Raw genomic sequence first — 72089 nt, 5'->3', positions numbered from 1 at the left:
CTCCCACCCCTCCTCCACCTCCTCCTCCTCCGAATTACCATCCGTGGGCATGGCGCCATCAGTCGGTAGCTCTAGGCACAGCAGCAGTGCCGTCGCTAAGCGACAGCAGGCGGTGCTGAAACTGCTGAGCCTAGGCGATAAAAGGCACACCGCCCAAGAGCTATTACAGGGCATTCCACATCAAAGTTGTTAACTTTGTCGCCACCCTGCTGTGTAATCCCCAAAATATACTTGCAAACTTTTACCATTTAGGGATATTATTTCAGCGCTTCTTGCGCATCTGTTTACATTCCCCTCACCCGCCATATCCTAAACTTATAAGAACGCTACTACACTTGATCTTATACAAAAGGTTCTTAGAAGTGCTGTTTGGGGAGTAGCCTATAGACAGGGGCTTGGATTGGCGAAAGCTCGCCTGGCAGCGGAGCGCCAGCTCCATGCCAAGATCCAACTAACATAGTTTTAACTGCAGCACCTTTAATCTACTACTAGTTCACTGCCTCCATACATGGTCCCCTTATCAAACGAGCTGTGTCAGGCAGAATTTTGGGTTGTTTTCATGGCTTCCATGTTAACTTTGTCGCCACCCTGCTGTGTAATCCACAAAATATACTGGCAAACTTTTATCATGTACCGATATTATTTGAGCGCTTCTTGCTCACCTCCTTTGGTTCCTCTCTGCCACCCATTGGTTTGAAGCCTGAGTCCATTTAGGGTATGTCGCCATGACACTCTCTAGCCTGCTGCCGCTGCCTCTGCATGCCGTCCCCTATAGTGTCAGGGTCAATTATTGGATGTTTTAGATGCTATCTAGCTTCATTCTGTCACTCTGTCATGGCCATGCTGTTGCCCATAATTTTGGCATAATGGTGCGATTATGCAGCCTCAGAGGCATCCATGCATGCTGCCCCTGCTGTTTCCTGTCCATTTCCGTGGTGTTTCCATCCTTTTCTGAGGTTCCCAGGTGTTTGGCCAAGCTTCCCTGTGCAGAGCCTTGGTCCCCTTGAAAAATGCTCGAGTCTCCCATTGACTTCAATGGGGTTCGTTATTCGAGACGAGCACTCGAGCATCGGGAAAAGTTCGTCTCGAATAACGAGTACCCGAGCATTTTAGTGTTCGCTCATCTCTATTTACAATCCTTCACCCTGGTGGTAAATTTCCTTTAATGATACCTAAAAGGGAAGCCGTCACCAGCTTCAACAACACTTAACTACCGGTAGCAACCTCAGGTACGGTGTGAAATATAAAAAAGAAAAGATGTAGGGATAGCGATAAAACACTTAATTGGTGTGCTCATAGTGAGTCTCGGGTATTGTAAGAAAAAACATTGAAAACGGTGACCAAAAATATGTTGTACTTCTTATAAAAAACAATATTGTATCCACTAAGACAATAACGTTGGTTTATTATTACAAAATCCAATGAATAAAATTCAAGAGCTTAAAAAAAGACCTGGAATAGTGGCATAAACTGTGTGTAAATGTAAGGTTGGATTCATCTATACAATAAAGGATGACTTTCATTGATCCAAAGAAAAGCCACTTGGGATTTTCTTTAGATCCTTGACAAGACCAGCGTTTTATATTGATCAGCAAGATCAGCAAGGCTGAGACTGGAGTTTGAACCCATTGAAATATACATGTTTTAAATACAAAGACTTTATTTTTATTATATTTTTTATCTATGAAAGTTAACAGAGCACTTTATCTGCATAATTTAGGTCCTGCACTCAAGTTTTTGCTATATTACTTTTATTGCTATATTACTTATAGATACTCATGTATCTAGTGTGTACAACACTCAAAGAAAGGTCATCCTTCATTGTATAGATTAATCCAACCTTACATTTACACATGGTGTATACCACTATTCCAGCTCTTTTTTAGCTCATGAATTTTATTCATTGGATTTTGTAATAGACAACCAACGTTATTGCTTTATTGGATACTGTTTTTTATGAGAAGTAGAACATATTCTTGGTGGTGCTTTAGTCACTGTTTACATATTAGAATGTGAAATATGATTTCTAGCATTGCCTCTTTAAAATCTTCTCCAAAGTTGCATGCAAATGAGCAGAGAAGAGTCACTTTTTGTCTGAGATGAGTCACTTTTAGGGGTCGGAGGAGAAGTTGCCTCTACCTTTGGTTCTATAGTACTTAGAAACACTATTTTGGTGTCATATTGACATATTTCACATACAAAATGGTGTAAAATCTGGTCATGGAATCTTCCTTCACAAATTTTTTACTATATTTACTGCATACTCACACCCACTGGGATTCATGATTTGAAAAAGAAAACACTAATAACATTCCTAAATCTGACCTTAATATAGCCCTTCTAGGATCCCTACGGTCACCCTGTATCTTAACCTTTTCAGACACAATGTAAGAGTACTCGTAATCTGGGCATAATCCTTACTGTCAGCCATAAACTAAAGTATAAACCTCTTTAAATCCCAGTGATCTGGGATATTGCCACTACAGCCAAATTCTATATATATAAGAATTCTGGGAACATTTGTATGGTATTATTTGCGGTGGTGAAGCTTAAAGAATAAGTAAATGTTAAAGCCAATATCATAAAACGACAGTAAAAAATGTATACGGCGAGTGGAGGTATGCGGAGAGTGGGGGTGGGAGATCGGTACCGGCCGAGGGGGGGGGGGTTTGGGGGTTGGCGGTTTAGCACATGCCGGCCAGCGGGGGCGAGAGTACGGTGCCGCCCCCTCTTTCAGCAGGTTTCTCAACTAGCCTCATAGCAGGTGCGCCCCTGACCGCGCCTCACCATCCTTTCCAAAGAGCAGCAACATGTGGTGACACCTTGACGGTACCTGATGGACCCAGCATAGCGTTGGGGCCACCCCTAACCCCGGCACTGCACATATAGCAGCTTTCCATCCTGTACACACATGGACAGCTGATAAAGAAAGCTTATTATTTCTAGTCACTTGAAAGGAACCTGTTAGTAGGTATGGGATACCTACACCACGAACATACCCTCATGCAGCAGGGATTAAGGGTTCCAAATCATTTTACCTTACAGCTGTCTTTCATGCATTTCTGTTCTTGAAAGGAAATATAATTTGACACATTTACTAAGAACAGTGAAGTCTGTACTATTTCTTGCACACGTTCTTCATGAATCTGGTGCCCCATTAGAGTGCAGCACTTTTTTGTTGGTGCACCTTTAACATTGAGCGTGTGACACATTTCTGTCGGACTTTGCAAGTTAAATCTAACGCATGGTCCGACTGAGCACTGAAACGCCCCCTTCAGTGCCAAAATATGGGTCTAGTAAAGGCGTGCCAAAAAACGGTTGTGGTGTAGATAATTCTTAAATACCTGTGTGAGAAGTTTTCACTAAAAAGAATGACAGAAAACTAATGCACAGCCCTTAGTAAATGTGACTCAGTAAAGCTCTGGGGAGTTGAATGCACATGGGCCACCTACATGCAGTGTACAGCGGAGCCATTGTCAGCACATCTTGCTGCACTGCACCCGTACCCAATGTACAGAGCAGGCTACACTACTTCCCTACTGTACAAGAGAAACTCCAAGATGTGAATAATATTATACAGGACACAGCTGTACAAGACCAAGATACTCCTGCACTGCATGAAGACTAAATAATGCCACCACACCATAAATGATTCAAAAGGTAATGAATAAATATTTAAAATAGCACTCTGCAGGCCAAATAAGAAAAAGCCCTTCTAAGGGTTTTTGCACACATAACTTGTTACATGCAGATTTGCCGTGTGACATTTCCATGTGATCATCTGCGGTGTAATACATTAGCAGTGAAGGTAGGGGCGTAACTACTATGGTAGCAGCCATAGCAGCTGCTATGGGGCCTGCAGGGTCAGGGGGCCCCAACATCCAACCTGACACACTAAGAAATAGTGAATGTGTACTATTATATAAATATTATGCTGTCTATGTTACAAAATAAGATGTACGCAGAGCACATCTTCCACAGTGTACAGCATGAATCATCAGCTCAGATAAGAAAGATGGTGGAGAGGGAGGGGACAGCAAAACAATAGGACTAGGGACCCCTCATCTCTAATTTCTGCTGTGCACATCCCCCATGTGGTCAGCAGCTACTGGGACAGATCCATGTATGTGTATACATATATGAACAGTGTATAAATGTATGTATAGTGTATAAATATATCAGTATTTAAATGTGTAAAAATACAAATATGTATATTTTCTGTGGGGGTCCTATTCAGAAGTCTGCTATGGGGCCCTGCCTTTCCAACTTATGCCCTTGAGTGTAAGGTATGGGATTTATAATATCGGTAAGTACATGTCATTCCATGGTCAGCAAAACATGCAAATAGGTTGTCACATGATACATTGTTATAACTAGAGATGAGCGAGCACTAATATGCTTGGGTGCTCGTTATTCGATACAAACTTTTCCTGATGCTCGAGTGCTCGTATCGAATAACGAACCCCATTAAAGTCAATGGGAGACTCAAGCATTTTTTCACTGAAAGAACTCATTAAAAGAACAGTGCAGAATAACACATTACAGATGTTTACAGATGTTTTCCTTGTAAGAACACATTGAAATAACACTATTCTTCACTTTGCAGGTGTTCGCGCGTGTCTTTCGATAAGTTAGGAGATGTGCACGAACATCTGCAAAGTGAAGAATAGAATAAAAACACTGAAAACAGTGAACACAGGACCATTTAAGTGCAGAACACATTGACAGAACACTATTCTTCACATTCAAGATGTTCGTGCACATCTCCTAACTTAGCTGAAGACACGCGCGAACACCTGCAAAGTGAAGAATAGTGTTATTTCAATGTGTTCTTACAAGGAAAACATGTGTAATGTGTTATTCTTCACTGTAAACACTGTTCTTCACTGTCTTTTATTAATTTAATGCTCGATCTCGAGCCGGCGAGATACTCGTCCAAACAACGAGCCGGTCCGAGTATGCTAATACTCGACCGAGCAGTATACTCGGACAAGTATACTCGCTCATCTCTAGTTATAACCATATATATCTTCTTAATAGTAATTTTGCACTCCCGGTTCCGTTCAATATTCAATATGTAGTAGTTGTATATCAACCCAGTATTTCAGTGTGTAATGTTTCGGTCCTACTGAGGGACCTTACCCAGACACTGAATAATGAGTTGAAATGAGTAAGGCGGCAGACACTTGAAAGTAGGCAGCTAGTAAAGAAGTGGCATGTAGCCGCATGAAATCTGTGCGTTTACAGTTTCATTTCAACTCATTGGTGCACATTTACTAAGGTATTTTCTTGGATTTTGCACGTTCTCTCTAGTGCAAACTGCTTGCACAGGTATTTAAGAAGTGTCTGCACCACAAATGTGTCGCACGTGACTCTTTCGTGGCACAGCTGCACTAGGCATCATGCAGCACAAAGAATGGAGCGCTCCGGTGCTCAGTCAGACCGTGCACCAGATGTAACATGCAAAGTCCGTGCAAAGAAGTGTGTTGCACTCTCTATGTTAAAGGTGCACTCTTTTGGGGCAGTGCAGTGGGCGCCAGATTCATGAAGAACGTGTGCCAGAAATCCTGAATCTGGTGCCCTCTACACTATATACAGGCAAACTGCACATAGTACAGACTGCACTCTTATTAGTAAATGTGCCCCATTATTCCTTGTAATCCATGTCTGAGGAAGCCCCTCAGTAGGACCAAAACATTACACACTGAAATTTTTAGATTGCTATACAAATATATATTCATATTGAATTTTGAACAGAACTGGGAGGGGCAAATTATTATTAAGAATAGGGTATGGGATTTATGACACATTGCGGAAAACATCCTCAGCGAAATCGCCTTTCTTCTGCAGATTTTTAATGTATAGCTAATAAGTGACATGCAATCTAAAGATGGAGTTTACCCCTGGCCGTGGCAAAATTGTGGAATTATACTTCTGATGCTTGCATTAATGTTCTGCTGGGACGAATCCTGCAGCCGTTCTGTAATGTGTGCAGATAACTTGTTACAATTTGTTACAGGTACAGTACATCCTTGCACGGGTCAGGACAATGTTATGGATATGATTTAATTGTATAGTGAGCACTGGGGACATGGGTTCAAGTCCCAGGGTCAACATCTGCAAAGAGTTTGTATGTTCTCTCCATGTTTGCGTGGGTTTCCTCCAGGTCCTCTGGTTTCCTCCCACACTCCAAAACATGTGAGCCCCATTGGGGACAGGGGCTGATTTGGCAAGCTCTGTGCAGTGCTGTGTAATCTGTGTGCACTATATAAATAAAGGAAAGGAACACAACTTCAAGGACGATGAAGTGCACCTTTGTGTTCTTTCTTTGGTTACCACTATGTAAAGTAAATGTGTATATTTCATATCCAATGTTATTTATTGTTTATACCTACTGCACAGATTCGGAAGTGTAACCAAATTAAGAAAAGCCAATTACAACCAAACATGGTACCTAGGGGGGGCTACTTCTTTTTAAGCTAGATAAATACTCAGTAGTTCAATAATAAATTAGAGAATCCTTACTCAGACACCGAGCGTGTCTGTCTAAGTGTGATTATTTCCTTGAGTGCAGGCATTATATCTGATTTGCAGAAGAGATCACCATATTCAGAGTGGCAGACAGTTTTTAGTGTGCAATCTGAAACAACTGGACCGCCCTAGTGTTTAAAGTCTATGGAAGGGGTCAAAAAACAAATATATGTTGGGTCCTTTTTTGGTATGAAAATATCTGTTTCTGTGGTTTATTGGCTGTGCTCAGCATCAGGAGAAGAATAAAATTAACAGTAAAAGTGTAAAGATACAGTCATGTTCCTATAATGACGTGTGTCATGCAGTTGTAACAATTCAACAAAAGTGACTTGGTATGTAACAATCTGTTTCCTTTCTATTGTTCTCTTCTTTGTTATTGCTGGTGTAAAACCTTTTCCCTTTTGTCCTAGGTGAAGCAGGAACGTCCAGTCTAGTCACCGGCTCACAACACGTCACAGCCCTCTTTACAGTTTGATGACTCTGGCTTGTGATGAGGAGGAGACCAGTCCATGATCTATAACTGAGCTATAATTCACTCCTGTTTGTTATTATATATCAACATTGTATTACCCAAACATACAATTATGCTATTTGGTCGACAATGCAGGAGTATTGTCGTATATATTAAGTCACTTTCTGGTGAAAAGCAATAGATGATTCTAAGTTAATAGAAGAAATCTCTCTGTCTAGCGTCCTTCTACACCACCATTAAAATAAGTTTGTGAAATATGACAACTCCTTTAGCTAAGGGAAATGAGAATTTGTATGGAGATATATGGAAGCAGCATAATACCCTTTCCATATTCAGGACACCTGCACACTTGGCTAATCCATGTGGGCACGTGTTCAGTGCAATTAGATGGAATGGCCAAATGAGCATTCATACTACTGTAGCCGTATGAGCTGCTTATATTTTTCCTCATCATGGCGCGGCTTCTATGAATGGATCGTGTCCTGTTCTTTGCCTTGAAATTACTTTATATTCCCTTGAGTTATGCCTGCAGCAAAATGATGCAGTGACTGCAAGGTTTCACTACATATTATAGGTCACTTTGTGATTGGATTATTGTCGAGGGTTTCCTTGTGTGGTGGTAAATGCCCCGGTAAACCAATCAGTATTTGGAAGGACGTTTAAATGTATCTAAATTTTGCTGATTTATTACAAATCACGTCTGGTAAAGCTTCTAGTATCAAGTTGTATTGTGTCACCACTCGCAATGCAGTGAGGCTACCCACCTGTGCTTCCTTAAATCCTTACAATCCTGAAGCAGGGTTGGAAATGCAACTAGCTGCAGGTTTCTCCGTTGATCATTTTTTAAATTTGGAAAAAGGGGGCATTTTAAATGTGTTCAGGGCAATAATTGGACATTCTGCAGTAATACAGCGTTTTGACTTTAAACCATACATAACAGGTTATTGTTGTCAGGAAGTGGGCACCATTACAGTATTTCTGTGTTGGGAGCATTAAGAGACATTGCTAACATCATAAAAGATTGGGGGCCTGAGTCCCATTGCATATGTACTAAATTCTCAGTAGCCACCACTCCTCTATATACCTTCAGTACAATAACCTGACATGTACTTCCTCGTGCCAAAAACTGTACTAATTGTAGTAATTGTCATTCCTAATCTTCTCCATTAGGCCCAGTATTACCATGTCTCTCTTCCCAGCCTGCTGTAGTCACAGCCTTGGGAGTAAGGGAGGGGGTGTCAGCAGTTTGCACAATACTAAAAGTCTGAGCGTATTTTCATAATACATTTTTCTAACCCTCTCCCTAGTCTGTGTGCATCCTTGTTTGTCTCCAAAGGCTCTTGAAATCTACATCTAAACTGCTGCAAATGCTCTTAACATTTTCTCCTATCCCCTATTAAAACAGTTCAGTCTGAGATAACAGTTTCACTTTATAATGCAGGAGATGGGGCAATATGTGTTATCTGATACCCAGCCCGAATGTCTAAGGGGATATAGTGGAGACCACTGGTTAGAAACTGGTATAAGGGTACAATCCTCCATTGCTATTAAAAAATGAACATTAAGGCAAAGAAGATTTTCAAAAAGTTTGCCAACAAATTCTCCTGTCACCAGGAGACTCATTTTTAGCACCCCCCACAGAGCATAGTACATACACTGCCAAAGTGTTTTTGTATAAAAAATAGGTTTTACAGAAAAAAGATGTTATATTGTACCTTTCATTAGCATCTGTTGTGTGACTAGACAGTTGCCAATTGGGAGGGGCTGGAAAGAAGCAGTTTCCCCCCACCCTTGGGAAACATGTAACCTTTTCAAATATATGAATAACACTCACACTCGGGATTGGCTGTAGAGGAGCAGGGGCGTCGCTAAGCCCAGTGATGGGTGTTTTCATATATTTGAAAAGGTCACATGGAGAAGCAATTTCCCAAGGGTGGGAGGGAACTGCTCCTTTCCAGCCCCTCCCAATTGGCAACTGCCTAGTCACACAGCAGATGCTAATGAAAGGTACAATATAACATATCTTTTGTTCTGTAAAACCAATTTTTAATACAAAAACACTTTGGCAGTGTATGTACTATGCTCTGTGGGGACTGGGGGAGTGCTAAAAATGGGTCCCCTGGTGACAGGTTCCCTTTAACTCCATGTAGTGTTCTATTAGGTATACATAGCTATCAATGGGATTGCTGTAGAGAGACTCTCCATGTCATTTTGCTAATTACATTAGTAATTGCTAGTCACATTGCAAATTACATATTTTAGTTTAATATGTCAGTAACCTCTAACTTTATTTTCGCTTTTAACATCTGTGTCTCTTATAGGTACTCTTACATCTCTAAAAACATTTCTTACATGGTTCATTTGCCAATAGGGAAGTAAGCTACTTCAGTATACCTATGGCCGTAGCTGGCAAAAGTTGTCTGTTGTCTGGTTTTCCACCATAAATTTGCAAGAACATGCCCTATATTCCAGACAGTATCCATAGATTTCAATACAAGAACTAGTTTGACTTAGATACAGGCAGTCCCCAACTTAAAAATACTCAATTTACAGATATGTACTAGTTGTAGACCTCTCTGCCCGCTTTGACCTCTGTAAAAACTTCTCTAGATTTAGGTAATCCCTTAAACTTTAGTCCCAGACTGCAATGATCTATCTGCAATGCAGCTTTACTGACAATACCTGTTCCATTAAGAACCCAACTTACATACAAATTCAACTTAAAGGGGTTTGTCACTTTACCTCATGTTTTTGTAATGTGTGTTTAATTGTGGGGGCAGGATATGAGGTAATTTACCAATATACATCTATTACTAGTCCTGCTCCACTTTCTTGATATGTAAAGTGAAGTCTCCTGTCTTTTACCTCATCAGCCGGACATTCCTGACCATAAAATGGCCGCTGGTGGGGGGTCATGTGGTCTCTAACTGACGATTGTTCATGGACAGAGATCACATGACCCTTAATCTGTGGCCGTTATATGCAAAAGGACTATCTGGCTGATGAGGTAAAAGACTGGAGGCTTCACTTTACATATCAAGAAAACGGAGCAGAACTAGTAATAGATGAATATTCTAGGTGAATTACCTAATATCCTGCCCAACACACTTACACACACATTACAAAAAACATGAGGTAAAGTGGCCAACCCCTTTAAGAACAAAATTACAGCACCTATCTGCAATGTAACGAGGGGACTCCATGCATTCCCTGTGGTAAAATAAAAGCCCTTATAGGTGTAAAACAATGACAACTGTAAGTCATCGATGGGTGGGTAAAATAATGGAATTAAAAAGATTAAATTGACTGTAATAGGGTCTGTTGGGTCTTTTATTACGTCACCCATTATTGTGCCCTGCAACAAGGGCTCCTTATGGACCCTCCAATATAGAAATGTGGTCAATGATATCTATGTAGCCTGTATATAAGATGCCATAGAAACTTATGATTTTTTTTACAAGGCAAGAAAGTCTTATTGCTGCAGTCAATGTTCCTTCTCCCATGGCCAATGTCCCTACTTCCTTGACTGCTGGAATAGGGTAAGTATTTCTATATTTCTATTTCTATATCTTCTCCCTCTCTCCAGTGAAACCCCTTTAGTGTTACAACCCAATAAATGTAAGAGAAGTAGACCCTCTGTGTCTTCTGACTGATTCCTCATCACACTCAGTGGTTGATGATATTATTGACCACCATTATTACTTGTCACCAGACACTTGGGTAGATCAATCAGTCATTCATGGTATGTACCTAGGTCTTGTGTCATTTCAGTAGAATGAGGCCATTCATGGGATCGTCTTGGGGTAGGGGGCTGGTACGTTCCCCTCAGTAGGAAGCTCATCACAGCAAAGGCCAGAGGCAGCTGTGTCCCATACAGAGCAGAGGGTACCCCCTCACCTCGGGGCACATATGGTGCACATATACACTGGGCCACGCCAGGCAGATGGACAGCTAAAAGTTACTTATAACAACTCCTCTAAATATGTGAAGCCTTGTTAAGGTTTTCAACAAAACCGGTGAGAAGACCACAGAGTTCACAGGTTCCCTCCATTCAATACTATAAAGGGTGAATAAAGGGTTTCTCTTAGCCATAAAAAGTTGTGTCCATTGCATTTAAAGTATCCAATCTCTTCTGCAAATACACGTTTTGGGATTTAGGAATTACACTCGGCATTCCTTAGTAAATTATGCTGCGGCGTCTTGCGTTCCGTATACAGAGCATTAGAATATCTAAGATTATTTGTTGACATTTCCATGGTAAAAAGAAGCTTTGGGTATTTATAATCCAATCCCTTCACATAATCCAGTAATTAGACCACTGGCATCTTGGCAGCTCGATTCTTCATGCGGATTTTATTTACTTTCCTTTAATTTACTGTTTTACATCATCAAGCATTTACCCAGCGGGGTAGAGGAAGAAATATGTTTGTTACCTGCTAGAAGTTTATGTGGAATGGTAAATGAACAGCGCATTGATTAAAGAAATCTTGAAGGAATTTCATCAACTTTGTGTACTCAGCAGCGCCACCCATGGCAGACTGCGGAACTGTATTTTGTTGCTTGGCTTCTCCTTGGGGAAAGCAGCTGGTCGGGAGCATGCTTTGCATTAGGTGATTATTGAAATATGTTTCGCCCGAGGCAAAAGCCTCCTCAGAGGCCCTTTATATGCCACTTGTCAACAAATGAAGGGGAGAGGGGTGAGTAAATAACAAGTATGTTTGTTTTTTTGGAGACAAGACATAAAATGTGCACAATTACACATCAGATCTGATTGAATGAGTGTTGTGTCCTCCATTAGGGCTCCCATCTGGCCACATTACACATTATATATGATGTGCGTTTTGTCACCTTGGCCCTTTTTTTGCCTTGTTTAAACAAACAAAACGCAACACTGCTGCCTGCCCCTTGCCTTTCGCCCACAACTTGTTTGCTTAAGTATATTGGGTCACACTCCAGTTGCAGCCCTCTATACACAGCATAGGCATATAAAACGAGACTCTTTACAAGCAAAGTTTAGACCAATTTTCTCCACTTCGCCACAGTCTGTAAGAAATTATTGAGCAAGAGCCGAGCGAAAGGAGACCTTGGGTTTCATGCTTTATTTTCTCGTAAATACTTAGTAGGACATTGAAAAATGACTTTCTAGTAATCAGATAATTGCTAACAGCAGAGGCCCCTACCATGCGCCCCTCCAGGAATGGACTTCTTCACATGCTAATGTCTACACATTTGCCTAGCAGGCGCATCCCTCCCGGTGTGACACAGACATGGGGTGCTAATATCACATTAAAGCCTGATTTCAAGCTCAGATACGCTAATGTAATGTAGCAGGGTATCAGTCCTTCCAGGTAACATCTATTATACACAATTAGCCGGCAGTGACAGGACATTCCATTAGACCACTCAGCCATTTCCTGCCTAGGGGATCATGAAGACCTTTTGTTGGGGACCAGTCTTAATTATATCAATTGCAGAGCCAAGATTTCTGTTACTTATCACCTATACAAGCGCAGTACTTTTACATGAGAGCTATCATGACACTACTACGATGCTATCAGGAGCTTACTAGGAGGACTACATTTATTGCTTCCTGGCTTGTGATGGCTTCTGGATAATACATTCCATACATTTATGTACTTAAATTGTATTGCAGAAGAGAATAAGATAAAATAAAATGTTGGAGTCTCCATGGGATTGAAATATAGAACCTGGTGATAGGTTATAATTTTCTATATATAAAGCATATGAACCTATGCTACTAATCCTTGAATAAATTGTCTCCTTTGCCTTCTTTACATTCAGTCCTGGCCTGATTGAAGATTCGGCGATGAGACTAGTTGTTCTTGTAAATTTTAATATGCATCAAAACTAGAAATATATTTATGGATTGGCCATAACATTAGAGTTGAAACACAATTAGATCGAAATTTGAGAAATTTGAAGTCCAAAAACTTTTTGTTTCTCAAACCATTTCAGAACAATTTGTAGTATTATATCCTGCATAATTCTGGTAAAGAAGGCTACTGAGTCGTAACTTGAAGCTGCAATACATAATCTATAATGGCCCTTAAATTATTTTGACATTTATAGTATTGTATTTTCCAAATTGTCAAAGTAGCCTTTTATCCTCCTCATACAAAAGTCAAGTAGAAGTTTCTCCTCTGCACCCCTGACCACACTCATATTTGGGTAGGCAATACGTAACTGCCTCCATTTTTTTTCCATACTGCATTCTGGTCCCATCTCTTTCTTATGTAAGGGGTGCAAAATCAACTATCTACATGATCTAAAGGAAAAGAAGTGAAGCTCAGACAACCTTCTTTTATGTCCATGAGTTTCGGTGATCGTATATACATTTTTGCCAGTAAACGGGGTATAGCATGGACAGTGTGTAGCTACGCAGCACGGTGCACACTAAGCTGCAATGCAGTGACACCTTTCTGTCATGGCCAAAAAGTTTTCTATAGTTTGTTCTATAGTGGTTTATCCTTGGTAGTGGACCACACACACCAGCCACTATATACTATGGCACCGCATGAGATGTTGGATCTGCACTGTGAGGTTATATTTTCTTTGCTGATCCAGTTGTTCACAATTTAAGAAATAATTTTTCTCAGCCAAACCTGTTGCTCCAATGTGCCGGTAATCTCGAAAATGTTATTCAGTGCCCATTAAAGGAAACTTGCCAACACATTTCCACTAGACTTTAGCTGAAGGTCTTCTGGCACTACTTAACCTTGAAACTTCGGAAATCATAAAGATCTACCATTATTGCCATTATCAAGCATTTGTTGAATGTGCTCCAAAAACGTGATGATCCATGGGTCCCCTGTTGCCTGATTTTTTTAGATTCTGGTGTTATGGCCTTGGTTCCACATATCACAGGACACTTGCAGGTCTAGTGAAGTCCATGTCTTAACCGGTCAGAGGCGTATAGGCAACACAAAAGCATACAGGTTACATGCACATGGATGTTGTTTCCGTTTGTTTACTGTCTGTTTTTGTTTTGTAGATGACACATTCATTTAAAGGGACCCATGAACATGTTTTTAACTGATCTGCTAGAAAATTGTAATATTAATAAATATTCTTTATTTATATAGCGCCCACAGATTATGCAGTGGTGCACAGAGCTTGCCAGATCAGTCCCTGTCTCCAATGGGGCTCAAAATCTAATTAACCTACCGGTATGTCTTTGGAGTGTGGGAGGAAACCGGAGGACCCAGGGGAAATCCACCCATTCACAGTGAGAAACTCTTTGCAGGTGTTGACTTAGATGGGACTTGAACCCAGGACGCCAGCGCTGCAAGGATATAGTGCTAACCTATGAGCCTCCGTGCTGCCCTTGTCGAAAACGCAAAAGCATTGAGACCTTGTGTATCTACTGTACTTGCTCAGTACTTATTGAATATTGTGCCTTACTGTAAGAAAATTTCCCTACATTTTTCCCCTATTTTCTAGCACTTTTTAGATGTATATAAACCAGAAACCCTCCGGACAGGAGGAATGAAGATCTATGAAAATGCAGCTTAGTGTTAACATTGACAGATATCTGATAATCAAGTGTCTCCCTCAGGTTCTCATTCAGAGCGCCAGCTTTTATTACACTATAATCCACCTCATATCTTATAGTCGAAAATGAAAGGCTGCCGGTTAAGTGACAAGAGGAGTTTTACGGTAATTTATGAAATATGTTGGAGGACTGTGGTGATGTGATTTATAAGAGCATAAAAATGGCAAATCAGAGCAGTGAAGAGAAGAAGATATGTGGTTTGGCAGAGTTAGAACCTCATTACTGTATAGGAAAACTGAGCATCTGACAATATCAAGGCCAATGTTGTGATATGTGACAAACTCAGCCCTAATTCCCATAATTGATCACATACAAACAGCAATCAGTTATAATTTGTTGGGAAAACCTGGGAGATAGTTTACCTACAGCGCCCCCGCAGGGAAAATGAAGGATTACGCATTGCCAATTCATTTCAATGTGATATCTGTATAATGTGGAACAGCAAATACCAGCTCTCTATTCCAGCAGATGGGGTTAAGGGACAGAGGACAACCCCTTTAATAATAAAAATACAGTCATAAGAAAAATAAAGTACCTTCTCTTGGATTTCTATGGTTTTATGTAATATAATGAGAAAAACATCTGGTTCTTTAAAAGGTCTTAAAATTAGGAGGAATTAGTTGTACATGGTTGAAGTTATTTTCTATATTATTATGTCCCAAGCTTACTGCACAAGTGCTGAGGGAGCAGGGGGGGGGAGGGTGAGACAGTGTAATAGTCTGTAAAGCCAGTGCTAGGGAAGCCTTTCAAGCTCATTAGCATAATTTTAAAAGTTGATTTTGGAAGGAAGGAGGCCATGGATAACAAATATAGGAAGATTACCGCAGTCAAAGTGTCCCTGGTTTATAATGATGGATTTTGATGGTAGATTTCGTTTAAAAATCCTATAGGTCAATTGACCTATGTTGGCAATTCCCAGATGCAGGAATATCTAATGCCCTATAGATGAGTACTCCAGATCTCCATTACCTACTGCAGTCTAATGTGAATCCCAAAGACTTATGGGTCATTAGGGGACATGCACAGAAATGACATCTTGTAAATCTCTCAGTCTAAGATCAATCATCCTTTCACTTTGAACAGTAGCAGAGATATTTTACATGTACAGTAACCACCATGTACAAATAATCATGTACATTGATAATATCTGTGTCAAACCAACATCTGTCAAAATGATTTTCCAACATGCTGTAAACTCGTTGTGACATCTGTTAATTGCATTGTAGGGACTCGGTCACTTCCACTCATGTAGTCGTAAAAACATCATTAGGTTTCCTAACATCAGAATTAATGTCACATTGTAGGAACCTCTTTACATTTCTGACAAGAGGGCAATGGTTAATTGATTGTCTATGGAATGAGCGTAGTTAAAGCAGTGGTGAAAGGTGGTACTGCAGGTTCCAAATGTCGTTTTTTAAAGAAATGCAACAATCTTTTTTATATGTGCAAGAAGAGACTGGTCACACAAGTGCCTAATGTCATGACTGGAGGCAAGTCGACTTCAACTATTTCTTTATTCACTCCTCAGAAACAGCTCCAATGGGGTCTTACCAAAAGTCGGAGACTTCAGCCACCATGAGAGGTCCTTCTGGGCTCTATAACCACATAAGTGCCGTTGTTGGTCATGTCCAACTTAAGTGACTTAGCAAAGACAACTTACATTGGTGGTCTAATATAATCAACAATTTTTGGGGTTTTAGTTTAACAAGCCACAATGATAATGGATCTTAAGCGGGTTGAGAATCAACGTTATGTTCCTTTGGTCTTCAGTGGGTTAAGAAGCAGGAAACTTTTTGTGTACCAGTTTACTGGGTAAATGGCTAAGAGACCACTAAAAACTGACTTTCTAGGTAGCCTCTCACATTGTTCACCAGTGCACCAGATGCACGGGTTGATGGCAGTGCACTAGATGCCCCTACACTTCATGCTCTTCCTCTGGTGGCTTGAAAGCGCCATCTATGATTGGGTGACTTCTTTTGTATTTGGGCTTAAGTCCAGGTGGGTACAAACCAAATCTATTAGCAAAGTGGGGACTGATTTTGTGCACAGTGCACTGGAAATAGCACTGGAAATCCTCACTCTCCTGTTTCTGGATAAACCTGTTCTTCCTACTATTTTCCTTACAAATCACCCTGAGAGACAATCTTTTTCCTTGGCTGAGCAGCAAAAACATTTGTCGGACGCCTCTCTAATTGCAATGCATTGGCCTCTAGTGCTGTCAAATACTTAGGTGTCCCAGTGCGCACCTTTGGCTATATACACTCACCGGCCACTTTATTAGGTACACCATGCTAGTAACGGGTTGGACCCCCTTTTGCCTTCAGAACTGCCTCATTTCTTCGTGGCATAGATTCAACAAGGTGCTGGAAGCATTCCTCAGAGATTTTGGTCCATATTGACATGATGGCATCACACGGTTACCGCAGATTTGTCGGCTGCACATCCATGATGCGAATCTCCCGTTCCACCACATCCCAAAGATGCTCTATTGGATTGAGATCTGGTGACTGTGGAGGCCATTTGAGTACAGTGACCTCATTGTCATGTTCAAAAAACCAGTCTGAGATGATTCCAGCTTTATGACATGGCGCATTATCCTGCTGAAAGTAGCCATCAGATGTTACAGGGTACATTGTGGTCATAAAGGGATGGACATGGTCAGCAACAATACTCAGGTAGGCTGTGGCGTTGCAACGATGCTCAATTGGTACCAAGGGGCAGAAAGAGTGCCAAGGAAATATTCCCCACACCATGACACCACCACCACCAGCCTGAACCTTTGATACAAGGCAGGATGGATCCATGCTTTCATGTTGTTGATGTCAAATTCTGACCCTACCATCCGAATGTCGCAGCAGAAATCGAGACTCATCAGACCAGGCAACGTTTTTCCAATCTTCTACTGTCCAATGTCGATGAGCTTGTGCAAATTGTAGCCTCAGTTTCCTGTTCTTAGCTGAAAGGAGTGGCACCCGGTGTGGTCTTCTGCTGCTGTAGCCCATCTGCCTCAAAGTTCGACGTACTGTGCGTTCAGAAATGCTCTTCTGCCTACCTTGGTTGTAACGGGTGGCGATTTGAGTCACTGTTGTCTTTCTATCAGCTCGAACCAGTCTGCCCATTCTCCTCTGACCTCTGGCATCAACAAGGCATTTCCGCCCACAGAACTGCCGCTCACTGGATGTTTTTTCTTTTTCGGACCATTCTCTGTAAACCCTAGAGATGGTTGTGCGTGAAAATCCCAGTAGATCAGCAGTTTCTGAAATACTCAGACCAGCCCTTCTGGCACCAACAACCATGCCACGTTCAAAGGCACTCAAATCACCTTTCTTCCCCATACTGATGCTCGGTTTGAACTGCAGGAGATTGTCTTGACCATGTCTACATGCCTAAATGCACTGAGTTGCCGCCATGTGATTGGCTGATTAGAAATTAAGTGTTAACGAGCAGTTGGACAGGTGTACCTAATAAAGTGGCCGGTGAGTGTATGTCTTCATAAGTCCAAAGCCAACAAATAATAAGCTATATAATCATATAGGGCATGTAGAAAAATGCTAAGGTGATTGCTACAATGGATCTAATCACTCAAAAGCCTTAAAGGAGATCTAACATTTATTTGTATGCATTATGAACCAAACATACCTGTAGCTACACTGATGCAGAAACATATCTTGTTTAATCCCTGATCCAAGTGCTTTTGCTAAACAAAACTATTCAGGACCTTAGGAAAGCTGCATACAGACTTGCTTCCGTAAAAGAACTCCCTGATCGAAAGATTAGAAATCTCTGAACTCTGTACAAAGCCCTTGCTCTCTGCTACTATCTCAGGCAATTTAATTGTTGGTAAGTACAGAGTGGCATTCACCAGTCATGTTAATGATATTTAACACTTCACAACTTTACATTGTCTAGAGTAGATGACAATGAGGGGATAGCTCTTTGAAAAATAATGCACATAGCACACATATTGCACGGTTATTAGTTCATCATTATTTATCATTTGTGTTTTCCTTGTAGCTAAAGGGTATTTTTTGGGGTATTTGGGACCAGGGGCAGATTAAGACTACCATGGGCCCTGGGCTGCATGAATATTATAGCCCTACGTGTCCAGAATTCACTTCCTACATATAGAACGAAAATCAAGCTTTTTGAGGAATGGAGGATGAGCCCCTTCTACCTGCTGTCAGTCTATGGTTTCAGGACCATTGGAGGACCTTCAAACGTCCAAAAATGGCTCTTGTGTACATGTGTATTGAGAGCAGAAACATATGTACAGGAATTCATGAGTTCTTAGCAGCCCATACCGCTTATATTATAATCCACTACTGTTTGGGACACTGTTCTACCTGCTGGTCCTTTTACATTGGTGTCTTGTTGTTCCAAATTTCACTATGTCAGCTCTCTCCGGGGTCACACTTAAAGGGATTCCACCAGTTCCACTAAGTGTTATATTCTGTTTACAACATGTTCTAGAGAAACATGTGATTTCTCACATATGATTATTATTTCTTCCCAGCATGCCACGCACAAGATTCTTCCAGTTTAATCGATATGCATATGAGGCAGCGTGAGTGTCCCAGATTGTGTGCACTCGGCACCCGGAGCAATGTTATTCCTGCATAAATCATTTCCCTCTTCTTCCAATGTCGCCCCATACTTCTCACCAGACAAATCTCCTGCAGAGGGTTGTGGTCCAGGCAAGAATAGCAGTGCTGAGGACACCACCTCCGTGCACCAACTGCCTCATTACCATATGGATTAAAATGGGGGTATCTTAGAAACCACAAAGTTTACAGAAATAGTAATGTTTTGAAGACGCAGCACCTTTCTCTACAATATGCCGATAACAGATTATTACTCTTGGGGGAGGTGGTAGACTCCCTTTAACATGTAATTCCCTTCTTTTAGTGAACACTTTTTTGTGCAGACACTGGTCAATATATTTCAGCAGTTTTTGTGCAACCTGCACAGAAAAAAAGGAAATCTCCACCTCTTGTATGTTTTGTATCCAACACTACTATTGTCTTATACAGTAAATACTTATGCAAAAAAATAGCCATTAATAAAAGAAAGATTTATGTTACAAAGTCAGTAATACTCCATTTATATACAAGCAGCAATGCCAGGTTCATGCACGTTGTCTAGAAGGAGTACGGTATCCTGTTAGCATTCCAAAGTGAAATCTACTCATACATTAGCCTCCAATGATTTCCTGAAAAAGCATATGGAAGCAATAGTGTGCCTCTGCAGTCACCCAAGCTGAAGATATATTAGTAAGAGTAAGCAAAAAAGCTGCAGGCTATATACTAGAAATATATATATATATATATATATATATATATATATTAATATGTATATATTCCTTATTCCTTCTAAGCCATGAATCTCCCATCCCCTATTCATATTATTACTATTTATCTTATTCTTCATGAATTCCTAAATCAGCTCAGACTACAACTTCAACAATGTAGCTCCAGCAAATGCAGCACCAGGCATATGTAATAGTATACACACAGCACAACTATAAGCCCCAAACATTTTTTATTACTTACAGGTCCCATCTAAATACATGTATTAAAATACTGCTGTCCAAACTTGGGTGATTTTTCAACACATGGTTACAATTATCCCCATTTGCCTTGTTTTTCATCCCAGAATTTTGGAGCAACAGCGCCCCCTGCCTATAATAACAGGAATAGTAGATGTGGGTTTTATGTTCAGACGGATGGGATTGTGCTCTCGGAGCTCCAGTAGTAATTAATACTAGCTTTATAGTGATTGAGAGGTCAATTACCTCTGCTTGCTTCATAGTTACTCTAGTTAATATGTATAATATGTAGATTAGGTTCCATTTTCCTTTACTATATGGCAATAAATTACCATCACAGACTTGAAAAGTAGCACTATGATTAGTTTAACTCTTTGTGTAACCTGTGAATGCAGACCCCTTTGTTTATGGTAAAGCCCCTCAATCCACAAAGTGCTAAGGGGCAGCTTGTTTATTGCCAGGCTCTTGTAAGGGGATGTGTTTGTGTATGGAAAGTCAGCTAGTCTGCAGGGGGAGTAGCCTTTTGTATAAGAGGAGGGCTTGCTTTTTTTCTGACATCTCTCAGGATGATTAGTTTTTTTGGGGGGAAGGATGGGCTATAGCACTGGATCAATTACAAGACTCTGAGCTCCAGTCTATTACAGTGCAATCTAGAAGGAGGTGATTCCACAGGATTCTCTGGATTATACTTTATTTCATGCACAGTAGATTTAATACTGACAGATAACATAGGCTGACAAGGTAAGGCAGCACTTCTACCAATGTGCACATTTATTCTAATCATCATGAAATATATTTCTATTATGCAGTCATACATTTACTATGCGTAATAGAGCAGTAGTAGCGAACCTTATCCTCAACTTTTATAAAAGTTGATGAGGTTCTGAAAACATCAGGTAGGGCAATAGTCCACTATGTAAATATCCTATACTAAGTGTAAGGTTTAGGAGAAAGTTTCCAACAAGTTGTGTCTGTATAGCATTGGATTTACTTATCGGGATGGATGATGGCTGATGCTGAGGAGATGTCTACTGAAGGTCTACTGTGCTAGGCTCCTGGAGAAGAACAACTTTCCTATGTGGATTCTTGTGGATGTACAAAGAGCAATCACTTTGCTGGAGTAGATGATTTCATGCTGGTGAAGGTCTCAGGAAGGACTCCATCTGCCTGGGGGTCCTGTGGATGGTTCTTCTCTAAGTCTTGCATGCGCATTCTACTTTGGGGCATAAAAGGCTAATGACAACCACATTGTGAAGGCTTCCTGCATAGTTTTTGGAACGTGGATTTCTGGAATTCGGAGCTGGATTGCAACTTTTTTTTTTTGCTCAAGATATGAGGATTTGATCTCAACATTTCTTGCATGCTCTCATATGAATATTATATCAGGGTTCTTCAGCAATTTGGGGTTCTTGGGTTGCAGTGAGAAACCCCACCTATAACCTAAGGTAAGGATGTTCCATTATGTTGCATTGTGGAGTTTCAACGTGTCCACTCAGTTTTTAAGACTTTTTTCAGTCTTTTCCATGGTGTCTTTAAGGTCTTCTACCACCATATGTTTGCATGTCCTTGTCATGTCTATTGCTTTCTAATAATTACTCGACATGAAAGGAGTGAAGTGGTCTATACATGGTATTCCCAGATTCCATCAGAGCTATGAAATAACTACAACCCCCTTTCTAAATTTCCCCAGATGCCACCACTAGACTTCTACTCTGATAGAGAGCTCTTGTTCGCTATCTTCTCCAGTCCTGGAGATCATAAGTGGTTTGTGATGGAGGGAATGCCTGTTTACAAGGCTGCAGTAATGAAGTGGCTGATCTGTGGGGAAGTTCTACCAGTGGATCAGGCTTCCACATTTGTTCTCGGTTTGGCAGGAACCCTATAGAGATGGGCCAGGCTAGTTGGCTGTTGTGCACTATGTAGAACATTGTTGGATGCTCATTCTGTAGATCAGCATCCAAGTAACATTACAAAACTGACTGTGATATTTTATGTGAAGTCCCCCAGAGTTGGAAAACTTATGGAAAGTTTGAGAAACCAGAATGTTCTTAAAAGCAGATTATGATCAGAAATGTCTGTTATTAACTAGTCTTTGTTATAGTGACTTGTTTAAGGTAATAATAGTACATTCAGTTGCTCCTAGGGTGGAGGCACCAAGTTGTTCCCAAAACTTTCCCTGGAAGAAAAGTCCTTAGATGTCATGTTGTCATCACTTTAGTGACTTCTATTACCCGAATCTATTCCCAGGCTAATCTAGAACTATCCTGTCCATTGCATTACTCACAGAGTAGAGGGATAGATAAGATAAGTGCGTTTTAGGAGCCTTGCTGAGATCTATATAAAGGTTTCTACAAGACATGTAACATCTGTCTGCAGCTGAGACGTGTTATGGGGCTCTGTGAGCAGCAGGACATTGCATCCATTCACACCTCTCACTCCAGATCTATAGATTGTCCTGCTCTGCTCTTGACATTGTGCAAATCTAAGACAAATCGTAGAATAGTAACAGTTCTCTCTTTAAACAGATGTTTGGCAAATGGTTTAACGTAATTGAATTTGATATCTGTTGTTGTGTATGGGATTTGCAGGGAACTCAACATTACCATAAGTAAGAGAGTTATCTTTGATCACAAACAACCAATTAAACTCTGCTACATCTGGTGTATTGTCTCCAGACATTGGGGGAAGGATTAGATGATGGGATAAGACTCACTGGGATGATGATGATATTAATGTTTATGATTGTTGTAGGTTATTGTATTAAGTCATAGTTATAGGCTGATATGGGACCCTAAGCAACAGCCTTGTAGGGAAGCAGTGAATGGAAAAGATGAGATAATGCAAGATACTGGAGCAACCAGCTGAAGAATTAACTGGGTCATCTTTTTGGCGGGGTGGGAAAACCTGGAGTCAGCTGGGTTGGGATAAATCCCTAAAATGTGCTGAAACCTCTGCAGTTGTGGAAAATGGAGTCATATTGTTAATGTTATAGGTTGATGATTGTACAAGGGCTTATATATATATATATATATATATATATATTTATAAATATAAGACTACTGTCTCCACTTCTAAGAATATAAGATTTAGCTGCTGCAATCGCTATGAGCAATAGAAACTTACTACATAGAACTATTTTTTGGGGGGTGCATGTGAGAACTTTGCCTTTTCTATGTAAACAAATTGATGGCATCAAAGTTGGCTCTGGAGATTGCAACAGACTGATAGAGGAGGAGACGCCAGATCTGTGGTATGGAAAGCATTATGAGAGGGTACAATTTACTCCCCCTTCTTCCAGATGTGCCACACTGGAGGGGGGTTGGGGGACTGGCTTCACTTAAATGAGGGGACTCCAGAAAAGGGGGTTGGAAAATACTCTTATTTCTACTACAAGGTGTTGCCTATTTAATAAAATAGGGTGTACAATTTACTAATTTTTATTGCATTTTGTTAGTATATAAGGCTAAAATTTTGCATACTTTGTCCATGGATTCTAACAAGTGAGTGAATGAATAGGAGTGATGGACAGTTTGGCTTCAGATGAGATATACAGTAGTTCTTGATAGAGAAAAAAAAGAAAAACAAATTACCCAAGAGTTGTGTGGGCAGCCTGACACGATGATAAAGGTCTACAAGTCAGGGTGGTGCCTGGCGGATGTGCTGGATAACGCTGGAGCCAGAGCACAAAAGTTCCCTGGAGAGAACCCTGCACAAACTCTAACACCCTGCTCCATGGAGCTAACGCGGTGCTCTGCTGCCACCTAGTGTCACAGCAGCGCCTTGCACCGCACATAAGTCACAGCCTCATTATACTTGTCTGCGATGTTTCTTTATATGAATGATGAGTCATATATACAATCGAAATATTCAGAACCAGCCTATAAATATTTTATTTAGATTTTTAATGTATATTTTATATAGTCTTTTTATATTTTACATAAGTTATAACATAAAATATTAGTTATTTACCGTTTTTTGTATAAATCCAAAAAAATAAATTTTTGGCAAAATAATGATCTTTTCTAATTTATTGTTGGTCATTTAAGTCTATATTTTGTTCCTATAGCAATGTTCTGGTAAAGTCACATGTTATATTTTTGAAGGATAAATCCAGATCAAGTCCTCAATGAATTATTCATTATTACTTGCTAGATTAATTATAAAACGTATTGCCATTAGTTTTAGGTAAGTATGTAGTCCTCTTTTATGCCTCTTGGTATTGGGTATTTCACAGTTTGACTACTCTAAGTGTAATGAACCCCAATTGATGATGATGTTGATAATAATAATAATAATAATAATAATAATAATAATAATAACAACAACAATTAATACTATAGCTGAGAATTATTATTATAAGGTTTGGTTTAAGTATAAGATTTTGGAACGTATAAATGATACGTTTTGTTGAATTTTTATACAAATATTAAAATTAGATTGCAATAACATTGGAGTTTTCGAATTTACTAATAATATATGTAAAGAGCTAACATTTCCTGCATTAGATATAACCTGATTGAAAATATTAGGAATATTTTAGGTGGTGATAAAAAAAGGCACCTGGAAAACAAATCGTGCTTCTCCATGTTTTTTCAGCTGGGAGAAACTACAAGCAGAACAATGGCCAGTTCTTCAGTGCCTCTGCTCAGTCGATTTATTTTGTGGTGTCTTCAGACATGGCAGGTCCCAGATGACTGATTAAGATTTTCATTTGGGGTCAAATACTTATTTTCCATGATGTTCATATATTACCCTTAGTAGGATCATTACAAGTGTAAAGTTGATGGTTTGGTTACTGCAGTTTGTTGTTACACAGATCTAATATGTGTAAAGGATGAGTTTCTATCAATCATTTAATATGATTTTTAGTGCTGCTCTTGTGGTTTAGTGATATCTGGATGTCTAGCCTAGTTTAGGGGCATATTCGCATGCAGCAGATGTATTCCTGAGTTGTTTTTGCCTGTTTTTAACATGAATTTCTACAAACCCTATCCACATGAATGGGGACGGTTGAAGAAATCTTACCCTAAGAGCAGATTCCCTGGACTATGAGAATCCGTAGTGTGCGATCCGTTTTTCGAATGGATTAAACCCGACTGCACAAAATAAAATGTCTGTTATTCCATTGGTCCTTCTGCGTATCCGTTAAAAAGTAGAGCATGTCCTAGTCTAAACAATGTTTTACGTCTCACTTTTAGCCTATTGTTCAGGAGAATCTGTGAAAAACAGATGTCAAAGGGATCAGAGTATCATAAGGCTGGAAAAAGACGCAAGTCCATCAAGTCCAACCATTTAGAATTAAACATTGCAAAAGTTGCTGTGAAACGTGGATGTTTAGTTTGGTTTTTTTACGGACAATATTTGGTTAAATCATGCATTCAGCCAAAGGGCTCTTTCACACTGCTGTTTTTTTTTAACATCAGGATTTTCACATTTTGGCCTATGGACACTTGCAGATTGGTTTTCTCTTCCTGGCTCCAATGATTTTTCACTGATGTCTTACTGAACCATTCTTTTCAATGGGCTTTTTCACACTTCAGTTTGTTAGCATACATATGTCTGGTATACAAATGTTGTCTTAACTGTAATGAATTGTGTGGTTTTAATACAAGCGCATTCCAAAATACATTTTTTATAAAAGTTTTCTATGTAACGGGTGTCAATAACTGAAGTCAGTAGTCAATAGCTGCAATGGAGGTATATGAATATAGAGCTCAAACAAGGCATGAGCAAAGCATTGATAACCTAACCTGACGTGTGATGCTTGTGCTATATTCACACCTGTTCTGTGATATGGCTTATCAAAAAAAGGGAAAAGGAAAGGATCACATTTTCTGTGACCTTTACTTGTCAAAATGATTAGAACTGGTGAATATGATTCTACTATAGAAACAGGCAAATTCTTCAATTGATTTTATTTTTCATTTGCTGGTAAAGATATCCTTGTCCTTCATTTCTATGGGATATAGAATACACCTGCATTATTTACAGTAAATTTTTTGCTAACATTAGAACACCACAAGTATTTTACAGATTCTACAATGTGTATGAATTTTTTGTTAGACTGTAGCAGTCTATAACCTTTTTGATCATTTATTTTATTACCCATTAGTCCATTGTTACAAAGTTACATAGTTAGTATGGTCAAATAAAAGACATATACAGAGACAACATTGTGCATATGAGCTCCCTATGTTGCATCACCAAAATCATTATTTTTATTTCATTTTTCATCCTTAAAGGCACTGGTGCATACCCATTATACATGTAATGACAACTAATAATCCCATAATATCTATTGGCTTTTACTACAAAGATGCTTCCATATGTGGGTGTAGTAGCACCCATAATATTATCTACACTGCATATTGTTTAGAACCAGTTTATTTTTACAACTCTGTACATTTATTTGTACATTACATTTATGTTGTAAGGTTGAAATTAAATTGAACTATTTGGGGCTAAAAGCTTCTGAAATGTATTTTCTCAGTCAACATCTGTTATTGTACTTGAAAAGTGGAACAATTTATTAGTTTGAACAATGAACAATACAAAAAGGAAGCAGTAGTCCAAGCTAACACTTGTAGTTATGCCACCCCGGAGAAGCACTGGCACACACTGAAATTTTTGGAAGATTCTGTGGAATAGTGACCTCTAGTGGGTATTGTTGGTACTGCTGCAGTCACAAAATTGAACACAATGAAAATTGAACACAATTATCCAAAACAGTGCAATTATGAGCAGTTTTCCTGTGTAGTGTGCAGGGTGCAAGACTAGTGGAATGAAATGGTTAAGATCTTTGTATTTGTATTACTCCCTGGTCCATGTTTTATCTGGTTGGAATTGCTCAGATAAAGGAGATTGTTGATAAAGATAGGTCCAGACCATACAGACCAAATTAGGATGAAATGTGATAAAAGAGACAGACTAGTATGGGGCTTCTTTGAAGCATGGAGCTTATCTTACCCCATAGCTACAATTACTCATGGTCCTGCTGCCCACAAGTTATTACTGTAGAGTTTCATCCTAGGCTAGGAAGTCCTTTCATTATTTTTCTCATTGCTTTTAAATCCACTTCCGGTTTTAGATGAAAATGAATTAGTGATTCTACCTTACACTGATGTTACGTGGTCATACAGGATAACACTGTGTAATAAGAGCTTGTAATATAAACTATAGTGTCTGAGTGACTTCTGTGCCACATAGTAATACAGATATGCACATACATTAAATAAAAGTTTGTTCAGTGATGAAGAATTGGGACATGCTCTATAGACAGCTCCAGATTATGGCCGTTTGAGTCCCTTGGTTTCCCAGCAGGAAATCATAATTTTTCTTCCAGTGCAGTGACATCCATATGTGAATGACCCCCTGCTAATGCACGGCCAAACTGTAATAGATCATTTTAGCTTACTATATATAGATTTTGTTCATGAAAAGTCACAATTAAACTTCATTCACTCATTACATATAGATTGACTTCCCAAGAATGTAAACTTTATTTCATTTTAAAGGCTCAGACTAATGGGAAGCTGTCAGAACTGAATAATATGTTGCAAATTCTTTTGTTGCAAATAGTTTTTGTTGCCAAAAAAGCACTACATTTAGTTGAAGAAGGACCTGTCACCCATAAAAAAAGACACTAGGAGCTGCTTACTAAAATAAGCAGCTCCTAGAGCTACCCCATTTTTAGCAGTGATAAACCGCTAGCTTTATTGGAACCCTCCGATAACGCTATCAGACACTGCCGCGAAGTACACTAGAAACGCCGAACCACGCTTAAAGTGGTCAAGCGTATTCATGAGGGTGCGGGACTAGGAGGCGGTGACTGCCGCATGGAACTCGGCAGTCACCACTGGCCTATGGAGTGGGAGGGGAGGTCCGGGGAAGAAGCAGCACCTCGGACCATCCCCTCATGAATACACCGGACCGCTATGAGCTTGGTCCAGCGTTCCTATTGTACTGCGTGACAGTGTCTGCTAGCTTTATTGGAGAGTTACGATAAAGCTAGCAGTTTACAACTGCTAATAATGGGCTAGCGCTAGGAGCTGCTTTAGTACTTTAGTAAGCCACTCTTAGTGCCTTGTTATGTGTGATAGGTCCTCTTTAAAGAAAAAAATCTGATACAATTAAAATAAATCCCCAGTAAATAGAAGTAATTGGTAATTATGTTGTCAGGTATCAAAACCAGTGGTAGAAAATAGAGCAGTTATTGCTTTCTTTAACATGTAAAATGTAACTGCATGAATTGAATGGAAAAGATTCCAACAACTATTCCTCCCTACCACTACCACCATACACATGCATGCTCAGTGTTTTTAATGGTGAGAAAGATATAAGCTCCTTCAAGACACATCTAGTGGCAGCTTATGCCTCTTAAGAACAAGAGGATTGGCTGTTAAAATTCCGGTGTCAATGAGGATTCTCTGAAGCCTCCATATGCAGATAGCTGGCTGGTCTTGTCAAATTTGGTCAACCTTTCTCTTTTTTGCCTAAAGACATTGTAGACTAGTTAAGCCTCAGCAAGAGTCACAACCCATAGAAAGTCTATAATTGTCCATGTGATATCCATGTCATAGTGATCACATTTATTAATCGTCTTTCTCTTTTTATTTCTTGCAGTTTTCAAAAACAATGGCACCAGCCACAAGGACGTCCCTTATAGTGGGATGTGTCCTGCTTATCGGTAAGTGTTTGTCTTGTTTGGTTTAGGTGGAAAGAGCTTACACAATCAGGATTACCATCATTCAGATGACCTATCTGGCTTAACATTGGATTGTAAACAATATATATATATATATACTGTATATATATACATATTAATATATATTTTTAGTAAAGAATAATAGGAACAATTTAACTCACAGACAATCGCCTTAGCCCCATCTAACAATACATTAGTAACACTGCCTATCGTCAGACTCATACTGGATTAATATTGGTGGCCAATCCATAGCACATGATATCAGTTTTGAAGAATGTTACCTATGGACGGAATATATAGGTTAAACATATCTTTTGTTGTATTTTAGGTCCGTGGCTTATCTGTGGTCAAATTCCCTTACCGGTAATCTCACCAATTAACGAAACGGTCATACGGTTACATGATTCCTTTTCCTTAACGTGCATTGGGGAAAGTGAACTGGAATGGGACTACCCAAACATGAAGGATGATGATGACAATGTTGTCACTCGCAGTGAAGAAAACAACAGTGGCTCATTTGTATTAGTCTTAGAAGTGAAGAACGCGTCTGCTTATTATACTGGAAGCTATACCTGTTACTACAGAGACCTGCAGACTGACGATGGCGAGATCAAGGGTGCAGAGACTTATCTATATGTCCCAGGTTGGTTTATTCCCCCAAATTAAGAAAACAATGTTAAAATGAATGAAGTATGCAACAAGCCTATAGCTACGTACTAATGTGTACCTGGCCCCTTCTCTTACAGATCCCACAATGCCCTTTGTCCCATCTGGTATGTTTGATCACTTCATACTAGTAACGGAAGATGACATTGCCACTATCGCATGCCGGGTCACTGATCCTCACCTTGGTGTGACTTTAAGGAACGTAGATGAAGGCAAGATAGTCAATGCTCTCTATGACAGCAGGCAAGGCTTTCTTGGGATTTTACCCTCAGGTTCCTACATCTGTGAAACAACAGTCAATGGGGTATCCTTCAAAACGGAAGAATTCATCATACAGACCTTGCAAGGTAGAGTCAAGATTTTTAATTGAACTTTTTCTTATATATATTCTTATAGACCAAAATATAAATTATATTGTTGATATGCCCCTCCCCTCTACTACATGTATCAGGATTTTGGTTGGATAATTACAGCAGTCACTCAGAGCAGAGGGGAGGGGCTGTAGGACAGTTCATCGAAACAGCAGAAAGCTCTTCAGGCTGAAAGACCCATCCAGAGCACCCACAGGAGTTCGAAACCTGAATTAAAAGGTTACTTTTTACAGTCCTGCTGCTACTTACTACACACACAATGCTACATAGATCTCCAGAGCCTATAACTAGCACTGTCTGCAGTTTATTATAGTCAAAACTGACAATGGATTCCTTTACGTTGTCTTATGTTTATGAGTAAAGATGAATGGACCAGTAGTTCTAGTTCCAGTTCGGAATTCAGGATTGGGCCGCGCAACCTGGAGGCAAGGCAACATGAACTAAAACTACGGTTGCGCTCATCTCTATTTATGACACTTCTTATCATTACAGGGATAAGAGCTCTCACATTTGTCAGGATGTAAATGAAATCATATTAACAATTTGGCTCTTTACTGCTCTATAATAATGTACTGATAACATTGTTCTTGTTCCTTGCAGTAAATAAGAATATCAGTGTGGAGATGCAGGCAACAAAGACCGTGTTCAGATCAGGAGAAACCATAACCATTACTTGTATTGTTCTTGAAAAAGAGGTTGTTGATTTGGAATGGAATTATCCAGGACAGCAGGTAAATTATAATCGTAGATTAGGGAGAGCTGTAGCCAGGCTATACATGGGACAAAACCTCAATTAACAGCTCTTACTATGTATATATAGTTTGCTCCTTGGATAAGTGGAGTCTATTAGGGTATGAATAGACAATGCGGGCAGGATGCAGCAAAGACGTAGATGTGATGTGGCCGGCTCTATCAGTTGAGCAATTTTGACAATAATTCATAACAAGTTAATATTTAGTTAACAGAACATAAAGCTGCCACTAAATAATAATTTTGTATTACATCAGAGCCGTGTCCTGGCCGCACCGTCTGTTTGCACCCTTATTGTATGCATTGAAACACCAAGTTATAGCATTTTCTTGCAGCAGCCATAAGTGTCCAAACATTACATAGAGACTTTTGGACTTCTCACTCACTACCCATATAGTGTGAGTGCCCTCTAGTGGTGGCCAGAGGCAGCTATAGTTTTATCATCTAGTCACGTTATAACAGTGTGAAGAGCGGTAGGAGATTTTTAAATTTATTTGTAAAAATTAAGCTAAATGAATATCACCTGTTATTACAGAGAGGTGTTGGTATCAAGAAAGTTGATGAAACAAAGGTTCCCATGGTAAGACTGGAATACACACTTACCATACCAAACGCTACTGTCATGGATTCTGGAGAATATGAGTGTGTGGCCACCAGCACTATAGATGATGTTACTGAAGTCAAAAGAACCAACATTACAGTTCATGGTAAGCAAATATTAGACACAGGCAGAAGAATAATATCTGTGACTTTCAGGTCACAAGATCCCTTTCATACAATATTATCTTTTATCACTGATTTGGTTATGTTTTTAACTCACTTTTATTAGTCTCCAGAGACATAATTAATAAAAGCTTACAAATGACAAGAGCTCTTAATATAGGCTCAATGCATACAACATTAAAGATAGTAGCTGTATACAAAACGAGGGGAGGGAGAAGAATGTATTACACTGATGGCAACAGATAGCATGACTTCAATTCTTCTCGACTCAAATGTCCAGAAGGAAGAAAAACATTACAACATCCAAACGTAAATGACATCTTACAGTTACATTTTTTATAAAGAGAAAAATTCCAATCCAACTTGGAAAAGAGGGTAGAAGGGAGTAGGTATGAAGGATTTAGGGAGGATTCCACCTTATTTTCATTCACAAAGGGATGGACCAAAAGGAAACTATCGCAGCCATAAACATTATAAGAGGCGGGTAACCCATATCTAGTGGGGCATCCGGGAGGAAAGAGCGCCATGAGCCCCATAGTGTGTCAGATTTATCTGTGGTTCCATCTAAAAAGCTGATTAAAAAGTCATTAACCATGATCCTGGTGAGTTTCTTCTTTGTGTAAACCAGTGGTGGCGAACCTATGGCACTGGTGCCAGAGGCGGCACTCAGAGCCCTCTCTGTGGGCACCCAGGCCATCACAACATGAAGTTCACCAGACAGGACTCAAAGAATCTTCCTACAGAATCTTCCTACAATGATAGGGGAATTTGCTCTCCTCTTTTCAACTGCTTTGGTGTCTTTAGGAGGCTGAACGATTGAAAGTTGTCAAAGAACAAGGAGAAACACATTACTGCTTAAATTGCTGTGGTGGCACTTTGCAAAAAATAAGTGGCTTTCGGTTGAAGTTTGGGCACTCAGGCTCTAAAAGGTTCGCCATCGCTGGTGTAAACAATAGGTATAGATGTAGATTTCCAAGCCCCCGCAATCGCTATCCTTGCAGCCAAACAAACATATTGATGAAGTTACACTAAGCCTTAGCCATCCCCGACACAGTATCATTCAATAGCACTATCCACTGATTTGGTTTTGTTAATTTGCTAATTTGGAATAATTTTTTAATTTAGAAATTAAGTTAAATTGGAATAACCAATAAGTTTGTGTTATTTTTATTATTTGCTAGTCTCAGAAGTCTAGGGTATCGGATAAAGTATCCGGACTAACATTGATACTTTCTTTACTTCCAGATAAAGGATTTATAAGCCTGACTCCTAACTTTGGATTACTGGAATTTGCCAACCTTCATGAAGTGAAAAGCTTCTCAGTCGATGTTCACGCTTATCCGGTGCCAAAAATCTTCTGGCTAAAGGACAACGTAACGCTAAATAAGAGCCTGACTGAGATCACCACCAGCACACTCACTACAGAGGAAGCTTGGTAAATCTATGCACTCACCACCTCATTTATCAATAATTACCCAGTTAAGATGGGACACATTCATTTAGATCATAATTTCATAAGTGAATTCATTCCAATTCTTGTGTTCCTCAGGTTCATAACTATGTTACAACTCATCCGTGCCAAGGAAGAAGACAGTGGGCTTTACACCCTTGTAGCCCAGAATGACGCTGAAACCAAAACCTACTCGTTTGAACTGCAAATAAAAGGTGAATACAGTTAATAAAATAATGATCCATTTTTAAATTAATTGAAAACAATTAAACAATATTTAAAAAAAATAGTTTAAAAGAAATGGATAAACTAAAACTTTATTCTTTTTCAAATATTCTAGTCCCGGCATTGATATTACAGTTGGCGGATGATCACCATGGATCCACGGGTCAGCAGGCCGTGGAGTGTCTGGCTAAAGGGATGCCGATTCCCGATGTAGAGTGGTTGGTCTGCAAAGATATAAAAAAGTAAATATTACAATTTTTCATTGGTACATCCATAGTATTAATATCTGGAATATTATATGTGACAATTTCTTATGTTTATGTATTGTAGGTGCAATAATGATTCCTCCTGGTCCATTCTGGTAACCAATGGTACAGAGATCAGTATGGAGACTCATCAGGACAATGACAACACAGTGAAGAGCCAAGTGACCTTCAAGAAAGTGGAGGAGACCGTGGCCATCCGCTGCATAGCGAAGAATGATCTGGCTGCGGTTGCAAGGGAGCTGAAACTGGTTGCACCTTGTAAGTGTTTTATCAGTTATTATGTCCAGAAGTGCGATATAGTGCAAATGTCTGACTATATCTCTAACTCTGAATCCTCATATAAGTCACAAACAACTGGTGTGACATTATCTATATATATATATATATATATTACATAATAGGAGATTGACTTTGTTATTTAATTCATTTATTCTGTCTTCTTCTTCAAAGCTCTCCGTTCAGAACTCACTGTGGCAGCTGCGGTTCTAGTATTACTGGTGATAGTCATCATCTCTCTCATAGTCCTTGTCATCATATGGAAACAGGTAAGAATCCAGATGCTCAGATCAAGATGTTAGATATTATCATGACCTCTGTCCAAAGTCTATTTTTAGGGCCCTCAAGTACCAAATGTCACTTTTGGTATCTTTTCATAAGAGAAAGTGGCATTTTGCTTGCTTCATATACTGGGCCTTGGTGCACAACTCTATTGTTGTACATCATATTGTGAAGCTAATATCTAACTATCTGTAGGAATATATATATATGTAAAATATTAAACCATTCTTTCTATTTCAGAAACCAAGGTATGAAATAAGATGGCGGGTCATAGAGTCAATAAGCCCTGATGGCCATGAATATATCTATGTAGACCCCATGCAACTGCCCTATGATTCACGATGGGAATTTCAAAGAGATGGACTTGTTCTCGGTAAGAGATTTTACTGACAGTTTTATATGATTATAAACCATGTTTTTTCTGTATACTTTATTTATGTGATTTACTATGTGTGTGTTAATAACCCTAATTTGTTATGGTTCAGGCCGAATCCTTGGATCTGGTGCCTTTGGAAAAGTAGTGGAAGGCACGGCATACGGACTCAGTCGCTCACAGCCTGTGATGAAAGTAGCTGTAAAAATGCTGAAACGTGAGTTAAAAATTATCAATCTCTATAACATCTCTATAACTACTTATCTATCATCTATTTATCTTCTAGAGTTAGTGAAAGTTTATTGATTTGTATCTTTCTTTTTGTTAATAGCCACTGCTAGATCCAGTGAGAAACAAGCTCTTATGTCAGAACTCAAGATCATGACACATCTTGGAGCTCATCTGAACATAGTGAATTTGTTGGGCGCGTGCACCAAGTCAGGTATGTATTGATGGCTTATCCAGACAAACAAGACATAAGGGGAGGTTTATCATAGCTTGTACTGTAGGCCTAAAAACAGGCGTACAAGCTGTGATTTCTGTGCCATGCCGGGAATAGTGACTTTTTCCCCCTCTATGCCAGGTGGGTGTATGGCACAATGTAACACCAGATCACACCGATAGATCCACTGGCGCCACTTTAGCGCCGGCTTATGATTATCGTCCCTCATTGTCCAGGTGGAAAATACTATAGCTACCTCCTCATTTCCCACTATTGTGTTACCCCATGTCCCTACATGTTTAGTGGTCCTGATGCTTTTTGCTGACATTTTACCTTTTATAAGTAGAGATCACACTCCTTGAATGTTGGTATAGAAATCACATCATAGGAGCATAGCCTTCCATGTAATAAGAATTTTGTATTTCTATAGCTCCATCAAATTACAAATTTTACAGATCATAGGAACATATATAAATAAAATAAGACACTATAAAACAAAAACATAGTCATACTAACAACAGTAATGAGGTTCCTTCTTGAAAGAGCTTACAATCTATGAGGTATTCATGAGATATCCTTATTTTGCAGGACCTATTTATATTATTACTGAATACTGCTTTTATGGAGATTTGGTGAATTACCTGCACAAGAACCGGGATAATTTCCAAAGTCGACACCCAGAGAAACCGAAGAAAGATCTGGATATCTTTGGTCTGAACCCAGTTGATGAGAGCACAAGGAGGTGAGATATGGTCTAATATAATTTGCAATCTACCAATGGATTTCTACAACATATAGATGGTACATGGGGGGTGTTGAGTTAACTATAAATTATAACTCAATTCTCTTCTCTTTCCAGCTATGTGATTTTATCTTTTGAAAACAATGGTGACTATATGGACATGAAGCAAGCTGACACCACCCAATATGTTCCTATGCTGGAGATGAATGAGGCATCCAAATATTCTGACATTCAGAGATCCCTGTATGACCGCCCTGCATCTTACAAGAAGAAGCCTATCTCAGGTAGAAATAATTGGAATAAAGAATTTTCTTATTGCAAAGAATATGTATAAATATGAGATAAAGAGATGATAGATAGATATGAAATGGATATAGATAAGTTATATATAGATAATAGATGCATCAGGGATACAATGGGGGTCATTTATCATTTTCTTCCTTGCCGTTGGTGTTTTTGTGCCTTTTTGCTGTGTAATGGCTGTTATGCGCCAATTTTGTGATTTTTTTTGGAATGTTACACCTCAATTTGCTGTGCATTATTGCACCCTATTTGCCATTACATTGTGCCTCATTGCGCCAGTCCTGACTATGCTTAGGAAAGGCAATGGTATGATTTGCGCTACAAATTGCGCCTTATTTTAAATTTGTGCCTAATGAGGCGCAAAAAAAAAAACAGCATTTGACAAAGAGCCAAAACAACAAAGACAAATGAGGTGCAAAAAATAGACTCACAACAGGCGCAAAAAAAGAGCCCAGAGAAGGGTAAAATAAGATAAATGGCCCCCAATGTGTAATAAAATTACTTAATTTATATACAAAACCTCAGTCTTATCATGTTTTTTTTTCAAACAGAAGTGAAAAACCTCCTTTCAGATGATGGATTTGAAGGTCTGACTCTGTTGGATTTACTCAGTTTCACATACCAGGTTGCCCGTGGCATGGAGTTTTTAGCATCTAAGAATGTACGTTGAGCATACAGAGTGAATTCCTCTATACACATACCTCTCGCAGACCCTAATCTCACTGTACTTTGTTTCTCCCCCTGCAGTGTGTACATCGGGACTTGGCAGCTCGCAATGTCCTACTGGCACAAGGGAAAATTGTGAAGATCTGTGACTTTGGTCTAGCCAGAGACATCATGCACGACTCCAATTATGTATCAAAGGGCAGCGTATGTATCAAATCTAACCATCATTTACAATGTAACATAGATGGAACGTTATAATTACTGCGACCACGTTTCGATTTAGAGCAGAAATGACTGGTGTCCATGTAGTTCAAAGTATAGTAAATTACATGTCATTCCTCTTCAACCCCTAAATCATTCACTAGATTGAAACGCTCATACACAGCCGCTCCCAAACTTTACTGGATCTAGTCATAAAACTGACATTATTGAGTGGAAAACACTTGGAGTTCTATGGGTAACATTAAAGTTATGATGTCTTATTCCACACAGACTTTCCTCCCGGTGAAGTGGATGGCACCAGAAAGTATCTTTGATAATCTCTACACAACGCTGAGTGATGTCTGGTCATTCGGGATCCTGTTGTGGGAAATATTCTCTCTTGGTGAGTAAATATTGATGAGACATGTTTAATACATTACATTTTTTATGCTATGTTTGACTTATACTATATATTGTATTTGTAGGTGGGACACCATACCCAGGAATGGTTGTTGACTCTACTTTCTATAATAAGATAAAAAGTGGCTACAGAATGGCAAAACCGGATCACGCTACCCATGAAGTGTAAGTATTACCGAGGTCCACTGAAAACCTGGCTTTTATTCTTTATGATGAATATTACATTTTATTATATTGTCGCTTTGTTTCTTTAGATATGACATTATGGTGAAGTGCTGGAACAGCGAGCCAGAGAAAAGACCGTCTTTCTACCATTTGAGTGAAATAGTCGAAAGCCTCCTTCCCGGGGAATACAAAAAGGTATGAATGTATCCTATGGATCTTGTTTCTAATATTCTGTAGTGTATAAACACAACTATAAGACCCAGTGCACATCTAGGTCCAGGATTTCTATTCTGCTTTTCCATTATACAAGGGAAATATGGAAAGCAAATATGGAGGGGGAACAGAAACTATTGAAGGCAGCTTTGATCTTAGCCCAAGACATCCTGTCACACTTTTTAATACAGTCTAACATCTAGGGGCTAATAGCTAATAGGAATGGTGCAAACTCTCATAGTGTTAAATTTGGTACATTTTTGGCCCAAATTTAAACTTCTTGTACACCTGAAATCAGGTGTTTAAGCCAAGATTTAGTTTGCAACTACTTTGGCCTCTTCGCCGGGCAGGAAGGGGTGGTGCTGGGCTGTGCAGTGGGCGGCGTTTCACCAAAAGTCACTAGTATTTCACTGAGGATTGCACATCTGTAAAACGATTCTTCTACTTGAGTACCAAGTTGTTTGTATGATGTGTACATTATACAGCTAACAATCGGTGTATTTTTTCCTCTTTGCAGTGTTATGAAAAGGTTCTTCATGACTTCTTGAAAAGTGACCATCCTGCCGTTACTCGTATGAGAAGTGATAGCGACAATTCATACATCGGAGTGACCTACAAGAATGAGCATAAAATGAAGGACAGAGAAAGTGGCTTCGATGAGCAGAGACTTAGTGCGGACAGTGGCTACATCATTCCCCTGCCAGATATTGACCCAGTTTCAGAAGATGAGTCCGGCAAGAGAAATAGGCACAGGTAATTTATCTATTGTTTATACTTGGATAATCACTATGGATCATTATGAATATATAAAAATTATGATGACATAAAAAAAATTGAAGTTTTACTACCCATAATCCACAATTACCAGATACCTAAAATGTACCGTATAAAAAAATACTTTTAACTTCCTATAGAAACTGTGGAAGACATTTATACAGAAAACTTAATTCTAATATTTTACATACTTCTGATGCAGATTATAGAACCATTCTTAGACATGCCGGACCTGGCATAGAATTAATTTGGGCGTCTGATATATCAAGTGGTCACAGCCACTGGAGAGAGGCTGGAGAATGGGCGGGAAGCGGGGTGGGCAGGCTGGGTCGTTAACAAATGGCCAGATTGTATTCTCCCCTGAAAAAAATGGTGGAGACTATAGAATAAAATTCCACCAGTAAAGATCTGGTCTACAGTTCCTCACTGCAGGTGTTTACACCCATATTTACTAAGAGGCCGGAGCCCCAGTCGGTGGGTGGCACCTTTAAGACTGGGGCTCAAAATGGCAGTCTTCCCCCATTGGCAATTCCTCTAATTGTGCTCAGTCATGATAAACTTAAATTTGTCCATGGATTTTGGTGTCCTCCTCCCATTCCTGCAGCTGTATACATGTATATATAGCAATATCAACATAAAATACATATCACGTGTAAGATTTTGAAATTATTTTTTTTTCATTTTCCAGCTCTCAAACATCAGATGAAAGTGCAATTGAAACAGGATCCAGCAGCTCCACATTTGTCAAGCGAGAGGATGAGACCATCGAAGACATTGAGATGATGGATGACATTGGTATAGATTCATCAGATCTGGTTGAAGACAGTTTCCTTTAAGATGCAATATCTCAATTTATTTTACTAACCACATCATGAAATAATACAGGAAAGGCTGTGAAGTCCAGGGATTCTATTTTTTTACTCAGAAAACCACTTGGTTGCAATGGACAACATGAGATTGAGCAATCTGCCTTGCCGACCATACACCCAGAGCACAGCTACCTGCAAGGAACTATTGTATTTTTGGAAGCCGTAACAAGAAACTCTTCCTAGTGCATTTTATCAATCGGTACATCTTAGCATCTCAGTATATTTTTCTTATATATATTTTTTTTACATTTGTGGACGGACATGAAAACAGTGGCTTTGTACTTCAAGGGCATTCTTGTCTCCAAATGACATCACCCTGGAGCCGAATTTCATCCATGTATTTATGTAAATAATGAACATATTATCTGGACTAACTACAAGAGACCACTCGAGAATTTATGTGCTATGTTTTGTACCGGGAGCTGCTGTTATATAATTGTGTAAGACTTTTCAAACCACTTAAAGGGACGGAAGACATCTCAGAATATCTGCATTTCTTCAAGGATGCAAATGTAAAACAAATGGGGGTCTATACCCCCCAATAACCATCGGCGCCATCTTAAATGTTGTTTTGTGCAAGTAACAAAAATATCAGTATTAATACTAGATGAATTTTATAAATCATCAAGACTTATTTCTAATCCGACTGACTTTAAGGACTACCTAAACTAACGGGAAGCTGTGGGTATTATTTTGTGCATTAACATGGTACTTCTTACAGATTAAATAATGGTTTAAGCAGAATAATATGTGTAACTATAACAGAACTGACGTCTGATTTAGCAGAAGTATTGACCACTAGCATCTCCATAGAAAAGACAGGGCTAAAGTAGATTGTGATTTGTTCTAGTTTGGTATTTTTTTTAAAACCCTTAACTACATAGATGTGTGTAATTTTTGAAGGAGAACTGGATTCATCTCCTTAGTCTATACTATCAGTATCTTTAACGCAAAGTAGTATAGCAAAGCTTGGGGATTACTGCTGTTATATGTCTATATATACTCTAGATCAACCTCTGGAGAAAATCCTGAGCACCTGCTTCCTCAGTAACTCTAAATTTAAAGAAATAAATATGACCTTCCGAATGTATTTTATTTTAAAGCATCCCTGGGTCGATATATTGATATGTTGAATGGGGAATGGCAACCTACATATGTCCTATTTTAAAGAAAAAAATACCTGAAATTGCAAATTTTCTAAGGAAGTTTGTGGGACACTTTTTTAAATTTTAGTTCTAAAGGTTCCATACATTAGAGAATAGTTGAATGAGGTCACTGATTTTGCTGGACCTGTGAATGTGTATAGAGGTCTTCCTATTTCTTTTTTGATAGATGATCTCTGGGGAAAAAAAAATATCATCTATGGGGAATCTCAGTTGTTTTATTCTCCCTGGTGGTAAGGTGTAGGACAAACTCATGAAGAATTACTGCTGCCAATATGTTTTACTGTTCTTGAAAGAAGATTAGCAACCTTGCCCAAAGGGGTTGTCCGGAGGTTGACAAACATGACTGCTTTCTTCCAAAAATATCTCCTCTCCCGACCAAGGATAGTGCTTGGTAATACAATTAAACTCCATTCATCTCTATGGATTTGAGCTGTAATAAAGGCACCAACCATGGTCAAGTGTGGCACTATTTTTGGAAGAAAGCAGCCATGTTTTTTAACCTCTGGACAACCCCTTTAATCGAGGACTGAAAGGAACTTTAAAGGTATCAAAATATTAAAGGACATCTACCACCAGAATCAAGGATTGTAAACCAAGCACTCTGACATACGGGTGTGTGCCCCCTCTGGCAGGATCTGTTCTTTTTTAAACTTCTTAAGCCCTTGTTTTTAAGAATAAAAGGCTTAAAAAATCATGCAAATGAGCTTGGGGGGCTCCAGGCTCCATTAAAACCGATGGAGTGGCTCATTTGCATATGCATAAAAGACTTATTTTGTAAAAACCAGGACATTAAAAACTAAAAGTAGAGCGGATCCTGCCAGAGGGGGCACACACCTGCATGCCAGTGTGCTCGGTTTACAATGCTTGATCCTGGTTGTAGATGTCCTTTAATAGGTGTTTTTGTTCATCATTATAAGTGTAACCAACCTATATTGACAATAATGTGATGCTGACATATAATAAGCTACATTTTTCATCAGGTACTATATCTAATGCTTCCAGATTGTTTTACTCTTCCGAGCCCAATCATCAGGATTTCAGGGCCATAGGATACTGGAATAAAGGAATTTTACTGCACCAAAAAGATTTAGTACTACCTTTAAAATATCCGTAGACAGACACAATGATACGTCCTTTGAACATATGGGAATGTGGGGATTGTATAGAAACGGTTTGCAGTATGTTAGATCGTTCCTTCTAACCATTAACCACACAGGAATCCAGGTTATTTTAACACAATCCAGCTGGAATACAAAAAACTGGAAAACGGTTCAAGGAACCAATAAAGAGGACCAAATGTGTTGGGTTGTGACTTCGTTGTACATTCCACCAGTTATTACAATGTTATATGTTGTAGTAATGGATAATGTAATACTGCAATATTCTCTTATCATGTAAAATGCAATCCCATATTCTCCAGGAAACAGGACAAGATACTTTTTCAATGGGTTTTGTGTAAAGAAAAGTCCTACTTTGTTATGAAGGACGTAAGCTAATGTGATGTTATACATCAATCTGTATATTTTTATTACAATATATTCCTTAAATACTGCCAAAACAATTATGTTAAGCTGTATCACTGCCTTTGTTATATGTGTTTTGACTGTGATGTACTCCACAGATGCGTTAACTGTTGCACTTTTAAAATGTCCAAAATTATATTTTAGAATAATAAAAACCTATGTGTTTCTAAGATGGAACAATGGATGTTGAGTAACAGGATGTGATTTCATTATATTCTTTTGAAAAAGATAACATTGTCCTATATTAGTCACAGATATTCTGCCTTATTTTTCAAAATGAGGTTCTGCAGCAGTTTAGGTGAGTGTTTTAGGGAACAATGTAGGGTCTACTATAATTTACTATAAACATGTTTGGGGCAGAGACATAGGGGGAGATTAAGCAACACTTCTATGGCAGTTATTGACATAGAAGCACTGATATGATATAAATGCAAATTCTTGGGCATTGCAAGAATTTTCAATTATAATAGCGACTACGCCACCTCCACGCCATGAGGGTATGGAGGTGACGTAGAGGGCGCGCCTAAAATCACACCTAAAGTTCTAAGCCTCGTAACATCCTACAAAAATAAGAAGACGGATAAAAAACCATGTCAATATAAAGCAGACATTTGGTAAATATTAGTTATCAAGGTATTTTGATGCTATGACTATGTGTCAAAAAAGTAGAAAATGTTGAATTTCCAAAATTAAGAATATTTCCAAATTTTCTCCAAATAATGTTTTTTTTTAAAAATAAATAAACGTTAAACATATTACCCAAATTTTTCAACTAACATGAAGTACAATGGGGCACATTTACTTACTCGTCCTGACGTGTTCCCCAAAAGTGCATTGTCCGACCGGAATGCACTGTGCCGCAATTCACTAAGATCGTGCATCGTCAAAATCAGATGGATTGTCCAAAGGCACCAACATTTAGTCTCTTCAGTCCTATTATTACAGCCCGGCGCTCACGATGCAGTGACTTTCAAGTGTCAACTTCCCCTGCCTAAAATCCTCTTCTGTATTTTCAGCATTTTTTAAGTCCTGAAGCAGCCTTCATCCTACATGATCCAGATCAGAAAACAAGTCCCTGCTATATCATAGGTGTCAGCTGTATTGGCATCTGCAGAAAAACATACACCATGGGGGCTGGCAATGGACTTATGGTCAGTCCCACCAAGTAAGAGTGCCCAGGGCCACCTGCTTACACCCTTGCAGATGGGATTCACCCTCTGACCACTTACAGGACTGGCATCTTCCCCTGTATATTTACTGATGCAGGGAAAGAAGCCAAACAATAAGTGTAGACAATACATTCCATTTCTAGGGCTTCTGGCAAGATTATCGTTTTAATTGAAAAAAAGTTTCATTTCAGACCTTATTTTATTTGGATCACCTGTTTTATAGATACACTTGTGCACATACCAAACAATATCAATTGTACTGCTGAACTTAGATACAAATTTGCCACTCTACAAGGATGTAGAGAAATTATTAGGATAAATTATTATTAGCCACGTATACACAGTGGTAATGATTAATACAAAGTTAGTATAAAGGTCCTTAGTGTGAAAAGAAACATGGATTACAATGAAAATTAAATCCTATACATTTTTTTTAGGAAATAGTTTATTATAGTCTATCTATCTTCAAAGGGAACCTGTCAACAGGCCCCATTTTTGAGCCTCCTCCATGTCCCCACGGACAATAAATTGCTTATCCCCAAAGAGTTTTTATGAAATTTCTTTCATAAGCCGAGGCCCCTAATTTTACCACCAAAACCCAGCCCCCTTAAGTATACAGCCCGCCAGCTCCCTTAACTACACATTAAAAAAACAAACTTCCATACTCACCTTCGGGCAATTCCAATGCTCAGCGCCACTCCCCGATGCTCCAATCCCTGTGGCTGGTCTTCTCTCTTCTCTCTGTTGTAACAGCTGGCAGAGACGCGTCAATCGCACACACTCTGACATCATCAGTGGCGACACCATCGTAGTGTGCGCCGGCCGGCAGATTGCGTGGACGCTTCCCTGCCGTCTGTTACAACTGAGAGAAGACCAGCCACCGGGAGCCGAGCCGAGGATCGCGAGCCGCATTGAGCATCGTGCCGTTGGAGGGTGAGAATGTAAGTTTATTATTTTATTGACTTATTGAGCACAAAGCAGTGTTCCCTTATTTCAAACTTACAGATGAGCATTTTGCAGAGGAGGGAGGAGGGGGGAAGGGGAAGTCTGATCCATGCTGAACACTCCCCAGGGACACAAGACACAAGCTGGCAGGGAGCCAAGTAAACTTCAATATAAGTAATTGTTCTAACCAATAATACCAAAAATATTTCATAAAAACTGTTTAGGGATAAGCTATTTAATGTTTGTGGGGACATGAAGGAGACTCAAAAATGGTGTCAGGTGACAGGTTCCCTTTAAGCATTTCATGAGTCTCAGCTAAACCCATTCACAATCTAAAGCAGGGTTTTGGAAACCTTTGTTCCAGCCAAGGGATTTTTGGAACATTATTCGGGCCAATAGAAAATTTTTAACTTTAAAAAGTAGCATGCTGTATTTGGTCAAACATTTAAATAAATTAAATCAGTTGAGCAGCTCCAGTGTTGGTCGGGGCTGCGCTGCGTGTGCTTAGTGCTGTTCTGTCTGGTTACTAGTGCAGTTACTAGAAGTGTAGTTATACTGTCTGCATCAGGCCATCAAGCTAACAGGCAACAGGAGGATGTGTCCCCACATTTGGAGTGAGCTTGTAATTTGCATGGTGGATGCCCGGCTTGGTCATGGTATGGTGAGACACTGGCCCACATTTATTAAAGGTGCTCTGACGCATAATCGGCCCATGCACCCCGTTTATCATGCAGTGTCCAACAGAATTGTGTCGCACGCCCTATTTTAAAGGTGCACCAAAATCAGTCGGAGCAGTGCAGCATGTGCCAGATTTATGAAGAACGGGTACCACAATGACTGAATCTGGCACATCCTGCATAGGATGAAAGACAGAAGCCACAATATGAGTAGAATAGAGACCACAATATGCATGGGATAGAGGACAGGAGGCTACAATCTGAGGGGGATGGAGAACAGGGTCTACAAAATGAGGGAAGATGAAGAAAAAAGGCAACAATGGTAGGGAGGGTGGAGGACAGAGGTCACAAAAGAAGAGAAGGAAAAGAGAGGCCACAACATGAGGAGGATAGAGGACATAGGTTACAATATGAGCAGGATAAAATTAAAGAAGGGGTATTATATGTCGCTGGATGTCATTAGCTGGAATTATATCGTTCCAATTGTCGTGCTTTAGTTGTGCTTTGTATCGGTGTAGTTCTCTGGATATTCTGGTACTGTTATTGTTGTCAATATCTTTTTAAGATTTTCCTACATATGAATACAGGTTTTTAAAATTATGTTCCACAATAAATTTCCCTGATGTGTGTATCATAATTTGTTATTATAATATAATCATTGATGTGTTAGATGAATATGGTTTGTTTGATCATAACTTTTGGGTCCAGCTGAACTCCCCCCAAACTGGGGGAGGACATGACCTGAGGTTTGCAGATCAACCATTGTATTTATATGGGCACATTCTATCCTGGTAAGTAGGCTATGACTAGGGGCACACAACTGTGGCGTAACTAGGAGAGGCAGGGCCCCATAGCAGTCTTCTGAAGGGGACTCCCTGCCGGCTTAAAAATTTACATATATCACATTCCTATATACATAAACATACAGATCATCACTCATACATACACATTTATACACTGCTACACACATATAGAGCATATACACATCACATATACACACATACAGTGCCATATACAGACATACAGCAAATATACACACATACACACCATACACCATATACACATCATATATACATACATATAGAGCATATACACATCACATATACACACATACAGTGCCATATACAGACATACAGCTTACATACACACATAACGTACTGTATTGAACAGGCAATGGTTAAGTGGATGTGAATTATCTGCCAACTGTATTGCACCTTGTGCCCTAAAATGCGATTGGAGAGTTAGCCACCACCTGACCAGGTTAATAAGAATCCCCTTGGACAGGGAGGGGCTAGAGTCAGTTCTCTTTCCAAGTCAGTCAGTTCCAGAAAGAGCTTAGAGCACGTGCTCTGACCACAGGCCTCTTAGGCCCTAGCTCCCACTAGAGAGCACATCCTGTCACACAGACAGAGTGAAGAGAGGGATAGTGTCAGGCCACTATCAGGGCTCATAATCAGCTAAACCCAGGACAAGAGCGGCAGCATCCACAACTGGCCACAGCTCCATCTACTGCATCTACTACCAGGATGGTGAGCCAATTCCTGAGGACCCTCTCCATGACCACTCCAGTAACTGTTCTTCTGTGAATCGTTCAGGCCTGTTGTCTGCTATTGTTCAATACAGAACCGTGAGTTATTTTGCACAACGTTGCCTCTGTCTGATTCCTGGATAAGGCTGTACCACCACGGGCTCCTCATCCATCACCCATATATTACAAACACTCAGGGGTCTCCCTACGAAGCACCGTGACACAGTGTGTATTCCGGGCCCAAGCTGCCTCCAAGCCCTAAGAAAAAGCGGTCCACTGTAGTGTGAATTACATATGTTTCTATGTAAGCTACAACCCTTTGGACTATGACATGTTGCCAATTGCCAAGACATCGCCAGCTTTTTTGGGCTGGTTTTTTTAGAAAAGTGGACCTGGCAAATGTACTAAAGACAGAACCAGAATATATTACAATAGTTTACTCCAGACTGGTATGGATCATAGTGGAAAACTATGCCAGGCAGGACCATCCATGCGTTGGATTTACAAAAAGCCTGGGGGAGACTGGGGCATGTTTATAAAATACATGCACTTTTCTTGCATGATTTTAGCCCAGATTTAGCTTTGTACAGTAATTGGCATTAAATTTCCAATGATCATGAAGTCATCACCAACAGGAGGAGAAGTGCAGATGAATGTCTTGTTACCACTGGAGCTAAGGATGCTAGGGATTGTTTTTGCAAACGCAACAGACCATTTTCAATGAGCACAAGCAGTTTTCACATTTACCACCAGATGGCAGAATTTTACTACATTGTAGTTTAAAGCACAGACTAAATCCTTTTCTTATTGATATGACTTGCAATTCTTATGCAGCGAAGTAATGAACATAGATAAGTTGACCAGACGTTCTAGTCTGGCCACTTGACCTGGACATATTGCCAGATTGGACACCCCTAACAAACAGCCATGGCTATGAGTGACGTGGGGTGTCCCAATTCAGCAATATGACTGGCCAAACCCAAACGCCAAACTTGAATGTCGGGTCCACTACTCTCTAGTAATGAATGGGGTCTGGTTTGTTCTTGTTGTTTCTATTTTTTTTACTTATTCCAGTAGAGGTTTAAAAGCATATTGGCCCCAAAAATCTAAAAAAATGGTGCAATCTGTGTTATGCAGCATTCACACGTCCGTTGGTGGACGTATATATGGCCTCAAGCTTGCGGCTGTGTATACGTTCCCCATAGGCCGGCAATGGGTGCATGGAGCGGTATGGTGCAGCACATGTGTGGCACCGTACACAGGGAAAAGATAGGACATGTCCTATCTTTCCCGTGTTAGAGCGCAGTGCGCCTTGTATCTCTATGGAGAGGGGAGGGGTCCTCATTCTCTCTACGGCGCCGGACCTGTGTCTGCCCGGCTACGGCCCAGCGGACATACATTTATGTAAATGCCCCCTTAGTGCAGTTTGCCTCACTCATGTGCAGGTTGCGCCAGATAATCCCATACAGGCATAAATCTCTTAGTAAATCTGGTCAATTTTCAGGAATTTTTTTCTTGGTGCACTTTGCTTCATGCTGTTGGGACAGAATTGCGGCACAACTGAGTAATACAGCAAATGAGGAGCAAACTATGGCTAAGCCTTTAGGTGCACAGTTTTTAAAGCGTTGGGCAAATTGCAACTGTGACACAAAAATGACAAAAAACACTTCATAAAACATGTGCAAGCTCCAAAGACATTCTTTTTAGTGCAGAAATAGACAAAAAACTCTCTCAAGCTCATTAAAAAATCTCTTGTTCTTCTTTGTTTTTAACCATAAATCTAGATAAATGTAGTGGAGAAAGAAAACAAGTTAGCAGAACCTGTCTTTATATCTTTATATCCTAAATGTATTTTCACTCTGTTTTCAAACCTATCTGCCGATTAAAGGGGTCCCCTAACCTTATGTAAGTGAAGCAAGATCACTATCAGAAGAAAAAGTTAGGTAAGGTTTTCATATACTTTATATCCAATGTCTTTAAATTTAAAGACTAAGATCCTCTGCTTTACTATTCCAGCTGAGGTTTGATGGGTTTGTTTGAGTAGATGTTTGCGGATGTAGATGTCCATGTCACAATCTAGTACTACCAGCATGTGGAGCATTGATTATACTAGGGGCAGCATGGTGGCTCAGTGGTTATCACTACAGCCTTGCAGCACTGGGGTCCTGGGTTTAAGTCCCATGTTCTCTCCGTGTTTGTGTGGGGGTACTCCGGTTTCCTCCCACACTCCAAAACATACTGGTATGTTGATTAGATTGTGAGCCTTATTGGGGACAGGGAACGATTTGGCAAGCTCTGTGCGTCAAAGATTTAGTTACTCATAAACAACTGCATGAAAGGTGACATTTGTGACACTAGCATTATGCCGAGGATACATTCTAGGCAGGGAATATATTGTATTCCTCCAGCCATTGATTTATTTCATGGACCTAGTATTCCGGATTTATCTTCCTATGTAGAACAAACATTTCCAGTGACATTTCCATGTCACTGGTTTGCATGGATCTGCCGGCTTGTCCAGGAAGGAAGTGAAGGTCTGTTACAGATCAAGGATACACTTTAATAATGTACACAGTGCAGACATATATCGGATATTAAACCCTCTAATTACTGTAAAGTAAAGCAAACATCCCCGCTATGCAGATGAGGTGGATGTGGCTCAGTGTGGATAGTATATGCCATGTCTGACATCAGGTCACATAGAGCTGTAGGGACTGTTGTGTATATTCACACTGCTTGTTCCGGAGAAACCTGGGAAAGGTTCACAGAGATGTCACTTCTCAAACTGCCTGTCTGGATCTGCCTGTCACAGACAGGAAGCAGCAATGTAACGGCTAGTAAAAATCATATTTACACATCTGTAACAAAATACCTTCCAGCAGGTTACGCTGAATGTGAACTTTTTACATCAATTCTGATATCAAACTCAGCACTGTACAACAATCCTGGAAATAGAGGAAAGTCATGGAATCAGAACAGCAAGAAGGGGCTGAGGCTGGCATCACACATTAAATCAATGCCAACCTAAGAAAAAGAGTGAACTTTTATTTCACCCTTTGCGAAATAATTAGGTAAAATATAAGTTCACAAATTTTTCACTGCCATGACTTTGCCATGATTAAGAACGGCTAGTCCGTTTGAAACGTGTCAGCAAGAATTTTCGTGATTGAATTTTAATGATATGCCTTAATAAAGAAAGAGTTGCCCCTGACACGGCTGGATCTGGAAGTTTTTTGCAGCACTAATTTTTCACCATTTCTCTGAACCTCTAGACCAGTGGTGGCGAAACAATGTCACGGGTGCCACAGGTGGACCCATTTCTGTGGACACTCAGACCATTGCTCCAGGACAGAGTTCACCAAATAGGACCAAATCCACCTGCAGTCCCAGGCAACTTAAGAGATGCTGCTCTCAGCGCTGTTTAAAAACAACATTTCATTGGCTGTTTGGAACTGCGGGAAAAGCGAGAAGGTGTGGACAGAACTGCAATGTCTTTGGAGTTCATCCTGCTGGACCCACCATTCTTCTCCTACAGAGAGACCCTGGAGAGAAGCTACGAGTCTTAATTTGCCTTCATTCTTTCCTGGTGGCCTCAGGGGGTCGATACGATTGAAAGATGAGGAAGAACAGGTAGCAAAAATTGACTGCTTGTAGTTTAGGCACTCAGTCTCTAGAAGGTTTGCCATCACTGCTCTACATATAAATGGCATAGGAAGGGGCTGGAATTTATCAGGGCTGGCAGCTGGCCAACGGCAATTAGCGGCCATTTAAATTTTACAGAGTCGATGCGTGCACCCCCTAGAACACGGGAGCGCGTGCGCCGGAGCACAGACATCGCAGGGACTGCCACTGGAGCCGGGGCAGGTATGTGAGATGCTGGGGCACACGGAGGTACACCGGTGTGCCTGCGACCTGGGATATGGGTCGCAGGGGCACCATTGACAGTATCCCCCCCCCCCCCTTCAGCCTCCCCCTCTTTTTTGACTGGAGTAACCTCTGCAGAAGGGCACGGTCCAGGATGTTGTCCTGAGGAAGAGCTGACTCTTCCCCAACAACATCAGCGGCACAAGAAAGGGCATCGGCTTTGATGTTCTTCTCGGCCGGATCCGCAGATGATGACATAAGCTGATACCTGGGACCGGAGTCTAAGCGGCACCCGGTTTTCACCAAAGCAGGTTAGCCTTGTTGCGGTGTGCTACCACCAGGTCGTTCCATTGGCGCGACTTTGTCCGCGGTGGCAGCCAAGGCGTTGTACAGGAACGTAAGGCAAACTCGTGGTCGGGAACAGGTGGGAGGTCGAGACAGGCAGCACAGATTCAGAGTCGGGAACATAGCGGTAGGTCAGGACATGCAGCACAGGGTCAGGAATGGAATTGAGGTCACAACGGGAAATCAGGATAATCACAGAGGGCTTGGAATATAGCTTTCTCTCAGGCACGGAACCACATAGATCCAGTAGGGGAAATAGGAAGGGGCTGGAATTTATCAGGGTTGGCAAACGGCAATTAGTGGCACGCTGGCCCTTTCAATTTTACAAACCGAACACTGGAGCCGGGGCAGGTACGTGAGACGCTGGGGCACACGGAGGTACATGGGTGCGCTTGCGACCCCGCATATGGGTCGCAGGGGCACCCATGACAGTGTATAGCGTATGATGTTGCCTCCAGTCCCTAGCACGCACCTACTGATAAATCTTGGCGTCTGCGAGTGCTTCGATGCGCCATAGTCTGTGTCTGAATGGGTGCAGGCTATAGGCAGTGCGCAGATGCAGTGCAGCAACTGCCCCCTCCCCATCTAACCGCGAATTGTGCAGAGAAGTGTCAAGAATTGCTTCAAAATCACGTCCGTTTTCAGACGTACAAGCCGCAATAAATGTGACCCTTTGATCATCATTTTTAGGTTGTTTTTGCATTTTTTGCACAACTTTTTGGCGCAGTTAGTAAATTTGTCTCTAATTTGCGACTTTTTGCATGCAGGTTAAACTCCAGCACTTAGTGGCTTTAAATGTCTGCGCCTTATCTGACATAGTGAATGGGTGTTTGGCACTGTATTTATCATTATTTTGTGCCTAAAAACTCGCAAAAAAATCTGAAAAAACATTAAAAAATTACTTCAACACAGTTTTAGAATGTTACATTTCATGATCTTTCTATTAAAATTACCTAAAAATAACTACTTCATCATTTTCTAAAGGACGTCATATTTTTGAGTAGGATAATTTTCAATCTTAATGTGCAGATCTATGTTATCACCCTCTATTTTCTATACGTTATAATAAAAAAGGCAAAGACTCATTTGACTCATTTTTTAAAAACATATCTAACAATATAACTACAACTAAATGTAGTCTGGACATTGTACATGTTGTACATGTCCTATCTTTCCCCGCGCGACAGTGCCGTGCGCCATGTATCACAATGGTGAGGGGAGGGGTTACCACTAATCCTCTCCATCACGGAGAACGTATGCCCGCCATAGACATTCGTGTGAATGTAGCCTTATGTGTAAACTAACTTCTTACTTGATGGGGGTCATTTACTAAGGGCCCGATTCGCGTTTTCCCAACGTGTTACCCGAATATTTCCGATTTACGCCGATTTCCCCTGAATTGCCCCGGGAGGGGCGTGGCCGAACATAAACCCGACGGATTCGGAAAAACCGCCGCACTTACCTTCACTCAGCCTGGCTCAGTGAACTCCAGTGCGTTCCAATGCTTTTCAACGCAGCAGCGCCACCTGATGGACGACGGAGGAACTACCATAATGAATCCCGGCCGGACCCGAATCCAGCGCAGAGAACGCGCCGCTGGATCGCGAATGGACCAGGTAAGTAAATCTGCCCCATTGGGGGTCATTTACTAAGGGTCCGATTTGCGTTTTCCCGACGTGTTACCCGAATATTTCCGATTTGCGACGAATTCCCCTGAATTGCCCCGGGATTTTGGCGCACGTGATCGGATTGTGGCGCATCGGCGCTGGCATGCATGCGACGGAAATCGGGGGGCGTGGGCGTACGAAAAAAAAAAAAACGCCGCATTAAAAAAAAAAAAATCTGTTGCGGAGCTTGCACTTACCTTCACTCAGCCCGGCTCGGTAAACTCCAGCGCGTTCCGATGCTTTCCAGCGCAGCAGCGCCACCTGGTGGAGGGCAGAGGAACTACCTTAATGAATCCTGTCCGGACGCGAATCCAGCACAGAGAACACGCCGCTGGATCGCGAATGGACCAGGTAAGTAAATATGCCCCATTGTGTTCCAAACTACCACTAGTTAAAGCTTTGCCATCTGCATAGGAGACAGTGGTACATCCATACTGTGGCATCAAAAGGTCAATGAGGTGCAGGATCCATGTACAGGGAAGTGCCAGGTCCATAGCCCCTTCATTTATAGAGAAGGGATAATAATAATTTTTCATTATCAAGTAGAAATGTAGAAAATTATAAGCAGCGGAAATTATATTTCCCCTTTAAAGTACTTTAGGCAATATCTGTGATCTTAGTTTGAAAGGTATACAGTCTGTATCAACAAACCCGCCTTGTCTGGCACTATTTCCTCCGAGAATGAGACGTGGCATATCAAAACAACACATCAGCAGGATATGAAAAATGGAAAATATGCATAAAGTAAATGCAGAATTTTAATAATGTGGCAGCATTGTAGCATTGTCTATATTGATAAAATACGGATAACCCTTGAGAGGTGACACATGCAGAACTCCTCCAGTCCTGTGCACTGCGGTAATTACATATCAGTGTGTTCGTTCCAGTAGTACTGCATGCCTTCTATTGTTACTCAAGGCCTAAAGTGCCTGGAGAGCTGAGCAATCTCTGTCTGTACTTCTTCCTGGTCTGTAGATGTCAAAGCTCGCTGCCTGACATGGTCCACTAGACAAATGCTGCTCATTGACAAAATCCAAAATAGTCACCAAGCTGACAATTACTGGGTCACGTGGTGCAAATGATGACTGTAGTTTACTAAGACACATCTGTAGCAGGAACTTACCAGCACCTGATGCCCTATTATTTGTCCTTCCCGTCATTAAGTTGAGTTTTAATTAATCTATAATTAGGCTGGTTGAGTATGCTGGGCTGTCATTGAAACAGGGATCCTGTCCAATACTCATAAAACTACAGCACATTACATTATGTGTATATATAACAGGTTTCTCCAAATACAAGACATGGCTTTATAACATTTGTTTTCTCTGAAATGTGGGTTATAGTTTATTTTCAGGGGATGTGTTAAAACCATTTTTTTTTAAATCAACGTTTATTCAAATATAATCATCTTCTGGAAGATCATTATAACTCTCCAACCCTGAGCTCCATTGTGTATTTCTTGGGACTCTTTGGGGCACATTCACTTACCCGGTTGCTGGAGTTCATCCAAAGTGCATTGTCCGACGATCATGCACTCTGCTGCGATTCACTAAGATCGTTTTCCAGATATCCTGTATGTGTCACTTCCCACTCAGGTGAGCCGGAGTTCACCTTCTTCTTCCTGGTGCATGTAAGTGCTTGGCTAGTGAAACAATTTGAAAGTTAAATTCCGTGCCCAGTCTGAATCTGTCGGCAAACGGCACGCCCACCGATTTCTGTCACACAAAAAAGCCGGCACGAGCGACACAATCCCCTGCTAAATACCTGTCCCAACGCGCAAATCCCAAAAACCATGAACAGTCCGACGAAAGTGCGATCCGCGACCCTTAATAAATAAGCCCCTTTGTCTTTAGAATCATTGGTCCCAATTCATCATGTCTAGCAGTGACACTTTCCATGAATATGCCCCTAATTTGTTCTTCTCTTTTATTGCGAACAATCAGATCATATTCTGGATCTGGATCACGTGGGGATTTTCTATGGTGACTGGATCTGTGCCTGTTGTATGGCCTACTTCTTGATGTGAGTTCTCTTTCCTTAGAGTAAAGAATCAAGGGGTCGGAAATAGGTTCCACTGGGGTGTCCCTATGGTGTTTCACATGACTTTTATATTATCATATAAGCTACCTGCAGCAGTTGAGATGTGAAGATTTTTCCCGGCCTACCTGACATTATACAAACCATTAAATTCTTTTCGGCATGATGCTTCCCCGGCTCATTTGACTCTTTACAGTTAATTTATATAAAGCATTTAAAAACCTCTTCTGTGTAATGATGAATGTGCCTGAACACAGAACAGTATCACTGTGATCCTGTTAGTTTCCCAAGTATGACAGTGGTCCCTAAAAAGGAATCTATCAGCAGTTTTGACAATACGAAGCTGCAGACAGTGTTGGGTAACAGGCCTGGGCATCCCTGGGCAAGTGCCGGGGCCCAGGGTTGCTGGGGGGGGCACATAAGGCTGTACATAAGGAATCTATGGGGTGAAGGTGGTTTTATTTAATGAATCCATAGAGGATGGGGTAAGGGGGGGGGGGGTGGCTTTATATAAAACAAGCATGAGGAGGCTGATTGGTAAGATTAACTAGGGAATATTTTAGTTTCTGAATTTTTTATGCCACCATGTGAGTTCATTGCGAAGGGGCCCACTACATTTCTGTCGCCCAGGGGCCTACTGAAACGTGAAAAGTGAAATATATTGCACCTCTGCAGGTCTTGCAGGGGCGTTGGGCAGGACTTTCAGCCTGAAGAGGTTTCTAATCTCTGCACTTTGTTACACCACAGTCCTTTATCTGGATTTTGGTTGGATACTTGGCAGTCACTCTGGACAGAGGGAAGGGGCTGTGTAAAAGTTCATTGCTAAGAGCAGAAAGCTCTTCAGGCTGAAATGCCTGCCCAGGAACTGGAAGCCTGGATACACTAGTTCATTTTTCCACAGTCCTGCTGCTACCTGCTACATACACATATCTATTCAGCCTATACCTAGCATTGTCTGCAGCTCGTTATGATGATGGATCCTGATGTACAGATCTACAGAGGGATTTCTCCTCTCCTATTAAGAGAGCAAATATTAATTATTAATCCATAACAGAACATGCTCCAGATTTTAAAGAAAATTTACCACCAGGACGAAGGATTGTAACCCAAGCACACTTATATGCTGGTGTGTGCCCCCTCTGGCAGGATCCACTCTATTTTTAGCTTCCTATGCCCTTGCAAATTAGCTTAGGGGGCTCCACGGGTGTTAATGGTGCCTGGAGCCCCTCAGGCTTATTTGCATAATTTTAATTTATGGGGGAAGGATCAGGGCAAAGGATGCTAAAAGAACACGGATGTTACCAGATGGGACACACAGCATTATGTCAGTGTGCTTAGTGGTAGATATGCATCTGATGTTATCATTTATGAGCAAAGATTATGTAGTGTGTATTGGGCTAGATTTCATTACTCACTGTAATCTGCAGTGGATTTCTACACCAATTATAAAATAGTATATAAAATCCCTGTGTGAGTTCCCCTTTAAGATTACAATATCTACCTGACTACATGTTCAGAGTACAGGACCTCAGGTAAGCAGGCGCATGCACAGATATGTGGCTGCATATTACAAACATGGTTGCCAACTTGAACATTTAATATTTTTGGGGTGGGAGTGAGGGAACTTATCTTAGAATTATATAAAGCTGTTTATAATGTCCTGCTGAACTATCGCCAGGCAGAAGAAAAACACAGACGAATCTGTTTATTTTTACAGGAACTGAAAAATTTCTCTTATTTTTACAGACAGTCCAGAAATTTACAGACGGTCGGCCATCCTGCGTATAGAGGCATTTCAGCTACAGACAGTATATTAGCAAGTAATAAATCTTATTGCAGTCAAACAACTTGGACGGAATGTTTAAAGTCTGGTAAACCCCTTTGAGTGTGCTGTCGCATTGGGCAGAGACTTGGTCAGAAGCTCTTGTCACTTGCTTCAGGGTATTGCTAGCTGCCATAACAAAGATACCCCTGAAAATATAGTGGCAGATAATGGTGTTTGCTCCAAAAATATAATTGTATATAGATCAAAAATGGCCAAAAGGGTTGTTTTCAGAGGAAGCCTATCAGACATAGGTCCAGGGTTGGGGTTAGTGAGTGGCAAACTGGGCAATTGCCCAGGTCCCCATGTTCTAAAGGGGCCCCCTTCATGTGAACTTTTGTGGGTAGAGGTTGTATTTTTCCTTTAATACCCCTTGTTCGAATGCCTGGGTGAAGATGCCTTATTATTTATCATCTATCTCCTGTCTATATATCTATGTCTTATAATTTGTCTATTTCCTATCTATATATCTGTCTATCTAACCATTTATCTATCTAGCTTTTTGTCTATTTCTCTATATATCTTCTATCTCCAATCTGTTATCTATCTATCCATCTATCAATCAATCTTCTATTTCCATGTATACACTCACCGGCCACTTTATTAGGTACACCTGTCCAACTGCTCGTTAACACTTAATTTCTAATCAGCCAATCACATGGCGGCAACTCAGTGCATTTAGGCATGTAGACATGGTCAAGACAATCTCCTGCAGTTCAAACCGAGCATCAGTATGGGGAAGAAAGGTGATTTGAGTGCCTTTGAACGTGGCATGGTTGTTGGTGCCAGAAGGGCTGGTCTGAGTATTTCAGAAACTGCTGATCTACTGGGATTTTCACGCACAACCATCTCTAGGGTTTACAGAGAATGGTCCGAAAAAGAAAAAACATCCAGTGAGCGGCAGTTCTGTGGGCGGAAATGCCCTGTTGATGCCAGAGGTCAGAGGAGAATGGGCAGACTGGTTCGAGCTGATAGAAAGGCAACAGTGACTCAAATCGCCACCCGTTACAACCAAGGTAGGCAGAAGAGCATCTCTGAATGCACAGTACGTCGAACTTTGAGGCAGATGGGCTACAGCAGCAGAAGACCACACCGGGTGCCACTCCTTTCAGCTAAGAACAGGAAACTGAGGCTACAATTTGCACAATCTCATCGAAATTGGACAGTAGAAGACTGGAAAAACGTTGCCTGGTCTGATGAGTCTCGATTTCTGCTGCGACATTCGGATGGTAGGGTCAGAATTTGGTGTCAACAACATGAAAGCATGGATCCATCCTGCCTTGTATCAACGGTTCAGGCTGGTGGTGGTGGTGGTGTCATGGTGTGGGGAATATTTTCTTGGCACTCTTTGGGCCCCTTGGTACCAATTGAGCATCGTTGCAACGCCACAGCCTACCTGAGTATTGTTGCTGACCATGTCCATCCCTTTATGACCACAATGTACCCAATGATGGCTACTTTCAGCAGGATAATGCGCCATGTCATAAAGCTGGAATCATCTCAGACTGGTTTCTTGAACATGACAATGAGTTCACTGTACTCAAATGGCCTCCACAGTCACCAGATCTCAATCCAATAGAGCATCTTTGGGATGTGGTGGAACGGGAGATTCGCATCATGGATGTGCAGCCGACAAATCTGCGGCAACTGTGTGATGCCATCATGTCAATATGGACCAAAATCTCTGAGGAATGCTTCCAGCACCTTGTTGAATCTATGCCACGAAGAATTGAGGCAGTTCTGAAGGCAAAAGGGGGTCCAACCCGTTACTAGCATGGTGTACCTAATAAAGCGGCTGGTGAGTGTATATATCTCATATATATCTTCCATCATTTATCTAGCATATCTACATATATAAACCAATATTTCTGCATCTATAAATCTATCATCTATCTATAAGTCTATATCATCTTTCATATTTATCTTCTATCATCTATCTCCCTATCATCTATGTCTCCTATATTATTCTCCTACAGTCCCATATTACAGATACTTACCATACTACTGCTTGTAATCTACAAAACGTTATTATTGTGCAGGGCTAACGGAGCCTCTCACTGACTGTGACTGTTAATAAAATAGTTATATTTTGGGGCCCCACTTTTGTTTTAGTTTTTCCCAGGGCCCCACTTTGTCTAAAACCGTCCCTGCATAGCCCTCCTGTACACGTATGATGACCTGGCGCTGCAGTCCAGTCAGCAGACGTCCTCTGCACATTGTGCAGTCTGTAGGGCCGGGACGATGTATGGCCCGTTTTCCACTGACTACACTACTATACTCTGTAGTCCCTCCTACACAAAAATATTATAAGACAAAAAGGGAAAAAACTATTGAACTGTATTTGGCTGTATTGTTGCTCAATGTGGAAAATGGAATAATGATCTTCTCACTTGTCCTTGAGGATTTTTGCATGTCATTTTTTTCATTGAAGTCTATGGGCATGAGAAAAACTTCATCAAATCTACATCAATTCCGGAAAATGACGTCAAATCAGGTGAAACAAAACAGGTAAGAAACGCATGTAAAAAAAGTCGCTTGTAAATCCGCATAAAAACTGACCACAAGTAACACATATCTGCATTAAAACTGCACATATTTTCCGCATGACAATTCGCAACATTTTCAGATAGCGAAATCTTCTTAGTTTAGGTTTGTCCATTTATTTAATTTTATTAATTGTAAGATCTGCTAAGGTTTTGGATGTAAAAAAGTGACTTTTAGTAGTTCTTTATGTAATTTGGTATTTTTAATTATTTGGGTTAAATCCACCAAATAACAGCTTGAATAAGGTGGCCTTGCTTATAAGGCAAACATGATAGGAATCTGCAATATAGAATCCACCATATCACTATATAACGATTACATGGAAACCTACAGTTATGTCAAATCTGTATTGTAAACATATGTTGTTTTAGGTTTCTAGTTGAAGCTGAATGAAGATCTTAATTTCCAATGTCATTGGGTTTTTTAAAATGTATTTTAACTTTGGCTTAAAGGGGTTTTCCAACCAAACAAGTGAAGCCCTATGAATATGATAATTCCTAACTTGAACTCTGCAATCTATGTCAGCTTCATATAGATGAATGGAGCAGAACGGACATGCACGGCCATCTGCTCTACTCATCTCTGGGAGCGACGAGGGGTCAGACGGAGGTATCACAGACCCTGTTGGACCCCCTGTTCTCGTGATCTGTGGAGGTCTCATCATTGAGATGTGGATAGGACCTAACTTTTTTGTTGGGAAAACCCCATTAAGAAGGCTAAGTGCATCCAATAAGATGATTGTGAAGACTGATGGGAGCCCTTCCAGTGCAAGGTCAAGGAATTGGATCCCACAGACTGAGCAAAGCAGAGTGGATCATCAGTGTAAGCAGCACTGATACTGTAAATTTAGAATTTACAATATAAATTTGACAATAAATATATGATGCATTGTTAAAATATCTTGTAATTATATTTCCCCTTTTCATTTCTGAAAAATGGCCACTAACTATTGAGATTATGGTCTGCACATAGATGGAGACTTATCAATGTGTCACACATTAGACCAGTGCTGCCTTAGACTACACAGTCTTCTGCTGCAACAGATTCTTCAGTGTGTCTTACTTTGCACCATCTATTGCTCTAGATTATTCCCCAAAATGTTGGCATAGGTCCATTTCTTCTACCAGACGTGGTGGGCAATGGCCCCGGGCGCAATCCTGGTGGAAGAGACAAGCGGCTCCTGCAGCTGCCCACAAAAAAAAAAAAAAAAATACTCACCTTCCAGCGCTCCTCGCAGCTCCTCATCTCCTCTCTTCTATCTTGTACAGTATCGCGACACGTTTCCTCATGATATCATAGTGTGCCAACGGGTCACTGCATGTAGCTAGGTCTCGATACTGTAGAAGATAGAAGAGGAGCTGCAGCGAGCGCCGGGAGGTGAGTAATTTTTTTTTCTAATGTGCTGGGGCAGCATGCTAGGGCTACATACATACTGAAGGGGGGTGGCTGCAGTGTGCTGGGGATACCTATATATTTAAGGGGAAGGGTGATTTCAGTGTGCTAGGACTGTCTATATACTAAAGGGGGGGTGACTGCAGTGTGCTGGGGCTGCCTATATACTCAAGAGGAATGGGGGTTATCGTGTGTTGTGGCTACCGATATACTCAAGGGGAATGGTTACCTATATACTGAAGGTGGTGACTGCAGTGTGCTATGCCTACCTATATATTGAAGGGGGAGATGACTGCAATGTGCTAGGGCTGCTTATATACTAAATTGGGGTGGTGACTGCAGTGTGCTGTTGCTACCAATATACTGAAGGGGTGAATGCAGTGTGCTAGGGCTACCTTTATACTGAAGGGGGTACTGGAGTGTGCTGGGGCTACCTATATACTGGGGGAATGCATTGTGTTCGGGCTACCTATATACTGGGGGTGACTGCAGGGTGCTGGCTACCTATATACTGTGGGGATGGAGGCTGCAGTGTGATGGCTCCCTATATACTGGGTGGCAGTGTTCTGGCTCCCTATATACTCCCTGCAACTGGGAATAGGTCCTGGCGCTATGTTTCTGTATGAAGTTCGGGTCTAGTACTGTTGTAGTAATGTATTGAAGTCAATACAGGTGCTGTATTTATGTACTAAGCTTGGTTCTGGTGAAGTATATACTGTATGTAAATTTCTGTTATAATAATTAATGACAGGCAGAATATTATAATTTATATAATAAAGCCACTTGACTTTTAGATTAAAGGGGGGACACTATGGGGCACATTTACTTACCCGGTCCAGTCGCGATCCAGCGGCGGGTTCTCCGACGCTGATTCGGGTTCTGCCGGGATTCACTAAGGTCCGTGCGCCGATATTCACCAGGTGTCGCTGCTGCGCCGAGGTCCGCCGAAGTTCACCTGCTTTTTTCTGGTGTATGTGAGTGCTTGATCTTGCGACACAAATGGCTTTTTAAATTCTGCGGTTTTTCCAAATCCTTCGGGTTGTCCGGTGGCCACGCCCCCCGATTTCTGTCGCGCGAAAGTCGACGCAATTGTGCCAAAAATCGCTTGCGTGCGCCACAATCCCATGAAATACAGCGCAAAGCGGAAATATTCGGGAAAAACCCGACGGATTCGCGGCTGCGGACCCTTAGTAAATGTGCCCCTATATGTTAAAATTAATTTGGGGGGAGCAATGTCTATGGTAACTTCATTTCAGAAATTTTACTATCTCCCCGTTAGTAAGATACCCTCATTAGATAAGCGAAGGTGAGAAGCCTTGACCAGAGAAGAGGCTGGTCAGAATGGGAACTGAGCTGCATCTACTTAATTCAGCCACTACACTGACAATGGCGCAGTCTGCTTCATGTTCAATTCTCTGCTTATAAACTTCTCAGAACATCAATATTTGTAGCCCTTATTTGTTTCCTTTGTGCAAACACATTTCCCAGAAGAGTTAGTCTCGCTGTTTTTATCGTTTTTTTTATAAACGATTTTGATGATTATTTCATTCAACGTAGCAGCTGTTTCCTTCTGACTAGACAAGGTATAATAAGAGATGAAAGGTAAATGCACAGTCCAGGAGAGGAGACAGGCACCTATAACAGGGAAGAGCCGCATGCATTAGTCACAGCTATGGTTTGTATGGTGGATTTTATGATCCAGATGAAGGCATTGGATGCGGGGAAGGTAAGCCTCAGGACTAGTCATCATGTCGAGATTAACATTTCTGTGATTCTTGCTTGTTATTTGAGCTTTACTCCAGGAACCGTGCATTATGAAAGATTACATTGTAAATCTGGGGCAAGCTTACTCATTCTAAAGGGGCTGGGGAAGGGGCAGATTAAGACTGCCATGGGTCCTGGACTGTATGAATATTATAGCCCCAACAAGGCTGGAATTCACTTCCTACATCTGGTACCAGAATCAAGCTCCTTGGTGAATGGAGGATGCCTGTTTCAGTGTGTTTTTTGGACCTTTGGGGGACCTTCCAATGTCCTGAAATGACTCTTGAGTACATGTGTATTGAGAGCAGAAACAGATGTATGAGGATTTCATGGTTGAAGGTTCCTCTCAGCATAACATTTGGTGGGTGGTTTGTGCCCCCTAGAAAGCATGGGTCCCGGGCTACCGCCCAAACAACCTTTGTTATAATCCTCTACAGGGCTGGGGTTACCACTTGTATATATGTTGATGACCCTGTGCAAATATCTGTCAGCTTACATCTGCATGAGGAAGGGTGGGTAAGACAGTAGCTGTTCTCCTTATGGAGAGATTACCAATTAAGGCCACCTTATAGGCATGTGGAGACTTAAAGGAAACCTACCACTTGAAGTGGCAGGTTTCAGAAGAAAATACCGAGCACCAGCTCAGGGTGAGCTGGTGCCAGAGCTTATTTTTGTTAGTGTTTTAAACCGCTGTATTGCGGTTTAAAACACTTTTTAAACTTTATAGCTGGCGCAGGGAGGTATGCGCTCGGCGCTTACCATGCGCGCGGCTACATAGGAAGTGAAGGAGAGCCGCGCGCATGGTAAGCACCGAGCGCGTACCTCCCTGCGCCGGCTATAAAGTTTAAAAAGTGTTTTAAACCGCAATACAGCGGTTTAAAACACTAACAAAAATAAGCTCCGGCACCAGCTCACCCTGAGCTGGTGCTCGGTATTTTCTTCTGAAACTTGCCACTTCAAGTGGCAGGTTTCCTTTAAAGCCATAGGTGCTCCACTAGGGAATTCTGGGAAGTATGCAATACCTCCTTTTGCTACCTTGTAAGGCTACCTTAACACCAAGTATGACCTCCAAGAAGTCTAAAAACATGATGTGGGATTAAGACAATCCAGTATATCTATTCCAGAAGGAACAGACTCCCAACCGTAGACAGCACTGTTTCGACATGGTTGGGTCTCCTCAGTACATCATAGGGAACTGTATCGGCTGTGTGAGAGGCTATTGACTAGGGTCAGACAGTAGGTGTTCCCCTTAAGGAGAGATTGCCAACTAAGGGAACCTTATAGGCATGTGGAGACTTAAAGCCATAGATGAGGAAAGGTGGAGGAGGGAGCAGGAAGTGGAGTTGTAAGAGCAGTGTGCAAGTAATGATGATGACTCCAAGACTGATACATTTTAAATGTGAGTGGACCCACTAAAGTTAATTAAAAAAGCAGATTGGGAATTAGTATTAAACAAGCTATGGGAATCTGTTATTAGGTGAAAATGTGAAATTCTGATGACAGGAAGAACGGAAGAAGTGACTACTAAACACTATAGCTTACTACTGGGGGGGGGGGATCAGGAATCAATAGTAGCCCATGATCTGGCATCATTCCTGTCCCCAATAAAGTATCCAGAGGAAGGGGAAAACGGAAGTAAGAAGTATAAGAGAAAGAAAGGAAAGGGAAAAGGAAGAGCAAAATAAAAGGAAGGAAAAAATGGGGGGAGGGGGACTCTATACCTCTATAGATAGGTTCTTTATCCTTTGTAACGACTTGTATGATTTAGTGTTATTTCATGTATGTGGAGTGTGATTTATTTTCAATAAAATAAAATATATAAAATAGTATAAAAAAAGTATTTTTATGAGGTCAACTAGAAATCAATAAACTAGCAGAAGCAGATTAGAATGGATATACTATTTATAATATAACATACTCCTGGTGTAATTTGTACACTAAATTCATTGTTTCTAAGAATTCTGCACCTCGTTTCTTAGGATTCATATTTTGTGCAAACTATTCTCTCCATGTTTTACCTGTGAAGATGTCTCCCCCCCCCACCCCCCGCTAACAGTGCAAAATTCTATAATGTCCAGAAATAGTGGTATTCCTCAAGCACACATCTTCAAACATTTCATACACATTTATTCTTTGTGTTGCATCAGTGGCAATTGGCACATTGAACTACAACCTGTCTAGGAATTTTTGATTACCTGGGAAGTTCTTTTAGATGGTAAAATTTGATCAGCATATGTGGAGGTTTGGGTTATCTATTAGTCTTCACATACACATCTAATCATATGAATATGAAGAGTAGCAGATCTATTGTGACTCCACATCAGTATATAGTCACAATTCATCAGCCTTATTGCATCCTTCAAATGTAATTACCTAACATGAAATCAATACTTACTTGCTGAATGCTCACAATCGATCCTTGATATGTTTCCTCACTGAATATATGTTCCTTATAAATGTCAATACCTAATTTATAATATCTTGTGTTTCACCACAATAAAGAGGCATCTTCAGAGAGAGAGAGAGAGGTTCACAGATTTTGAGTATCGGCAAAGACTAAGATTTCTGTGTTGCGACATATACAGAGACATGTCAAGGCTGGAAGAAGCTGACATGGTGGTCTAGGGTTGAGAAGAGAATGAAAGTAAGCTGCTGCAATCTAAGAAGTCTTGATATAGGGGCTTTTTTACTATGGGTCCGCGGCCGCACTTTCGTTGGACTATTTACGTTTTTTGGGATTTGTGAAGCTTTGACAGGTATTTAACATGGGTTTGTGCTGAGATTGTTTCGCACGCAATCAGATTGTGTCGCAGCTGCGCTGGCTTACATGTGACAGAAATGGGGGGGGGGTGTGTGGCCCGTCGGACGATCGGACTGATTCCGACTGAGCACATGATTTAACTTTAAAATTGTGTCGCAAGACAATGCACTTACATACACTAGGAAGAAGAAGGTGTTCTCCGTCGGACCTGAGCGGGGAAGCGACACATGCAGGATATCAATCTTAGTGAGTCGCGGCACAGTGCATGATCGTCGGACAATTGTGTTTAATTACCCATGAGCTTATACAAGCTCCTCTTTACGGTACATTGAATTCATATACTGCTTGTGGACTGCTGCTGTCACTCAATAGAATCAGTCAGAGGTTTGTGTAGCCCAGGCCAAATTCTCAAACAGGTGTCACCGTTCTACTTGCCTAGTGGGTTACACTCAATATATAATGTATCCAGAATTTTGAGTGTATTATTATTATACACGATTTGCTAAAACAAAGAGGTCAGCAAAGAGGTCAGATTTTTGTTCTATATTCTAATTCTTGTGACGTCCTGCATAGTCTGTTGGGTAATAATATTTAGAGTATCTCCTGGAGCATACACACTGTCAGAGAACCCCCTGGACCACCATGGGTGATGACATAAGCCGACACCTGGGAACCTGGGAATCTAAGTCGCACCCGGTCTTCACCAAAGCCCGCCACAAAGCAGGATGGTCTTGCTGCGGCATGATGCCACCAGGTTGTTCCACAGGTGCGACTTGCCCGCGGTGGCAGCTGAGGTCGAGGTACAGAATCTCTGGGCAATCTCATGGTCAGGAACAGGCAGATGGTCAAGGCAGACAGCAATGATGCGAGGTTGCGAACGGAGCAGGAGGTCGAGGCTGGCAGCAATGGTGCAACGTCAGGGTCATATCCGGGGTCACAATGGGAGATCAGAGCAGGCACAAGGAACACAGGAGGAAGCTTTCTTATAGGCAAGTAGCACTAAGATCCAGCAGGGGTTGCTTGGAGAAGCCGGCCTTTAGGGAAAACCCAGAAGTGGCCAGCACCAATCAGCAGTGCGCTGGCCCTTTAAATATTCGAGTGACGGGACGAGAGCAGGAATGAGGAGAGGTGAGTCCACACATAACGGTGCGCTGCCATGAAGAGGGGCACGGGTGTGCCTGCAATCCGAGACATGGATCACAGGGGCACCCGTGACACACACATCAGGTTGTTCCTTGCTAGTGATAACCATAAAACGATTTCAGACAAGTATCTCTTGGCAATGGTGTATGAATACTTCAGGAGAGCAGGAATACACACAGAGAAGGAACAACTTCTTCCCAGCACTTTTCTTGGCCAAAAAATTTGAAGAGGAAGAAATATACATTTGTAGACAGACCTACCCCTGGGCCTTAGGATGCTCTTGGTCTCTGAAGAAAGAACAACTTCTCCAGGCACGCAACCTGCTGTACCAGCACATGTGATATAGAGCATGGATAACCCTGACCACCTGCCATCTGATAATGGCCCAGTACTGCATTGGGCATGGCCAAGAGAAAGACCAAAGGGACCACAGAGACTCCATCACCTATGGCTTCGGCTGTCAAATAATCTGAATTCAGACATGCAAAAGGAAAAAAGTGCAGCGGGGTAACAGGGTAATGGCAGAACAGTGGGGTTGTAGGGCGATGTAGAAAAAAATCACCTAAAATCGCATTTCTATAAAATAACATTTGCATTTTTGAATGACGCAAAGAGCAATGCAAAGGTTACAATACCACATTAAAATGGCAGTGTTTTACTAAGTATTATGGATGTCTGACCTTCCTTGCCACCCTAATATGATATAATGTCCTGTCTGACAGCTCAGGAAATAGACATTTGCACAAACCATCCACCTGCTCCAACATCCTCCACCAGCCAAACCAGGATGACTCTGCATTCTCTGCCCTGTGGTTTTACATCCGCAGTTCATTTAAGCAAAAATGCTCCCGGTGTGAACCTATTTGTCTAAATTATAATTACATAGTGTAACTAAAGAGGGGTTCGTGTCATTACATCTTATACCACTATCCTGTGTTTCATCTTTTGCCAATGGCGAAGTTACTTGGCCTGTGCCCTAAATCCCCTTAATATCACGTAAGTGTGGAAATCACGCTACCTTGCCACTTCTACATGACTGTTACATACAGAAATATCAATATCAATGGATATTCAAGGGACTGAGTTTCGGTAACACTTTCAGTATAACATTTAGGATTTACCTAATTATTTCTTTATGTTATCTTTGATATACTGTACATTATATCGCAATAAATAAACAAAGAAATAAATATAAACATAGAAATGTATAGAAACAAAAAATAAACATTTCTGACAATATTTACAGTATATACTGGAGCATAAGCCGACCCGAGTAAAAGCCGAGACCCCTAATTTTAACAAAAAACTGGAAAAACCTGTTGACTCGAAAAAGCCGAGCGTGGGAAATGCATTGGTCACACCCCAGTATATAGCCTGCCAGCCCCTGTAGTATATAGCCTGCCAGCCTCCTGTAGTATATAGCCTGCCAGCCCCTGTAGTATATAGCCTGCCAGCCTCCTGTAGTATATAGCCTGCCAGCCCCTGTAGCATATAGCCTGCCAGCCCCATGTAGTATATAGCCTGCCAGCCCCTGTAGTATATAGCCTGCCAGCCCCCTGTAGTGTATAGCCTGCCAGAACCCTGTAGTATATAGCTTGCCAGCCCCTGTAGTATATAGCCAGCCCCTGTAGTATATAGCCGGCCAGCCCCTGTAGTGTATAGCCTGCCAGCCACCTGTAGCATATAGCCTGCCAGCCCCCTGTAGTATATAGCCTGCCAGCCCCTGTAGTATATAGACTGCCACCCCCCTGTAGTATATAGCCTGCATTGCTGTGTAGAGAGGGGGGGGGTGGCGTCAAAAGGTGAGTGCACTGTTTGTTTGTTTTTCTTGACTCAAGTACAAGGTGAGGTGAGATATGTCAAAAAACATTCAGGAATCCTACATGGGAAAGGATGTACAACGTTGTGTAGATTGCCCAGGTATAGGTATATAGGGCAGTATATTTATACTTATACCTGGGCAATCTACACAACGCTGTACATCCTTTTCCACGTAGGATTCACGACCGTTATTTGACACAAAGGTTGTTGGATGCCAGCAGGGTGGACCTTGTGCGGGAAAGACCATTGTTGGAAGAATCGCTAAGGGTCTTCTATTCCTAACTATGGTGGTGAGAACGACATTTCACAAGACTGAACTGTTTCTTCTCAATAAGGAGTAGAGCATTTGACTTCTCTGTTGTCTTGCATGTATTTGTGAACACTCCGAAGAATTTCTACCATTATAGGAACCAACTTTTATGATTGTTTCAGTGCCGGATCCTCTTAGTATATCTGGGTGCTACGTGTGCCAGTTTTGATACTCCTCCCGTCGATATGTTCCCCCCAAAGTTTGTGTGGTGGTAGTCTATGTCTTACAATTGGTCCTCAGTAGCATCTTCTGGTCAGACCAGTTCATTCAGGGCTGTGTCACAATAGATGGATGCACTATGCCCCCATTGGTCTCTCTAATACAGAGTGTAATAATCATTGTGTGTTCCACTGAATTCACCACAATCACATGGAGTACAATGTGGGGGAGAGTTCACTATATATGTACATGATGGAGGCTCACAGCACCATAGACACCTAAAGGGGGATTTACACTTTTTCACAATACAGTTTAGTGACCTCAGGTTTCTAAATTGGGGTCTGTAGAGTCGTGTTTATCATAGAATCAGGGTCCACAGGCTTTTTATAAAACCTTCTCCTTCTCTATATTTATACATAGCTGCTGAAAGAGTCTTTAATCATCAACTACTCAGACGTGTCAACCCTTATGTTCCTTCTTTCAACATATTGTTCCTGCTGAGCTCCCTGCTTTAGATATAAGACGCATGATGTATTTAGTCTGGAACCATACTTATCATTATCATCATCAGTCATCATTTACAGTAGCAGCGCTATGAGGGTAATATTGTCTAAGAGATGCAGGTATCAAGGCCTGAACAATACATTCATTCACTGTACGAGTTTCTGGATCTGTTCCAAGTTGGGTTTATGAAGTAATAACACAAGATTCAGAGATAGTGGAGGGTGAAATTGTTTATATAGGTTACGAGGCCCGTGCTCCCAACTTGTACAAGCCTGTCATGGAATTTGCAATTTATCCTTTTTATCAAGAGTGAAGTCTCAAATTTATGTGTTTTTCTATTTACAGTGTTTACACGAGTTATTTTTAAAGTAATAAGTAACCTTAAAAATTATGAGCTGCACCACTCCATGAGCTCTGTCTGTGTTATACCTCGGTCCAATTCAAGTGTGTGAAGCTAAGATGTACTGACAAACACAGCCCATGCTCAAGACTGTAACTATTTCTTCCAAGAAGCAAGGACGTTTATAGAAGTCTTGACAGTCGCCAAACTCAAACTTCTATATCTACTGAAACACAATCTAGCTGTCATATTAAACAGGAGACAAACACAAGTGTATTGTCTGGTACTGCGAAGCATCCATAACAATTCTATAACATTATTAAAGGGGAGATTCTCTTGATTAATTTGCCACCTATATTGTGTTTCTAGGTGCCAGGGTTCAGGAGACATAGGAGTTTGAATTGTGCCCCCTCCAGCTCGTCAGCAGAAGGAAGAATGTAGACTGATCCGCAGGAAAGACTTAGCTTACAGTTTGCAGAATTGCATGCACCCTCTGCATTTGTAGCTGAACTTGGGGAAAGGATGATGGAATAATAATGGAATAATGCTGTACATATTTATAACATATTTTGGTAAAAGTTTATTTAGTTTACTGCTCATTAAAAACTTTAATTTGAAAAATGACAAAGCAACTTATTTTTTCACATTTGTTGTCATTTATTGGCTTATTTTATAATGAAATAAAATAATAAAAATATTCAATTAATAAAACTATGCTATCAAGTTAAAGTCTCAGATGTCATGAAAAAAAAACAAAGTAGAAATTCTAATGATATGTAAAAAAAAGCCGACTGGGGGTCAGTTAAACTTTTTTTTTATTTTACTTTTTCTTTTACAAGTTTTTCCCTGTAACTGGGGCATCTATTAGAGCTCCAGGTACAGGGTGAAACAACCAACTCTGATAAACTCTATGGGGATATTTATCAGGAACTCTGAGCTATTGCTAGCTTTTGCGATTATTTGCCCCGATCTGCCACCTTCACGCCAGTGGGGCATGAAGGGGCGTGAAGGGGGGAGGGCACGGCCGGCCTGGAGTGGGCCGGCGTGGGGCGTTACTATCCCCGTGCCTGCGCACTTGCTGCTGCCGGCGACTTTTCATACGTGAAAAGTCGACGGCTACGTTTTTTTTTTCTACGCCAGGCCCTGCGGAAGCCTCTTGATGTATCGGGCTGCGAACTTGCATCGGCGGGGCTATCATACACTGGCGCACGAGCGCCAGCATATGATATATATGCCCCTATATATCCATATATCATGGAATTATATACTTAACAAAAAAGTGTGAAACAACTGAAAATGTCTTATATTTAGGTTACTTAAAGTTGCCACCTTTTGCTTTGCGCATTCTTGGCATTCTCTTGATGAGCGTCAAGAGGTAGTCACCAGAAAAGGTTTTGACATCACAGGTGCCCTGTCAGATTTAATAAGTGGGATTTCTTGCCTTATAAATGGGGTTGGGACCATTGGTTGTTTTGTGCAGAAGTCAGGTGGATACACAGCTGATAATCCTACTGAATAGACTGTAAAAAATCAGCTAAGTAAAGAAAAACTAGTGGGCATCATTACTTTAAGAAATGAAGGTCAGTCAGAAAAGGGCCACCAATTGCTAAGCATCTCTGAGAACTCTGGGAAGATCATTTCAGGTGACTACCTCTTGAAGATCATGAAGAGAATGCCAAGAATGTGCAAAGCAGTAATCAATGAAAAAGGTGGCTACTTTGAAGAACCTAGAATATAAGACATATATTCGGATCTTTCACACTTTTTTTTGTTAAACATATAATTCCACATGTGTTCATTCATAGTTTTGATGCCTTCAGTGTTTTTTACATGTAGTTGACCCTGCCAACTTTCAGATGTAGATTTTTTTTAACATGTAATCCTCCCTTTTTTGCCCCCTTCACATGGCTAGTTAAAAAAAATCATGTACTTATTTAGGCCGGTGCTCATGCATCCTCTGCTGCAGTCAGTACAGAAGTGAAGGAGGTGCAGCTGCGTGATGACTACATCCTGTAACCCCACTTCCTGGGTCAAAGTACAACTTATGCCTGGGAAAGATCTTACAGCTATTGATGACTTTTCTGACAAAATTTGACTAATTTCACTTTAGCAATTTCTGCTGTATTGTGAACTATCGCTAACACTAGCACCGATGGGGAAGTACGTAGTGCAGGTGTTGGGGCCCACTGGTGGATCCCCTGGTCCACCGTTGGGCCAGTCCAAGCCTGCATAGAACATGTGGCAGCAACTAGATGAGACACAACCAAGTGTGTCTTGCCTACAGTCAAGCTTGTTGTTAGGGTCATCATGGTTTGTGGCTGACATACTGAAGCATAGTATGATCCCTTCTCTTTGGGATCTGGACGGCAGGACAGTATTCCAACATGAAAACCCCACACTCTATGACAACCACTGCCTTGCTTAAGAAACTGAGGCTCAATCTACTGGACAAGTAGGATTTGCAATGTTAAACAAGATTATGAAACTTATATATAATATTAATTGTTTTTTCCATATGAAGTCAACTCAGATGTGTAATATTTGCATGTGACTGAATGTTTGAGGTTTCAGATGAGACCGTATTTACATTCCACCTCCTGCAACTTGAGACCTAGTTTTATAAAAGCTTAATGTACAGGAAGGGAGATGCAGCAAAATGCAAAATATTAGTGTAATCGCTTTGCAAAGCAAAACCAAATCTGCAAATAGATAGGAATTGTTGCGGTAGTATGGAAGGTTAAATATAAACTGCAAACAGTGTGGCTTTATAAATATACACAAGAGTGCACTGTATATTTGTACAACGGAGCTTCAGTGGTTTCTATACACATGTCAACATATCATATGTCACAGCATTTTGGCTTTAGTTTCCAGTCCTTCTGAAAGAGCCTCTGTCATCACATATATTGGTTCTATAAGATAAAATACATGAACATATTATAGTACATCTTGTCCCATGCACAAAAAAACCCCCAAATATGGTGGCGCTGATATAAAAAAAAAATGTGAGAGCTTTTCGAAGCGACAGTAGGAAGTTTTTTGTTAAAACTTTTTAGTGCACAGAAGTTGGATGACAACTTTGTTGTTCTATTGAAGTTCTATTGACGTAGTAGAACTCCCCCACAAAAGGGGTTGTCCCACTTATATACAGTATAGGGGACAAGTGTCTGACCACCACTCCATGGACTTCCATGGGATTGCTGTATAGGCATTTTTTTGCTGCCCCCCTTAAAGGAATTGAATAGTAGTCACTGCTTCAGATGCTGCACTTGTGGTCTTGTTCTTTTTGAGTAATGGGACTGATATGGACCTATGTGACAATCTCAGCAGAGGTTCCTAGTGTGCTGAAAAGATACCAAGATGTGATGGCAGTTTCATGACAGTCACTGTTGTATTGTTAACGCATTCAGTGCATTAACAGTATCACCAGATGTGGCTATTACCATTACCAAAATAAATGGAAGGAAAGTAGCATTGATTATAATTATGCTAATGAGTCTGAAAGGCTCCTGGGGGTCTTACCGGGGTTGTCCCACCATGCTACAGGTTCACAGGCTGTAACACTGTGCAGAAGCACTTTCCCTCACAGCATGTGCTGAAACTTCC

The 72089-nt window shown here is 40.8% G+C and overlaps 1 protein-coding gene across 2 annotated transcripts; it reads left to right on the top strand.

The window, feature by feature from the left end:
* The first annotated feature begins 20692 nt into the window (after window positions 1-20692).
* PDGFRA (platelet derived growth factor receptor alpha) lies at window positions 20693-41867 on the top strand. Of its 2 annotated transcripts, none has more exons than XM_072124265.1 (23): window positions 20693-20862; window positions 28744-28807; window positions 29154-29468; window positions 29572-29838; window positions 30463-30593; window positions 31148-31319; window positions 32581-32770; window positions 32885-33000; window positions 33126-33252; window positions 33341-33534; window positions 33727-33821; window positions 34075-34207; window positions 34320-34424; window positions 34539-34649; window positions 35238-35391; window positions 35509-35675; window positions 36246-36355; window positions 36442-36564; window positions 36853-36964; window positions 37047-37146; window positions 37236-37341; window positions 37877-38112; window positions 38822-41867. In XM_072124265.1, exons 2-23 carry the CDS (start codon window positions 28756-28758, stop codon window positions 38967-38969), a joined length of 3264 nt encoding a protein of 1087 aa, XP_071980366.1. In that variant the 5' UTR covers window positions 20693-20862; window positions 28744-28755; the 3' UTR covers window positions 38970-41867. The 2 variants fall into 2 exon arrangements, with proteins under 2 accessions (XP_071980366.1, XP_071980376.1); XM_072124275.1 differs by lacking the exon at window positions 20693-20862 and adding an exon at window positions 20880-21566.
* The last annotated feature ends 30222 nt before the right edge of the window (window positions 41868-72089 follow it).

Source organism: Engystomops pustulosus, chromosome 1, assembly GCF_040894005.1.
Source record: "Engystomops pustulosus chromosome 1, aEngPut4.maternal, whole genome shotgun sequence".
Taxonomy (NCBI): domain Eukaryota; kingdom Metazoa; phylum Chordata; class Amphibia; order Anura; family Leptodactylidae; genus Engystomops; species Engystomops pustulosus.
This window is presented reverse-complemented; position numbering and strand designations above follow the sequence as displayed.

Bases quoted from the DNA above. Each gene is read 5' to 3' on its own strand.
- PDGFRA (XM_072124265.1), top strand. From the start codon at position 28,756: ATGGCACCAGCCACAAGGACGTCCCTTATAGTGGGATGTGTCCTGCTT. The intron at 33,253-33,340 runs GTAAATATTACA...TATGTATTGTAG, and splicing joins GTCTGCAAAGATATAAAAAA to GTGCAATAATGATTCCTCCT. The intron at 35,676-36,245 runs GTAGAAATAATT...TTTTTCAAACAG, and splicing joins CAAGAAGAAGCCTATCTCAG to AAGTGAAAAACCTCCTTTCA.